This window comes from Lactuca sativa, chromosome 4, assembly GCF_002870075.4.
Source record: "Lactuca sativa cultivar Salinas chromosome 4, Lsat_Salinas_v11, whole genome shotgun sequence".
In the NCBI taxonomy this organism is placed as follows: Eukaryota; Viridiplantae; Streptophyta; class Magnoliopsida; order Asterales; family Asteraceae; genus Lactuca; species Lactuca sativa.
In genome coordinates, this window is record NC_056626.2 from 201,154,420 (window position 1) to 201,226,508 (window position 72,089).

Consider the following 72,089-nt stretch of genomic DNA (forward strand, 5'->3'; position numbering starts at 1 on the left):
TTCTACTTGTATCCCCCCCATAAAGCATTTAAAAGTAGTTTAAAACATTATTTAAGGGGTATGAACTCACATGAAAGCTTGAAGATAGCGAGATGGAAAACCGGGCAGAGTTTCGTCTCGGGAAACGGATTTTCCTCGGGATTCTCGGGAATCTCGGGAGTAAAATCGACCCTCGGGACTTGAGCAAAAAGACCAGAGCTTCGGGTTATAACGGGCACGGAAAACGAGGCAAGATCGAGAGAGAAATGAGAGAATTGAGCAACTTTTTCGGAAAGCCTCGCATCCTATTTATAGGAAGGCTGAACCGCCTCCGAACGCGGGGCGTACGCTCGTACGCAGCGCGTACGCGTACGTCATGCGTGACCGAAGCCTCGACTGCCTCGGTTCGGATGGGACGGGTTGCTGGGTACGCGGGTCGGATGGGACGGCGGGTCGGACGGGACAGCGGGTCGGACGGGTCGGAGCTTCGGACGGGTCGGACGGGTCGGATTCCTCGGATATCGGCGACGTGGACGATCCGAAGCCCTTGATCTCAGTACGCGGGGCGTACGAAGGTACGCAGGGCGTACTTCGGACCTATCCGATGACTCCCCCTTCGGATAATACCGGGAATTTATAATTAAATTTATATTTATTTTAATTAAACTTCTAAAATTCATATCTCCCTCATACGAACTCCGTTTTTGACGTTCTTTATATCCACGCGAAGGTGAGACCATGATCTACAACTTTCGTTTAGATTCCGTTGGCAAATTCCGAAATTATTTTTATTATTTATTTATTAAAATGACGTGATTAAGGAATTTCTTCTAAAATTCATAACTTTCACATCCGAAGTCAGATTTGGACGCTCTTTTTATGAACGATCATAGATTGAGGGTGTCTATAACTTCCATTTAGATACTTAAGGCTAAAAACTATTGCATCGAAATTTCGCGTTTTACGATTACTCGTTGATGCCGGTTTTTCCGAGAATCTTCGGTTGGTCATAACTTCTTCATTATAACTCGGATTTTAGGGTTCTTTATATGTACGAAAACCTTGATACGGTTCCTACTACTTTAATTAACCCAAATAAGATTTTAGGAAAGTTATATTTTGACCTAAATTTGATTGGTTTTACATTACATTGCCTCGAAATATCGGGTTGTCACAGATTGAATTTCAGTTCTCATGGCTTCAATCCATTTTGTCAGACTCTGGTCTGCAGTAACAACCTTGTAATTGATGGGCTCACATTGATCCATCAAGAAGACTTCCTCTTCAGGAATGACAAATCCAAATCTGTCAAGTTCCTGATGAGTTCTACTGGAGCATTGTATAGTTGGTGTGGTTTCCGGCATCTGAACGATAATTTCAGGTTCAACAATGCTTTGTTGATTATCATTCTTAACTAAAGGCTGTCTCTCTCAAATTTCTTCGAGGTCAATGGGACTCCCAGTTACTTTATGTGAGATAATGTTAGTTTCAAGAAACATTGCTTTACGGGCTATGAACACCCAGTTTTCATCTTTATGGAAGAAGTAGTAACCCACAGTTTCTTTTGGGTATCCCACAAAGATACATTTTTGAGATCTAGGGTCAAGCTTATCAGAATTTTCTCTTTTAACATATGCTTTACAACCCCATTTCTTTAAGTAAGACATTGATGGAACCTTTCCATGCCATAACTCATAGGGAGTCTTACTATCCTTTTAGTTGGGACCATGTTTACAATTCGAGATGCGGTTTCAAGGGCATAAACCCAAAGTGAACGAGGAAGGGAAGTATAACTCATCATCGATTGGACCATATCAAGTAGAGTACAATTTCTCCTTTCTGAGACACTATTATGCTGAGGTGTTCCCGGTGGAGTGAGTTGTGACACTATGCTACAATTCTTCAGATGTTCATCAAACTCATAGTTCGGATATTCACCACCACGATCTGATCATATGGTTTTAATCTTTTTACCAAGTTGATTTTGTACTTCATTTTGGAAAACCTTGAAGACATCGAATGCTTCACATTTGTGTTTCATGAGATACACATATCCAAATCTACTGTAATCATCAGTAAATGTAATGAAGTATCTTTCACGGCTTCTGGTCATTGTTCTAAAAGGTCCACATACATCTGTATGTATGAGTCCTAATAGATCCAAATCTCTTTCACCAACACCGGTAAATGGAGCATTGGTCATCTTGCCATCTAGACATGATTCACATACATCAAAAGACTCTGAGCATGTTGACTCTAAGATCCCATCCTTTTGGAGCTTAGCAGTGCGAGTTTTACTTATGTGCCTAAGTCGACAATGCCATAAATAAGTTTTATTTGAGTCTAACTTTGTTTTCTCATTTAAGTTGAACATTGAATTATCCTTTTTGTATGAACCATTTAAATTGATCTCATATATTCCATTTTTGGCACTAGTCTCAAAATAGAACACATTATCTTTAACCGCAGAAATGTTTTCAGAATCAAAGTCAAACTTATAACGAAAACCTTGTTCATACAAGAGAGAATTAGAGATAATATTCCTAGTTATACTAGGTACATAACAACAATTGTTCAAAATAAGATTAAGGCCATTTGGAAGCAAAATATGATATTGTCCTATGGCTTTGACAGCTACTCGATTGCCATTGCCAACATGGAGTTCCAAATCGCCATCTCTTAGTTCTATAACATTCTTTAGTCCCTGTAAATCATTGCAGATGTTAGTACCACTTCCAGTATCGCATACTCAAGAATTAGTACGGAATTCATGTAATTCAATCACATATATACCTAAGTACTAACCTGGTTGACCTTGATCTTCTTAAGTTCCTCTAGGTATTTGGGACAATTGCGCTTCCATTGTCCCTTTTAATTGCAATGAAAGGAATCAGAGTTAGCAGCAGGATCGGGTTTAGGAGTTGGGTTAGTAGAAGGAGGCTTCCCTTTACCTTTTCCCTTGCCCTTGCCTTTCTTGGCAGCTTTAACTTTCCCCTTATTGGTATTATTACCAGTTTTCTTCTTGTAGATTTGACCTTCACGGATCATCAACACTTGATTGTTCCCAAATTTCTTGATGTTCGCCTCAACATTTTTGAGCATGTTATGAAGTTCATTGATGCTCCTCTCCCAGTCATTCATTGTGAAGTTCATCACAAATTGGTTAAATGACTTAGGCAATAAGGCTAGGATCACTTCGGTCGCTAGCTCACCCCAAATGGGAATCTGCGGTGGGCAAGTTGCTCAAAATAAGCTTTCATTTTGAGTACATGTGCACTCACAGAAGATCCCTTGGCCATATTGCAACCAATGAAAGCATTCAAGGTCTCCAACCTCTCTTGCTTAGCTTGAACTTGAAACATGACTTTCAATTGTTCAATTATTTCAAATGCATCATGAAACTCAAAAGTTTTCTGAAGTTCAGGAGTCATAGTTTCAAGCATGATGCAAGCCACTTCGGTTGAATCATTAACATGGTTTCCCCGGGCATCTTTCGATGCTTTGGCAGCATTAGCTGGGAGCTCTTCTGGGGTAGGTTCATCAAGGACACAGTCCTTTTTCTTAAGCTTGAAGAAAATGACAAGATTCAAGCCCTAAAGAACAAATGGAAAGTCAAGGTTGAAGCTTTTTACCTCAAATGAGTTGGAAATGGAACACAACCTTTGGATCTACTAGCTTCAAATTGAACTCGCAAGCTCCTTCCTCCTTCTCAAGCTTCACAACCACCAAAAATGCACAAAAATGGCTTAGGAACACTCAAACAAGGCAAGGATTTCGAGTTAGGGTCTTATGGAAGTGAGAGGGACGATGGAGGCTGGTTTAGGATGAGATAAGTTGTTTAAATAGGGTGCAAACCCTAAATATTAAGGTTTCATCCGGACATCATCCACTCGTCGAGTCGGTCCCACGACTCGTCGAGTAGGTCACTAAACCTCCCAGTCAAAATCGATTCTACTCGACGAGTTGGGCCTCCAAATCACCGAGTCCCAGTGCAAAAAATGAAACTACTTGAATTTAAATACGTACCAGGAACTGGGTGTTACAACACTGTATCGTCTAGCTCCGCCTGAGATGTAAGAGTTGTCTATGCAGCTTCAGGAGCTGCTAGACCGAGGATTTATTCGTCCGAGCAGTTCCTCGTAGGGAGCACCGATTCTTTTCGTAAAAAAGAAGGATGGGTCATACAATATGTTTATCAATTATCGAGAGCTGAACAAGAAAACGGTGAAGAATCGTTATCCGCTTCCGAGGATTGATGGTTTGTTCGAGCAACTTCAAGGTGCATCTTGGTTCTCCAAGATCGATCTTCGGTCAGGGTATCATTAGATGAGGATTAGGGAAAAGGATATACCGAAGACAACTTTCATGACTTGCTATGGTCATTATAAGTTTGTGGTGATGCCATTAGGGCTCACCAATGCCCCAACAACGTTCATGGATCTCATGAACCGGGTTTGTAGACCGATGTTGGATCGGTCTATGATTGTCTTTATTAATGATATCTTGGTCTATTCCAAGACCAAGGAGCAACATTTGAGGGAGGTATTGGAGACCTTGAGGATGGAGAGGGTATATGCCAAATTCTCCAAATGTTATTTTTGGTTACGGGAGGTGTAGTTTTTGGGAAACATCATCAGTCATGAGGGTATTTTGGTTGATCCAGACAAAATTGAGGGGGTGATGCGTTGGGAGGTTCCGAAGAACGCATATGGAATCCAAAGTTTCTTGGGTCTTGTAGGGTACTACCAGAGATTTATACAAGATTTCTCCAAGATCATTGTACCGTTGACTCGGTTGAACAGGAAGAATGCGACTTTTTACTGGGGCCCAGATCAGCAATTGGCCTTCGAGACCCTGAGAAAGAGATTATATGAGGCCACGATTTTTTCCCTACCCGAGGGTCTTGATGACTTGGTAGTGTATTGTGATGCGTCCATTTCAGGATTAGGGGCTGTATTGATGCAAATAAGGCATGTGATCGTGTATGCTTCGAGGCAATTAAAGCCACATCAGGCGAACTACCCCACTCATGATTAGGAATTGGGGGTAGTGGTTTTTGCCCTCAAAATCTGGAGGCATTACTTATACGGGGTTCAGTGCACCATCTACACTGACCATAAAAGTTTGAAGTATTTGATGGATCAATAGAACTTGAATATGCGGCAGAGGAGATGGTTGGATGTACTAAAAGATTATGATTGTGAGATTTTGTATCACCCCGGGACGACCAATGTAGTGGCCGATGCCTTGATCCGTAAGGCGGCGAGTGCTTCGATCCGAGATGTTTTCCTGAGGAGGACGGTGATTTCGTCTATATTGGATATGATCAATGACGCTCAAGTTGAGGGACTAAAGAAAGAGAACTAGACGGTGGAGTGGATTTGGGGGCATATTCCACTTTTTGTGCGAGACGGTTGGGGTTTATTAACCTAATGTGGTAGAGTTTTGGTATCGGTTTCTGGGGGTGTGAGGCAGAAGATCTTGGAGGAGGCACATAAATCCAAGTTTTCTATCCATCCGGGGCCACGAAGATGTACCGAGACTTGAGATTGAGTTATTGGTGGCCCTGGATGAAACAGGAGATTGCTTGGTTTTTTGAGCGGTGTTTGACATGCAGGAAGGTCAAAGCCGAGCATTAGAGGCCTCATGGTAAGATGCAGTCGATACCTATCCCCATGTGGAAATAGGAAGAGATTTCTATGGATTTTATCACGAAGCTAGCTAGGACGGATCGGGGTGTGGATGCCATCTGGGTTATCGTGGACAGATTGACCAAGAGTGCTCATTTTATTCCGATCTCCGAGAGTATTTCCACTGAGAATTTATCAGATATTTATGTGCGGGAAGTGGTGGTTAGGCATGGGGTGCCAGTGTCAGTAGTTTCGGACCGCGATGTTCATTTCACCTCCAGGTTTTGGAGGAAGTTCCATGAGGAGTTGGGAACTTAGTTGCATTTTAGCATTGCTTATCACCCCCAGACTGATGGTTAGAGTGAGTAGACGATTCAGATGCTTGAGGATATGCTTTGGGCATGTGTATTGGATTCTAGAGGGAGTTGGGATTCTTACCTTCCTGTAACACCCAAAGTTTTGAAGACCAAGAAAGGAAAGAAATCCCTAAGTTTAGGGGTCGACTCGGCGAGTCCGAGCGTAATCCGGGTTGGGGAGTAAGTGACCGACTCGGCGAGTCGGCCAAGGAGACTCGGCGAGTCTGGTCTGTGCGAGGAAAACCCTAATTCTGGGAGTTGTATCCTATATAAAAGGGTGTTATGTCCCTCCCTCAGCCTCCATATCATCCTAGAGAACTGTAAACCCTAGATTCGTGGGAGCCTCCACCATTTGAGAGAAATAGCTTTGGAGGAAGGAAATCTTGGAAGGAACTTGAAGATCAAGAAGGTTGCTTCAAAGGAGAGGTGTAGAGCCGAGATCTACTTCAGTTTGTGTTCTTCTTGGAGGTATTAAGCGGCCATTTTTCCCTTCTTTGCATCCCGATCTATTTTTGTTATAAGACTTGGGGGTTTATGGTTGATTGAGACCCATTTCGAGTTAGAAGCTCAGATCTGAAGTTGCTACTTCAGATCTAAGTGTATCTTGGCCTAGAGAATCATAAAGCATTAGTTGTTGGGTTGATTGTTAAGCCCCTTTGTCTTAAACCATAGTTTATAGCGTTTTGAGCCTAGATCTCCTCAGCCACACGTAAAGTTTGCCACTGTACGTAAGGAATAGACTTTAGAAGAGTGGATCTACAGTTTGGAGTCCATGCATGACTCAAAAGTCCTCTGCATGTATGTAAAACCGAATGGACTCGGCGAGTCCTTCGAGTGGACTCGGCGAGTAGCTTGAAGATGAGGAGGAACTCGACGAGTGGGATGAACAACTCGTCGAGTCGGATGAAGATGGGCATGAACTCGGCGAGTTTGATGAACAACTCGGCGAGTTGGTTAGAGATTGCCTTGTGCTCGGCGAGTCTGTTCTTGGACTCGACGAGTCAGGTCGCATGGTCCCAAACCCTTCGAGTTAAGACTCGAGTCAGCGAGTCGAGCCAGGACTCAGTGAGTTGGACAGGACAAGACTCGGGAATCTGTAGACTCGTCGAGTCAGTGGCTGATTCGGCGAGTCCAGTCGCGAATAGGAAGAACTTTAAGTATATGAACTCGGCGAGTCATTAGGATGACTCGGCGAGTAGGGTTGACCTGGAAGGTTGACTTCGACCAGGACTTTGGCATTGGAAAGAGTTGACTTAGTTGAACTTTGGAGTTTAGTTGGACTAAGTGTTATATTGATATTGGTAGCTCGAGGAGCTAGTGGAGCAGCAGTTCGGAGTCAGAGGCCAGGTAGCAGTCAAAGAGATTAGCAGCAGCAGTTCAGCAGTATCAGGTGAGTTACCTTCCAGTAGCGGTGGGTCTAAGGCCACAATGCCGGCCCACCAGTAGGAGACGTATGATATATGATTTTCTTTGTGATATCATCTAGGTTTGCTACTACCTGATATGTTATATGCTAGCATGATATGTTGTATGTGATAGTAGTCGTATTCGGTTGTTAGGACCGAAGGGTAGTCAGACACCCCAGATACGTCTGACAGTATGTGCTGATATGATTGCATGTTGGCTAGTTATGTTATATGCGATAGAGGTAGTACGAGGGGACCAGTCCCCGTGTTCGGTTGTTAGGACCGAAGGGTAGTTCAGGCACCCCAGATATGCCTGATAGTATGTTTATGTTATGATATACGTGATGGGTTTTATCCATAAGAACTTTCCTATGTGCGCATGCAAAACCCTAATGCTTGGATCTAGGCTTTCTAATAAACATGCTTTGAATCCAAGTCTTCTAATGACTAATTAGGTTAAATAACAACATTGAAACAGATCTAGAATCATACCTTTGAGTTCCTTGTTGATCTTGAGGTCTTGGAGCTTCTAGAGTCACAAGTGTCACTCCTCTAATGGCTTACAAACACCAATAGCAAGAAAGATGATTTAGGAGAGAGGAGAGGGGAGGAAATCGGCCAGGGTTCTCTTGCTTTAGCAGAGGTTCCGAATTCCCTATGCCGTGGGGTCTATTTATACTTGTAGACTCCTTAAGGGTTACAACCTAAACCCTAATTGGATAATCTTCTCTTAAGGCTATCCAAATCCATTCCTTAGATATCTATATGGATGATTTTAGCTATCCTAAAACTCATAGAATTCGTCCATACCATATCCATATGGATTTACAGTCTAACGTTTAACTATCAAACAATTGACAGTTTATACCCCTTTATTTAATTAATCTCTTTAAGTCACCAAATTAATTCTAATTAATTCTATGACTTATATTAATCAAATAACAAATATATTATTCATTATATTATTCTCATAATATATTAATAATATTTACTCTCTCATAATAAATCATCCTATCAAGTTGCTATGGTGAAGGCAACCCAAAAGGACCATGCACAACCGGGTCAAATACTTGCCTAATATAGTTGCAGCCTTAGACACTATTCCAACAGTCTCCCACTTGGATAAGCCTAGTAACTATATACACAAGTACAATTCGGTTTGCAATCGTAGCTCTCAAAGACGCTGTCAACTCTGATCTAATCAATCTTGTCCTTTAGATAAGGGAACGTACAGTCCTCTGTTAGATATCATGCTGACAATCCTATGGAATGGTTAGTCAAGCATTTAGGTTTTTTGATCTCTGATTTATTTGACATAGAACTTAATCGAACACATCAATTCAGTTCTGACCGGGCCCGGCACATAAGTCAAATCAAATCATCGAGCGGCCGAGATATTGCTTTTACCTTCTTAGATAAAAGTTACAGATAAACTTCGACTTATATGCATTTACTTATTCATTAACCAACTATACACAACAATACGTTTTATAACACCGAGTTACTGATGCGTTTTCGTATTATCAATGTACAATCAATTAACAAATAACAAATCATATATCTAGGTTTTAAGACCATATGATATTATCGTCTTGCGATCACCTTTTAAATCGTATTCCATAAGGTGATTCCAGCAAGCGCGAGTTTATTCCAATGCTCAAAACTAGTTCATAAGCACTCATGAACGTTGCAGCAATCCTTTGCTATGTCTAACACCATTTAGACATTCTACACACCAATTCATGACAATCTTCATTCATATCTACTCCCAACATATGAACGATTATGGACCATTTGAACAATTCGATTATTCCTAATAAACTCAAGTATTCTGGAAGTCAAAACATGCAAAGTGAAACAATAGCTAAACAATTAACATAAGATAGTAACATTACTCATAAATAAAACTCCTTTATTTAATCATCAAATGTCAATTACATTTATCTATTACACGTTTCTAATACTATCTAATCTATGCTAATATCATCCTTCAGCCCAATACTCCTAGCATGCTGCAAGTGCTTAACCCTACTCAGTCCCTTCGTAAGCGGATCTGCTGGGTTATCTTCTGATGATATCCTCTTCACTACGAGTTGTCCTTCTTCTACACGATGTCTAATGAAGTGATACTTTCTGTCGATATGTCTTGATCTACCATGATCCCTCGGTTCCTTGGTCAAGGCAACCGCGCCTTCGTTATCACAGAAAATCTCCATTGGCTCCTTTATGGCAGGTACAACTCCAAGATCATCGATGAAGTTCTTTAGCCATATTGCCTCCTTCGACACTTCGCTCGCTGCAATGTACTCTGATTCGCACGTTGAATCAGCTACGGTTTCCTGCTTGGAACTCTTCCATGTCACTGCTCCTCCATTTAGGGTAAAGACCCAGCCCGACTGCGAACGGTAGTTGTCCCTGTCGGTCTGAAAACTGGCGTCACTATACCCTCGCACCTTTAAGTCATCACTCCCTCCGAGGACTAAGAACCATTCCTTCGTCCTCTGAAGGTACTTAAGGATGTTTTTCACTGCAATCCAATGTGCTTTGCCAGGATTCCCTTGATATCTGCTAACCATGCTCAAAGCGAAGGCTACATCAGGGCGAGTACAAGTCATAGCGTACATGATTGAGCCAACTGCGGAAGCGTATGGTACTCGGCTCATTTCTGCTATTTCAGCTTCGGTACTCGGACTTTGAGTCTTACTCAATTTGGCATTACTTTGTATCGGTAGTTCTCCCTTCTTTGAGTTTTCCATACTAAAACGTTTTAGTACCTTCTCTAAGTAAGTATTCTGACTAAGTCCAATTAGTCTCTTACTTCTTTCTCTTACTATCCTTATTCCCAAAATGTAAGAAGCCTCTCCGAGGTCCTTCATAGCGAAGCACTTCCCGAGCCAGGACTTAACCTCCTGCAGAGTCGGGATGTCGTTTCCTATGAGTAATATGTCATCGACATATAGAACGAGGAAGCTTACTATACTCCCACTGGCTTTGACATATACACAAGATTCGTCTTCGCTTCGTACAAATCCAAACTCTTTGACTTTCTCATCGAAGCAAAGATTCCATCTGCGAGACGCTTGCTTAAGTCCATAAATGGACTTCTCAAGCTTACACACTCTATTCGGATGCTTCGGATCCACAAACCCCTCTGGCTGAGCCATGTAAACATCCTCAGCCAACTTTCCGTTAAGGAAAGCGGTCTTGACATCCATTTGCCAAATTTCATAATCATGAAATGCGGCAATTGCTAGCATCACTTTAATAGATTTAATCTTCGCAACCGGTGAGAAGGTCTCATCATAGTCAACTCCGGGAGTTTGAGTAAAGCCCTTCGCAACCAATCGTGCTTTATATGTGTGTACGTTTCCATCCACGTCGGTCTTCTTCTTGAAGATCCATTTGCACCCAACGGTCTTACGTCCGGGCACATAATCAACCAAATTCCAAACTTGGTTATCATACATCTATTGGATCTCGCTATCCATTACCTCTTTCCACTTTGCAGACTCCGGGCTTGCCATGGCTCCCTTATAGCTATTAGGTTCATCAAGGTTTACTAGTGTACCATCACTAATATACGTGTCCCCTTCGATAGTAATATGAAAGCCATAAAACTGGGGATGAACTCTAACTCTATCGGAACGTCTAAGAGGTAAGGATTCATCAATTGGTTCAACCAGAGTTTCCTCCTCGGGTTGAATGCCAGCGGTAGAGGTTCCTTCATCTATCGACTCTTGAATCTCTTCAAGTTCGATTTGCCTCCCACTGTCTCCTTGGCTCATGAGTTCTCGCTCTAGGAAAACTCCTCTCCTCGCAACGAAGACAACATTCTCCTTCGGTCTATAGAAGAGATATCCAAAGGATGTCTGCGGGTAGCCGATGAAAATACATCGCTCACTTCGAGGTTCAAGCTTGTCGTGAGTATCTCGTCTTACGAAAGCCTCGCAACCCCAAACCTTGATATGTGCCAACGAGGGAGCTTTCCCTGTCCACATTTTGTGAGGTGTTTTGGCAACCTTCTTAGTAGGGACTCGGTTAAGGATATGGGCCGCATTCTCTAAGGCATACCCCCAAAAAGAGATAGGTAGTGAAGCACGACTCATCATAGAGTGAACCATATCCAATAAGCTTCGATTACGCCTTTCTGCCACACCATTCAACTGCGGTGTCCTAGGAGGCGTCAATTGTGAAACTATTCCACACTCCTTGAGATATTCGTGGAATTCAAGACTTAGGTACTCTCCTCCTCGATCGGATCGAAGCATCTTGATTTTCCTGCCCAATTGATTCTCCACTTCATTCTTGAACTCTTTGAACTTTTCAAAGGTGTCTGACTTTTGCTTGATTAAGTAGATATACCCATATCTGCTATAGTCATCGGTAAAAGTCACATAGAAGCGGTTTCCATCCTTCGTGGTTGATCTAAACGGTCCACATACATCGGTATGTATTAGGTCCAATAGACCCTCGCCCCTTTCACATGTACTCGTGAAGGGTGACTTAGTCATCTTTCCAAGCAAACAAGACTCGCATGTGTCATCTTCCCTAAGGTCGAATGACTCCAACACTCCATCCTTTTGGAGTTGGGCTATGCGTTTCTTGTTGACATGTCCAAGACGACAATGCCACAAGGATGCTTTATCCATACTAGTGGAAGAATCAATATTCAAAACATCATTTCCTAAGTTATCAACAATCATAACGGTTTCATATATTCCATTGCATGGTATAGCTTCAAAGTAAAAGACACCATTTAGATAAGCCAAAATAGAACCATTCTCATTATTAAAAGAAAATCTAAATCCTTGTCTATATAAACCATGAAATGAAATGATGTTTCTAGCCATTTCTGGCGAATAGCAACAATTGTTCAAATCTAACAATAACATTTACATACTAGAAAAGGGATGTCATAATCTAACATGTTGATGTTGCCCTATCCTACCCGTTCGGCTAACGACCCTCCACCAATCAAGCAAGCGGTGGGTGTGAGTGTACACCCATTAAGCGCCATTTTATAGGTCGCAACCTTATACCCACCTTATAGATCGGCTTCGTGAATGAGGCCTACTAACGGTAAGACTAGCATTTAGTTATACATACATATATATATATATATATATATATATATATATATATATATATATATATATTATTCTAGTAATATCATATTAGTATAGGGCTATATTTTAAAACTTTTAAAATCTAGGGTTTGAAATTTAAGTTGTCTAAATTAAAACTTTTAATCACAAATATAAATTTCAAAACTTGTGGGTAAGTTTTAAACATTTAAAACATGGAGGATCAAATAACAAATAATTCCAATTAACAATTAATATCCTAATTATCTATATTTGATTTTATTCAAGATTTCTTTGAAAGATAATTACCAAAATAATTAAAATAATTAATTAATTATCATATAAGGAAATTAAATATTTTATTAGTTGATAAATACCTTTAACTAGATCAAGATAATAGTCATATATATCAAAAAATCGGATTTAGATTGATCTATTATGATTAAGGTAAGTTTCCATAAGATAATTATGAAAAAATCCCGATTCTGGCCATTCCTGACGCCTGGACTCGCCGAGTGCACAAGGGGACTCGCCGAGTCAGGCCTACTCGCCGAGTCCACCTTGGAACTCGCCGAGTCCATGACTCAGAAACCTAAAAATCGAATTTTGCAGGTTTGTTTCGGTTAATCAAGCAACAATTTAAAGAAAACCAAGCTAGTCTCTGATACCACTGATGGGTTTTAGCCATAAGAACTTTCCTATGTGCGCATGCAAAACCCTAATGCTTGGATCTAGGCTTTCTAATAAACATGCTTTGAATCCAAGTCTTCTAATGACTAATTAGGTTAAATAACAACATTGAAACAGATCTAGAATCATACCTTTGAGTTCCTTGTTGATCTTGAGGTCTTGGAGCTTCTAGAGTCACAAGTGTCACTCCTCTAATGGCTTACAAACACCAATGGCAAGAAAGATGATTTAGGAGAGAGGAGAGGGGAGGAAATCGGCCAGGGTTCTCTTGCTTTAGGAGAGGTGCCGAATTCCCTATGCCATGGGGTCTATTTATACTTGTAGACTCCTTAAGGGTTACAACCTAAACCCTAATTGGATAATCTTCTCTTAAGGCTATCCAAATCCATTCCTTAGATATCTATATGGATGATTTTAGCTATCCTAAAACTCATAGAATTCGTCCATACCATATCCATATGGATTTACAGTCTAACGTTTAACTATCAAACAATTGACAGTTTATACCCCTTTATTTAATTAATCTCTTTAAGTCACCAAATTAATTCTAATTAATTCTATGACTTATATTAATCAAATAACAAATATATTATTCATTATATTATTCTCATAATATATTAATAATATTTACTCTCTCGTAATAAATCATCCTATCAAGTTGCTATGGTGAAGGCAACCCAAAAGGACCATGCACAACCGGGTCAAATACTTGCCTAATATAGTTGCAGCCTTAGACACTATTCCAACAATACGTGATAGTAGCAGTAGGGGGTGGAATAGTCCTCGCGGGTCGGTTGTTAGGACCGACGGGTAAGTCAGCACCCCAGAATGGCTTGACATGGGTAGGTCAGCACCCCAGAACGGCTTGACATGGGTAGGTCAGCACCCCAGAATGGATTGACACGGGTAGGTCAGCACCCCAGAACGGCTTGACATGGGTAGGTCAGCACCCCAGAACGGCTTGACACGGGTAGGTCAGCACCCCAGAATGGCTTGACACGGGTAGGTCCAGCACCCCAGAATTGCCCGGCAGTATGTATGCTATGTAATTGTATGGTATGTGGTATGATGGGGGAACTCACTAAGCTTTGTGCTTACGGTTTTCAGTTTTGGTTTTAGGTACTTCGTGTTAAAGGAAAGGAGCCGGCTTGATCGCAGCGCATCACACTATAGCTTTCCGCACATGAGATCTTTGGGATTACACTCTGATATTGTTTCATGATAACATGTTTTGATTATTTCTACGTTGGTTTTGACATGACATGATATTATGGATGTTTTCTTATACTGTTGGTTTTATAATAATATATTTAAAAATGAAATTTTTGGTCTGTATTTTTGGGATGTTACACTTCCACTGGCCGAGCTCTCATATAACAATAGTTATCATGCTAGTATTGACCGACCCCTGTTTGAGGCGCTTTATGGTTGGAGATGCAGGACTCCAGTTTGCTGGGGGAGGTCGGACATCGAGTTATGAGGAGTACTGATGTGGTACTTAAGACAACCGAGATGATTCACCGGGCTTGCGAGCGGCTTCAAACAACGAAGAGCAGGCAAAAGAACTATGCAGATAGGCGCACATCGGACCTAGAATTCCAGGCCGGGGATATGGTACTCCTGAAGGTGTCACCCTGGAAGGGTGTTATCCGTTTCAGGAGGCGGGAGCAAGTTGGGCCCCAGGTTTATTGGCCCATTTCGGATTATCGCCCGGGTGGGAAAGTTTGCGTATCAGTTGGACTTGCCTGAGGAGCTTGGGCAAATCTACAATACGTTTCACATTTCGCAGTTGTGGAAGTGTGTGGCTGACGAGTCGATGGTGGTATCGCTTGATGACATTCAGATTGATGAGGGCCTGAATTATGTGGAAAATCCCATTGCGATTCTGGATAGAGAAAAGAAAGCCCTCCAGAACAAGGAAGTGAAGCTTGTAAAGGTGCAATGGCAGCACCAAAGAGACTCCGAATGGACTTGGGAGTCGGAGGATGAGATGAGGAAGCATTATCCGGACCTTTTTGCATCAGCAAACTTCGAGGATGAAGTCTAGTTCTAGAAGGGGAGATTTGTAACGCTTGGTCCAGATATGAAATAAAGTCATTTATTTTCAAGTCTTGAGTGGAAATCGGCGAGTTGGGAGGCTTCAACTCGTTGTGTTGAGTTTTCCCCAACTACACATTTTAACCACCCAACTCGATGAGTCGGGGTGTCCCAACTCAACGAGTTGGCACAGTAAGTGAAAACCCTAATTTTTTGGTGTTGCATCCTATATAAAGGACATAACTTCTTTGGCTGGCCTCCTTACCAGCCTCCCTTGCCCAGAGGAAACCCTAGAATTGTTTTCCTTCTTGCAAATTGAGTAGTGTGAGCTTAAGAGTGTTTGTTGGTGGTTCTTGAAAGGAGTCTTGAAGAGTGAAGCACCTAGCTTAGAGGGGTGAATCTAGATCCATAAACTCTTCATCAAAGGCTACATCTTTGAGGTATAAAGTCGTCACCTTGGCATGTAGTTTATTAGATCTATTTTCTTGAAGTTTTAGCTTAAGTTTTGGGACTTTGGTTGAGTTGTCCAAGGAGAAGAGGTTTCTAGGGGTTGATGGAGTAGATTTGACCCCTACATGACCTCTTGAGGCTTAAAGTTGCAAACTTTAATGGCCTCCATGTCACATTCATGCAGTATGTCCATTATGAAGCCAAAAATGGACCTTAAAGGGCATTTCTAGCATGCATGGACATAAAGTTGGAAACTTTACATGATTTATACACCTTGGGACATCAGATCTGTATTTTGGAACGTTGTAATTGAAGTTAGGGGCTTATTGGGTCAAGACCCTCTTTAAAGAACTAGGGTTTGGGGTTTTAAGCCTTGTGGTTGGTTCTTAAGGGTAAAGTTGGAAACTTTACCCTTCTAGATAACATTATGGAAGGGATTTGAGGTTTGGAATCCTTGGATTCAAGAAAAATGGCTTAATGCATTAAGTGGAATGGCAGAGTGCAGAACTCGACGAGTTCGTAGGGGAACTCGGTGAGTTGGTTTAGGTTTGTCACGATTTTGTCGGATAAAGGGGAACAACTCGACGAGTTGTAGAGAAAATCGACTAGTTGGATCATAATATCGCGATTCTGCCTTTGAAGGGAACTCGAGGAGTTGAAGGATAACTCGATGACTTGGGTCAACTCGGGGTGTTGACTTTGACTTTGACTTTGACAAAGGTTGACTCTTAGCGTTTGAAGTTTTGTGTTGAATCTAAGGAGTTGCTTATGTTTAGAGATTGAGTGAAGTTGATACTCGAAGCCGAGACTTATTCAGCTATTGTCAGTATTTGAGGCGATTCTTCTCACCACACTCATGAGCCAAAGGCACCAAGGCTGACCCATTATTTGATATGATATGGTTATATAGTATGGGAAATCGTATGTTATTTGATTTACGTAGAGGCTTATGCGAAGACCATGGGGGAGCCCATGGCATGAGGATATCAGACCATGAGGGTAGCCCATGACATTCCGTTGAAGACCATGGAGGGAGTCCATGGAAAATTGTATGTATATGTATCAATATGACATTTTGTGATTATATCTTTTGTGTGATTGGGAAACTCACTACGCTTGTGCTTACAATTTATTTGTATGATTCAGATACTTCCATTGATAAGGGCAAGGGCACGACTTGATGACGAGGCATGCATTCTCTGATGTTTTCACATTTGGTCATTTGTACTTTGAATTTTCAAAAAAACATGGATATGTATTGGGAATTTTATATTTACTATGTTGATGTTATGAAAACAAAAGTTTAAAATTTTTATGAAAATTGGGTTGTTACACTTATGAATGATTTATTTAGGTTTTTCTCACGATGTCTTACGTGGATAATCATTGATGAGGTGTTTGGGGCTGTTGATGCTTATGTCCATCGCGATCTCGACTGCTTGGTTGCGTAGGTCTTGTGGTTTGGCTTAGATCTTGTATTCTGAACATCGTAACTTCTTCATACGATATCAGATTTTAACAATGTTTATATCAACGTGTTCATTTTTTAATTACACTACAACTTTCGTTAAGATTACTCCCGTTAAAATGTAATATATTTTTACTTACAATTTTACAAAAAAAAAAAAAAATACATGCATTCATAAAAAACGTATGGATATAAAGATCGTCAGTTAAAAAATATATTACTTTTCAACAAAAGTAATATAATTGAAAGTTGTAGTAGACTAAAATATAAACGCATGGATATAAAGATCGTATGAAAAAGTTATGATGTTCAGAACATATGACCTATACAACCAAGTAGTCGATATCACGATATACATAAGTATCAAAAACCCTAAATACCTTATTAATGATTGTCTCACGTAAGATGTCGTGAGAAAAACTTAAATAAATCATTCATAAGTACTCAATGAGTAAAAAACAAAAATGACTTATTTTGCAACAAAAAAAATATGAATGACTAAATATGTACAAAAATATTAGGGCTATATATATACAAAGTGAGAAATATATTACCCTATTAAGTCATTTTTACAGGCTAACCTGAAGTAGCCGATTATAAGGACTAAATGTGTACAGTTTAACAAGTCGAATGAGTAAATATGAACGAAAAAAACTTAGTGACAAAATGTGTACAAATAAAAAAATATATCACCCTTTTAAGTCAATATTCTATTTTTTTTTTAACAAAAATATTTTTTATGTATCAATAAATAAATAAATATATATATATATATATATATATATATATATATATATATATATATATATATATATATATATATATATATATATATATATATATATATATATATATATATATATAAAATCATGAACATTAATAGATATAGTTATCTTTTCTGAAAATACATGCCTAAAAAATAAAACAAAAAACTAAAATTGATTTTTGGTGATAAATACATATCCAGTATAAATCTACAACCAATATAACCAATATTTTGGTGTCGATCATTTTTATATTCCGCTTTTGGTTGTATTAAATACAATAAAAGAATCAAAGAAAGAGAATAAGACTTATAAGATAATTCAAAAGTAGTAAAGAAAAGAAAAACGTGTTTAGACATAAAAGTACGATATTATCCAGGAAAGAACCAATAACTTTCTGCCAGATCTTTTTCAATCCATCTAAAAAGTCTTCGAGTGCACCAAAACTTCTATACAACCTAAAGAATCCAGTGTGCCAACGTATCAAGGCCACAACATATTTGTGGCTCAAAAACCTTCTCACATGCTGATGTGGCATCCACCTTTCTCCCACAACCCCCTATATTTTTCAAACCTATTCCTACCAAGACTTCTGCCACTTCCCCACTTAGATTTTTACACTCAACATCTACCTTTCTCCACCGCCGGCAACCACCACCCTCATGACGGATCCCGGTATCATACTGTTTGGGAAAAAGATCGGGTCTTTGGAAACCCCCAAGATTTCCGATTCTCCCCCCTTCGCCGTCGCTGATGGTGGTGATAATGGTTTTCCGACGGACGACAGTCCCAAAACTCCTTCTATCGATGAAGACGATTCGCCGGAGAAACACCAAACCACCGGAGGTCTAAAGAAGCCTGACAAGATTCTCCCTTGTCCTCGATGCGAAAGCATGAACACCAAGTTTTGTTATTACAACAACTCGAACGTCAACCAGCCACGCCATTTTTGCAAGAGTTGTCAGAGGTACTGGACTGCCGGAGGCACGATGAGGAATATGCCGGTTGGAGCAGGTCGCCGGAAGAAAAAGAACACTTCATCGGATTGTCGTTTTATTATCTCTCACGAAGCTTTTGATGTGGGGCCTCAGATTGAATTCGCTGCTGAGAATTCCGACGGAGTTTACAATACTTCTCGTCAACCAAAAGTTCTTTCCTTTACTCCGAATTCGCCGATATGTAGAGGGAAAGAAAGCGGAGACGATTGTTCTAGTGGAACAACCACCGTTGTTTCTTCCAATTCCGTTGTTGAGAAACCACAGGAGAATAACGGATTCCATTCTCAAGTTCATTGGATTCCAGGGACTCCATGGTCGTATAATCCATGGGTTCCAATGCAGATTCCGACGGGATACCCTCCGATTCCATTCTACCCTCCGCCGTACTGGAATTCCGTTTCCTGGTTACCTCCGGCGACCTCTGCTCCAAACTATTCAATCCTAGGAAAACATTCATCAGATCGGGAATCAATTAACCCAATTGAGGAGCCGAAGAAACAGAAGAATTCGATTCTAATCCCGAAAACGCTTAGAATCGATGATCCAGATGAAGCTGCGAAGAGTTCTATATGGGCAACCCTCGGAATCAAGAACGAAAACTGTAGCAGACGAGATCTCTTCAAAGGGTTTGAAGCAAAAGGAGATGAAAAGAAGAAACAACCGATCACAGAACCTTCGTTATTATTACAAGCAAATCCTGCTGCGTTTTCAAGATCGCTTTGCTTTCAGGAAAGAGCCTAATGTGATTTGTGTGAATACGATGTTAAAAATCAGTATAATATAATAGGAGGGAATAGCAATAGGGTTAATTTGTTTTTGTTTTTTTTTTTTTTTTTATAGTTTTAGTCTTTTAGATGTTCAGATTTTTGTAAATCTTTTGTTGAACTTTGAATGATAATCAAACAGGATGAACATTTCTATACAAGAAAACTGTTAAAGTGTTGAGTGTTAAGTGTAAAGTGTTAATCACTAAGAAAGCATCAATGAGCAGTACAGTACAACCCATTGATGCATACAACCATCACTTTAGAGTGCACCTTACTATATGATAAGTATATCTTTATATCTAATAATCTTGGAGTGCACCTTACTATGATATATCTTTATATCTAATAATGAATAATATTGGTAATCTGGATGGATATATCAAAATCAGAAGAAAAGTATTAAAAAGAACGAAGATATTTTCATGTCATCAAGAAATTGAGACCACATTTTGGGTGTAAAATTGAGTTGTTTTGTGGTCCCAAAATGGCATATATATGTATATCTATATATCTTTTGTAATGGGTATTTTCTTCCTTTTGCTTTCTTGTTTTATAAAGTAGTGGTGGAACTATGGTGGCCCAGATTTGTTTATATTGGTAATTTATATAATATTAAGTTTTGTATGATTTATAAAATCGAATCAATGGCTCTCAAATCAATCGATCAAGGCCACACATTTGGTAAAATTATCTGACAAGTTTGAGAATATCCAGCTATATTTATTTAATTATATCATGTGGGTATGTGTATCTCATTTGGAAAAGGAAGTTCATGGCGTATTATGGAGATATATATATCAAGTAGTATAAATAAGGAAAGCGACAGCTTTGACGAAAGTATTTTATACATACAACCTTTTTTTACATCGTTAGAAACCTAAAAATCATAGAATGGTAATAATTGTCAGGTGAATTTAAGATAATGAAACCGTCTAATGGACAGATCCACATGTGTGCAGCCTAAAGTACAACTTCCTGGAATGATGCATGCATGTAATTGTAAGATGTATTTTAGTGTATGGACATTTGTTACGACTTAATCTTAATAATGGGTTATGGGGATACAAACAAACTACAAAGGCATAGCGGAAGCAAACATAAAAATCTCATAATCCATAAGGTAATCAAAAGTTCAATTAAATATAATCCAACAAACAACAAATAGGGGGTTTAAACCCTTGTAACCTTTGATTTTCTTATTCCAGCTAGTGGAGCCGATGTATAGAATCCAAACTAGGATTCCTTTTCCGTAGTCATACGCAAGAATTATGCTAGCAACCTTGACAACCTTCTTGAACTGCACATAACTCAACACTAAACGATTAGGGTTATGCTCATCTGATGTGCCGTGTAACTCTAGTGATCACGACGTGAACTTCGAGCATATGGGTTTCTTTGAGAGTGGGTGAGGGTAGCCGAATTTAGGGTTGAGAGATCAGCCTCAAATCCACTTTTGGGCACTTTTATTCATAAGGGAGAGTCTAGAATCCGTATTTGATAATTACTTGGTAACTAAGTAATTATCCTTGAAATTCGACTTTCAAATCCTTATACTTTAACTCTTTAAGATCTACATGTTTCTACTTATTTATTAAACACTAATAAATTAAAAAAAAAATTAGATCTCTAATATTATCTCTTGTCAATTATTGTTTCAACTGTCCTTGCGTGTAACCTATAAATACTTTGCTACTAATAATAATATTACTAATATTACCAACTGTTATGACTACGCGTACTATTTCCTACTATCTTCCACTTGCACAAGTTACCAACAATATCTGGTCAAATATTCCCTAATAATAAACATAAGGTATGTCATACAATGCAACTGTTGTACTCATACGAGCTAGTTATGAGACAACCTTTAGATAAGTGATCAAATATTCTTTTGTTCTATAAGATATCTATATGAACCCGAGACATGGAAGCACATCATCTCAATTTTCAAGATTATGTTTCCTGATAGAGATTTATGATGACCACATCAGGCTGTTATGTTCATCTTATCAACTTAGTTAGATCTTGGCAAAACATTTAATGTCAACACCAAATCATCGATGTAATACCCGGCTTTCATAATAGGTATTGTTTCAAGGGGTACAACTTGTTTATGAGGCAAGTAAGAGACATAAAGAATGAAGTTTGCTTTAAGTAGTTTATAGAAGATGTATTAGTGTTAAGTTGTGAAGTAGATGGAGAAAAATAACAAAATTTTAAAGTAGGCTGACTATAACCCTGACAGATAATTATATCCGTTTATCCGTATCTGCAGTTTCTAACTACAACCTTGGCAGATAATTATATCCGTTTATCTGTATCTGCGGTTGCTAACTACAACCCTAGCAAATAACTATATTCGTTTATCCATAAAACTTAAACTATACTACTATATTTGTTTATCAGTAAAACTTAAACCGTACTACTTTATCCGTTTATCCGTAAAACTTAAACTGTACTATTTTATCTGTATAATTATCTTAAACCTTTACCTATCACGTCCAATGAAACGTTGTAAGGGTTATATCTCGTCACATAGTTTGGTTATTGGATTCACTACAAACATTAACTACAATCCTTCTCTCTTACTACAAAATCATGGGTTTTGATTTCTTTCAAAACTATTTAAATATGGATTTACTTATACAAAGATGCATTTTGGTTTTTCAAATTTTTACAAAAATAGTTTTAAGTATTGTTATACTTACAAAGAAAATATTTTTTAGAATTTTTAAAAGTATTACTGCTAACCGCAGAAAACCTGTAACTCTCACCAACCTTGTGTTCACCCTCAAAACTACATGTATTCTCAGGATATCATCAACCAAGCTCTCAGACAGAAGGTTAGTCATGGATTTTTAGACGACCCAATTATCTAGTTTTTGTTATGTCTACTTAACTGTTTAAGGCAATTTATGTACTATGATATTATCTGTAAGAATCATGTATTCAAACATCAAGATGAAATACAAATGTTGTTTTGTTTTTTGTTGTACTTGTACTATATATCCAATTGCCTGTGATCCATGAACTTAGTCGCACGTCCCGACGTGTTCCTCCACCTCGGCCAGGGGTGTTACAAAAAACCCAAAAATTTCAGGCTTTGGACCATATTTAAAGGAAGTGATGACTAGGGTTTCCTCCACCCTCAGCCTCCATCACCTCCAAACGAACCTTTGGCCAAACCCTACCTATCTTGAAGCTTTTGAGCTCATTTTGCAAACTTTTGGTGGTTTTGAAAAAGAAGAAGTTTTGGTGCTTAGTTTCTCCAAGCAATCCCTTATTATCCTTGTGTACAACTTTTTGACTTCTTGTAAGTCCTCAAACTCTCACTTTTTTTGTATATTTCTTAGATCTAGATTTTATGCCATATTTTGACTCATTAGTGAAATTAACATAAGTAGATAAATCTTGCAACCTTATGATTTCTCTGAGTCCTAAGAACATTAGATCTAGGATGTGGTTGGGTTTTGGGGTTTTTGCATGAAACTTTAGGTCATATTTTATCTTTTGACCTAGATTTGGGAAATGACATGCATGTCCATAAAGTTTACATTTTAGGGATCATTAGGGTCCATAAAAGCCTTATGGAGGAGATGAGTTAAGAGCTTAATGGATTAAGATCGAAACCCATTAAGTTTTCCATGCCTACAAACTACAACCTAGCGAATTGGACGCCATGAAGTGGCGAGTGAGGATTCCCGAATATTTTGTTGGTTAGTTGCCACGACGTGGCTAAGGATTGGTCACGAAGTGGCGACTCTCTGAGGTTGACTTGGACAATTGACCTTGACCGTTGACTTTTTAACTTGGTTGACTTTTGGTCAATTTGCTAGTTTTAGAAGGTGGACTAAGGGTTCACCTTGTATGGTTTTTTAGGTGGTATTTATCACCTATTTTTTTTCTTTGAGAGTCGGTAGTTGTTGACCTCGTCTGCAAGGTGAGTCTTCTCACTATACAACATATGATTCTAGTTATTTTGTGATATTTGCATGGAAGACCCCGAGGGTAGCCTGTGACATTTGTATGAAACACCATGGAGGTAGCCCATAACACTTGTATATAAGACCATGGGGGTAGTCTATGGCAATACAAGGAAAGACCACAGGGGTAGTCCATGGCAATGCGAGGAAAGACCACAGGGGTATCACATGACACTTGTACATAAGACCATGGGGTAGCATGTGGCAGTGCAAGAAAAGACTATGAGGGTAGCCCATAGACACTTGTATGAAAGACCATGGGGGTAACCCATGACAATGTATGTATGGTATGTGGTATTTTGGGGAACTCACTAAGTTTTGTGCTTACGGTTTTGTGGTTTGAACACTTTCAGGTACTTCCAGTTTCAAATGGAAAGATCCGGCTTTGACTGCATATTATTTTCCCTGATGATTTTCCGCATTCATGATTATTATTTTACTCTGATGAATTAAAAATGAAAAAAAATAATTCATATTTTTGGGATGTTACACATCTATAAACACGCCATTCTTTTTAATAATATTTCAAAGGCAGAGTGGCAATTATAACCCCCAAGGTTTTGCACCGGAGATCTTGAACAAGAGCTTTCCTCATATATCATGAGTTGTGTTCTTAATATTTACTTTCATTTACTTTAAAACATTTATTCATTTCAAACATCTTAAGTTTCAAGTTATCTTAAAAAGTATTTACATATCAAACATTTTTGCTATAAACTACGTTTGCATATTTTTACCACTTTCTGATTATCTCGAGCATACTTGAATTTCTCTTCGCTTACAACATTTTAAAGACTTTATTTGTATTTCTATCTTAAAAATCTTGACATTCCCAAAATCCTCAACCTCTTTCATCATCTTATACCATTCAAAAAATTTTATATTAATATTTAATAACAAAATTATTACCACATTCTGGTTAGAAAGTTATCAGATAGATTTTTTATCAAAACACTTATTACGTCCAAAATATTGTTTGTGTTCATTAATTGACATTCCATGAACATTCAGATGAGTTAACACAGGGCACTCATCTGGTAGGTTTTCCTTAGTGCATAAAAACCTTTGTTATTTTTACTTTTTTTTTCAAAAAAGGAATTAAATACTACAAGTTAAAAAAAATCAGTTATTAATGAATATGTTTAGCTATATCTATATATCTATATCCATCTATCTATATCTATGTATATTTATAATATATATATTTTTTCTTCAACCACATTTATTTGAAGCCCCTAAATTTTAAACTTCTTTTTAAATTAATACATTAAATATAATATTATTGACTTTATTTTCATTATAATATAGTTAGTTTGTTATTCTAGATATGATATTAAATACAGAATATAATTTTTATAATATATTCATTACCTATTTGTTCTACATAATTAAAATTTTTAAATAGAAGATCTTAATAAAAATGTCAAATTAACAAAAAAAAAAGTTGATTAAAATTTACTTTTGTTAATAATAACTTTTCCTTCAAAATAGATAGTTTAAAATAAATTAAAAGTATTATAAGTTTAAATATATAATTAAATATAAAACATATATCGAGAGATAGTAATAAAATTCATTAAAAATAATAAATGTATAAATAAAATGTTAAATATAAAAGCTACATCTTAATTCGAAATTCACACACAACATATATATATATATATATATATATATATATATATATATATATATATATATATATATATATATATATATATATATATATATATATGTTAGGAAGTAAAGCGGATAAATAGCAAGACTATAAGCACAAAAGACATAGTATTTACGTGGTTCGGTCAAGGTGACCTACGTCCATGGGCAGGAGAGAAGTATTCTTTTATTTTATAGCTCTCAAACAGAGGTTACAAATACAATAACATAGAGATTCGACTATCACTCTAGAATTCAATATACAAAATGACCTAGTATACATCCCTATTTATACTTGAGGGATCCGACCTAAAACCCTAATGGGCCAACCATGAAAGGTGTCAACCAATCACAAACCGTCATGCTGTTGGATTTGTGTCTAAGTCCATAACTATTTTGGTATGTACTTGACCCGATGGTGCATGGTCCTTTTGGGTTGCCTTCACCGAAGCAACTTGATAGGACGAATTATGGAGAGAAAGGATTAAATATGATTTATTAATATATTATGAGAATAATATATTAAAGGAGAAATCATATTGTTTAATCAATGTTAGTCAATAATTAATAAGAATTAAGTTTGTGACTAAAAGAGATTAATTAAACTTAAGGGACTGGAATTGTAATTATAAGATAATTGCAATTTGGGCCATGGATTGCCTTATATTAAGGAGTGGACGAATTCTATGGGGAAACCCATGAGGAAATCGTCCAAGTCCTTAAGAAAAGGAATCTATGGGTTGCTTAGGGCTTAAGCATCCAATTTAGGGTTTCCTTGTTAGATAACCCTAATAGCCTCCTATATATATAGATCCCTTATGACCCAAAAACGTGGCTAAGCATCCTTCTAGGGTTTCATACGTTTTAGGGCAGCCTCCATCCTCTCTCCTCTTCATCCTTTTGCTCTTGGTGTTTGTGAACCATTAGAGGACTGACATTTGTGACTCTAAGCTTTCTAAAGTCAATACAAGAAGGATTTTGGATTGTTATTGCAACATAACAATCAAGGTATGATCTAAACCCTAATTATATGTTATATTGATTATCATATGTTAGATCTAGGGTTTATAGTCTTGGATAACTTGCATGTACAATAGAGAAACCTAGATCCAAGCATTATGGTTTGTATGAGCACATAGGATGTTCTTATGACCAAAACCCATCAGTGGTATCAGAGCCTAGATTGATTTCTATTGTATTGATGCTTTGTATGTTGAAAAAATTCGATTTTTGGGGTTCTGGGGGCTGGACTCGCCAAGTCTATAGATGAACTCGCCGAGTCCATGCTGACTCGACGAGTCATGCCTGACTCGGCGAGTCGGCTGGTCAGATAGAGGGAAAATCGGGATTTCTTGCTGTTTTTGCTGAAGGATAGTTGCCTTATCATATTAGATTAATATTAATCTGATTTTTTGATATATATATATATATATATATATATATATATATATATATATATATATATGAGTATATTCTTGATCTAATTGAAGATATTTATCAATTAGTAAAATATTTGTTCCTTATGTGATAATTGATTAATTATTTTGATTAAATTGGTAAATTGTTTTGCAAGAAATCATTAAATAAATCAAATATGGATAATTATGTGATTATATGTTAATTTAGATTTATTTGTTATTTGATCCTTGTTGTTATGAAAAGTTTCATATTTTCCCTTTTAAGTTTTATAGTTTAAATTTGACCTCAAAAGTATTGTTGTTTTGAAATTTAAATAGTTGAAACCCTAATGTTTTGAAAAAGGTTTCAAAACTTGCACTCAAGTTTTGGAATTTAAATTTTGATTAATAGTTTAATTTTGATGTATATTTAAATTCTAAACCTAATGTTTTGAAATGTTTCAAAACTTGCCCTCAAGTTTTGGAATTTAAAAGTTGATTAAAGGTTTAATTAGGAATGTTAAATTCTAAAACCCTAGTATTGTTTTGAAAAGTTCAAATCACATCCTTATGGTTTTATTAATTAATTAAGGTGTATAATTAAAAGAGGTTTAATAAATCCATAAAAGTTTTGGTTTACAATTTAATTGAATTAAAGGTATAATTATTAAATTTGACCACCTAGTATTTTGAAAGTGTAAAATACACCTATACTATATATAACATTAAAAGTCTAACATTATATATATGTATGAGTAAAAGTCAGTCTTACCATTAGTAGGCCTCATTCACGAAGCTGGTCTATAAGGGGTGTTTAAGGAAATTACCTATAAAATGGCGATTGAATGGGTATACTCTTACCCACCGCACTCTTGACTAGTGGAGGGTCGTTAGCCGAACGGTTAGGATAGGACGAAACCTTCCATTATAAGTATAATGAATTACAAAAGTAACTAAATGTTTTACAAATTCCCAATCTTAGTTACTTAGGCAAAAGTGAATTGATGCAATTCCATAAAATTACACTTTGTGCCCTTGCGAAGACGTTAGTGGAGCGTGTGTGGTTTACCGGCACACTAAATGGTTCTAAGCAAAGGTAGCAAAGGGTGACTCAATGTTTGCCATAGTTCGGTGGAGCGTGTGTGGTTTACCGGCACATCGAATAGGTGAATGTAACATGTGGGGGCACCATGTAGTTTGCATGGTTATTCACACCCGCTTTGTGATCCTCGGCATCCCAGTCACAAACAAGAGGGGCATATCGAGATTTAAACATGCCATTGAAATTTTCAATGAATCTCATAGGATCTAGGAGTTTTCATAGATTTAAAACTTAATTTTTTTTTTTCGTTTTTCATGGTGGAAATTAGTGAATCGTCATTCACTTACCTTCAAATGTTCTACAATTTGGGTTACGGCATCCCTCTCCCGATTTGTAGAATATTGTGTTGGGTCCTAGCCTTAGTATCTCATTTGGGTGATTTACTAAGGACTCAATCAATCAACTAACTTGAATTTGTTTTCTCCCGTTTTGTAGATGTCAAAGTTCGACAACTATGGTATTCCACGATTCGATCGAGGAACAAGAAATCTTGCTTCACTTCCTCCACCTCCTCCAATTGTTCTCCCTAACCCACAAGATCGAATAATTGAAAGGTTCAATATCACTAAAGCGTTATTGGAAATGAAACATGAAGATGCTAAACCCGTGTGTGCCCACATTTTAGGAATGAAATCACACATTGATAGGTTGATAATGTTGGGTGTGTCATTCCCAGATGAGTTGGCTGTGAACTGGGTTTTGCAGTCACTGCCTGAATCATATAATGAGTTCAAAAGAAAGTATTATATGATGGATCATGACCATAACCTCATTGACCTAACTTACATGCTCATTGCTGCTGAATCATAAATGATTTGGCCAAGCAATGGAGCCTATTTGTTGGGAAAGTCAACCGACCATGCTTCCGAGGACGTTCTAGGAGAATCGACCTGCGTTTGCTGCCAAGAGAAAGGGCGTTGGATAGAAGTCTGCCCTAAGAGCCTGAAGATTCCAAAGATGGGAGAGTCAAAGAGTATGGTTGTGCTTCAGGTAAAATCCACTATCTAACTCCATTAAGTTCCTATTCGTTGATTCTTAATACATGATGTGATAAGATTGCATTTGAATGTTTTGCAGGATCGGTGAAAAGAAAGGAAGCTTGACGAAAGAGCAAGATGAGTCTAATCACAAAGAAATGGATCTCGATCACGTGGACTTGAAGATTAGATTTTGAGCTTAGATAGTTATGATAGAGTTGTTAGGAATTTTCTTTTTGAATACATAGTTTTCAATGGCTTTTGCATTGTAAGGACAAATGTTTTCCGCTGCTTTTATAAATAAAATAAATTTTGGTTTGACTAATTTATTTATTTGTTTATTTCCTTGCAATGAAATCATTATGAAAATTGATGTTTTCATATTTCTACAACGAGTGGATATGATTCTTATTTATGATAATTATGGAAAGGTCGAGAATTTACCAAGTAGGGAGAGTTTCTCATCGCCCAAGTTTCAATTGGACAGAAACTTGGAATCACGTGACTTGGTTGCACGATGAATGAGAAATTTCATATTTGGAAATTAAACTAATTCATTGACAAAGTGTCAAGTGAAGGACTAGGAGATCGAGTACACCAAGTTGTGTGTTGATCAAGTCCACCATAAGAGTAACAAAATATTCGTCATGATTTACTAAAGGTTTAGTAAATATGATTATACTTATAAGATTAGGTGTAATTTTGAATTGATTTAAAAAGTTTAAATCAATAGCAGAACGAATAAGAAGAATCAAATAGGCAGAAAGATAAAAGTTTCTCCATTCTAAGAAGAAGGGAGAGTACCTTTTATGCTTTATGATAGGTCTTAATGATTAAGAACCATATCTCAATTGATCCTCTAAGTGAGTCTTAGTACAATTGTATGTCTAAGAAGAGGAATCAAGGATTGAAGAAATGGTCAAATCAAGAAGTCAATCATACTTCGTTCCAAAACAAGTCTTAGAGTTAAGATTGTGACATTGAGTGATAAGTAATAGGGAGGTTTATAACATTCATCAAAAGTGGAAAGTTGTGATGTCTTGGATAAGACAAAGACCAACTAGGACCAATTTATGAAGTGTTTTGATAAAAGCTACACTAACTCTTGAATATTTAATTGTCAAGAAATGTTTATTGACAAGAGAATCTTATATGTCAAGGAGTCAGTGGGAGTCTTAATGGTCTTGAAAGGTTTCAAGAACAAATCAAACTAGACCTTATCGATCATCACTAGCACACGAGTTGAGGTTTACAACCTATCGTGTTGACATTATTTTGTTTCTGTGTTGTTCCAATTGAGTTAATTATGCATGTGAGTCCTATGAGCTCTCATTTGAATGCATAAAAGGCAAGGACCTTGATCAATGAAAAATACATTGATAGCAAAAGGTGAGTGGCTTAACTACTTGGAAGACATGGTGGGCAGCTGTGCTACCATAAGACAAGAAATTAAGATTAAGGAAGTTCGGTCCATATGAGCTTGAATTTGTCGTAAATTTTGATTTTGACAAATTCACATGGATAGGAACACATACACCATTGAAATCTAAGTGTCATAAGATTCCCTCCTTCATGAAAATGATTGTGAGGAAATGCTTTCACTAAGAAAGATTTTAAGAAGATAGTGATTGTAAAACTGCTACTACTAGAAAACAACCCTTTAATGACGCGCAAACAATGACACGCGGTGATTTACGATACGCATTTATGAGTGCCCTAAAAATAATGTCTGCTTTTCCTAAAATTCAAGAATAGAGGTCACGCATTTTTGTGTGCCCTAAAATTTGCGTTAAAAAAAAACACGGAGGGCACCTTTTATAAATAATGTGTCGTCTAGGCCTGTCGTTTTATAATATTTTAATGAAAGGCACATCTCCATCTATATAGCATCTAGGTATACCTAAGGAGGGAAATGAAATCCAAAAAATCAAAAACCCCGCTCATTATCTTCTCCCTTGTTTCCACCAGTTATGCCATTGATTTTTTGATTCGTTCACACTCTAGAACAAGCACATACATCACTCTCTTATCATTCTCATTTAATTTCTTACACTTGTAATTAAGGAATTAGGGTTTTTTCATATTACTATTCCAATTTTTTTGTTCAGGTATGGATTTTAGTCAAATGGCGTCCCTGAAGTAAAGTCTAATGCATCTGGCCGTCGGCCTGTGGCGGCAACAGTCCTTCTCGCCATCCGAGTTGGCAGAGGAATATCTGGACCACCAGTAGTAGGTCAATACAAAGTCAACGCTTGCACCCATAAATACAAATCGGAAGCCCTAGATTGTAGCGTCGATCGACAACTACGACAACCCTAAAACACATCTATGACATCGCAAAGGTGAAGCAATCAGATCTGTAGTCCAATTTCTTCCACATCAATCCTCACATTAACTGGTTCGGCAACTGCAACTCCTCTTGATTGTAGTGTCGATAGATTGTTGGCTATTCAATTCTATTCATCTTAATTTTCCCTTTCATATATGTTTTTCATTGGATTTCTCTCAACTCACAGATGAAATGGCGTCAAGATCGTACGACAAAGTCGCTGATATTTGCGATCAAATTATGCTTCAGGTAACATACATATGAATCTGTGTAATGATCGTTGTGCGTTAATCGTGGCTTACTACTAAGACTGACTGTGTGTTGGATTAAGATTTGAAACCCTAATTTTATATCTGCTGGCTTGATTTCAATCTTACTTTTACTTTCTTTTTCCTTTTTTCATGTAGATTGCTTCACAAGGTCTTGCTTTTCAAGACGAATGGTCGTTTGCTGTTCATCTTCTAGGGCATATTTACCTTAATGATCTGTAAGTTAAGACAATTTGTCTCTGTTTTTTTCTTTTTCATGTGTTCTATCTATACATATCTTTTATGATGATATTATAATGAAAAAGATTCTCATTCTGTGAAATCTTTACATTTTTTAGAAGCATGTTATGTTTTATATATAAAAAAAGACTAAAATACCCTTGATTTCCAGATTGGTGGGAGAACGAATGTTTACATTTTTTAATCTTGCTTTACATGTGCAGTTAACATAGGATCATATGGATGAATTATATAAATAATAAATTATATGGGAGTCAAAAAGCTGTCTTTTAGAGTCTTCAAGAAAATCCCAAGAAAGTGCTTTAAACTTTTTCTTTACATCTGAATTAGTCGCACTTTAATACTGTTTCAATATCTCAAAGCATGCCCAAATTCAACATATTAGAAGCAAACTTGATGTCGACAAATTTTCTTGAAATGTGATCAAATTCATATATTTCTTGATGCATGCAGGCGGATCTGTTTTTGTAAAGTGCAATAAAAATGATGACTTTTTTATAATCAAAAGCCAAATAAGATGATTTAAAGTCAGTTATGCCTTTTTTATCATTAAATATTTTGTCTTTTTTATTAGAATTAATAACATGATTTTCTTAAATTTTCTGAATGAGTTGGGCAAAGTGATAGAGGTGAATTGTTGGTCAGAAAAGACAGTTGAAGAATTGGAGTCTTTAACATGTGACTTTTGATTGACAGGAGCTTAATTTAGGTAAACAGAAGGTAAGATTTGTTGCAAAAGCAAGCTTCTTCTGTATGTGTATCTTATATATATATATATATATATATATATATATATATATATATATATATATTGAGTAAAATAACACGTTTTTGGTCTTTGACTATAGCTGAAATGTTCAGTTTTTGTCCTTGTTTGAGGTTCTTGAAACGTTTTGGTCCATGTTTCAATTAAAATTACTATATTTTGTCCCCGATCTGATATTAATTATAGTCATTTTATTTGGAATAGGGACAAAAACGTTTCAAGAATTGTATTAATTATCATCCTAATGTGTTTTAAATAGTATTATTACTAATGTAGTGTTAACTTAATATCATTTTTAAGGATGGAAAAGGCCAGGATTAATATGTAATGGATAAACTTGGTTTCATCAATATAAGTTCATGATTTAGTTAATACAAGCGACAAAACTTCATTTCATAGTCATGATTAGATTCTTAGACCCAAATAATGTCATTACTTTTTTCATTGGTAGATTTGTGTTTGACTTAATGATGTCATTAGTTTTACACTTTGGGATTTATATCATATACGAAACAATATCATATTGACAAGATGGGAAAAGATATCTACTATAATAAAGATAAATTGCCAAGACTTGCAAGTCTTTGAAGTTTAATTTGGGGCAATTTATGGCCACCAGCTTAGAATCATTTATCTTGAGTTCTTGACAGTGGAGACTATATAAACCCTCATAGGGGCTGTTCATATAGGAATCAATACGAAAACCAAAAAAATCAGCAAGATTTTGATTTACATTTACATAATGAATCCTTGTGTTTTTATTATTTTGTCACTTCTCTTGTCTACAACTGGCAGCCAATTGGTAGCTGCAGGAGGAAATGATATGAAACAGTGTTTGGATAAGGAGACCCCCATGGTACTCTGTCTACATGGACAGCTGATGACCAAGACTGCTGCAATTGGAGTGGAGTCATGTGCAACAAACAATCAGGTCATGTCACAGGGCTTGATATGTATTTCTATGGCCTTGGAGGTGAGATAAGCTCTTCCTTGCTTAACTTAACCTACTTGAGTTAGTTGAATAATCTTGCTCTTTCCTTCAATTCTTTTAATGGAACCATTCCCACCTTCATTGGTTCTTTGAGTCAATTAACTTACCTTGACCTTTCTGAGAACTCTCTTTATGGAACCATTCCTCCAGAGCTTGGAAACCTCACCAACTTGCAAGAGCTTCATCTTGATTCTGTTGGAAGGTGTAGAGTGGAAAAGGTAGAGTGGTTGTCTCATCTCTCTCAGTTGGAGGTACTTGTAATTGATGGGGTTTCCCTGTCCAAAGCAAATCATTGGGTAGATGTAATTTCAAATCTCCCAAAACTCTCATGGTTAAGTTTACAGGGATGTGAGTTGTCACAGGTCATGTATCCATATTCTTTTTCATTTCTCAACTCTTCTTCTTCATCTATTGTTAAGCTTTATCTCAATGACAACAATCTGACCTCATCCATGTATCGTTGGTTGTTCCCATTAACCACCAATAACCTCCTTTCTCTTGATCTCTCTAGCAATATGTTAGATGGGATACCCAAATATCTTGGTAACCTCTGTAGTTTGGAACGTTTGTACTTCTATAACAACTCTGGTGTTATCAAATTTCCTGATTTTCTCAACAACTTGTCTGGATGCACATCCCTTTCATTACTATTTTTATTTAGAATCCTTTGTTGTTTAAGCAAACAGTTTGATAACCTCGTGCACAACTATTTTGCTTAGACTTATTTTTGTAGAACGTGGCATTGATGATTGATTATTATATTGTTTTATCACGATCTTCGTGGAAAATCATTTAAAAAAAGTAGGGGTTCTCCTTTGGGTTTGCTTACTTTTTACATGATCCCTTGATTAAAAAACAAACACCAATAATACAACATAGGGAACAATAAAAGAAAAGAAACATGAAATCTATTGTATACTATAGAAAAGACTAAAATACAGACTATTTGAGTTATATATATATATATATATATATATATATATATATATATATATATATATATATATAAAGACTAAAATACCCTTGATTTCCAGATGGGTAGGAGAATGAATGTTGAAAATGAGCTACTATGTCGGTTTGTTTTACGAAGTGAGAGTAATAATGACAGTTTATCAGAATCCAAGAGACAGTAAGTTAATGAAATGTTATATGTTTTTTTTAAGAAAATTATTTAAATATCCAGTTTTGTTATATGTTTTTTCAGGAAGAGAGAGAATGAAGGGATTTCAACCAAGACAAACTGTGAGCCTCGTGTAGTTGTTCACACAACAAGTGCTATAGACATGCTTCTGAGTCTATTCTAGCTGTTCGTGAGTACCTGTTTCAACTGTTTATACATACATACATATAATTATATATATATATATATATATATATATATATATATATATATATATATCTCTACATTCATATACACATATATGTACTTTTTTTTTTGCTTCGTTAAAGGGATTTGTTATGCATCTCTTCCAGAATGTTGAATTACAATTTTTAGCATTGTGTTTTTATTTAACTTGATTTCATGATTATATATATATATATCAGGGAAGTGGCTTGGGAGTAGGCAGATACGATGTAATTGGGCTACAAAAGGTGTTGGTGTTAGTGATGAAAGACAAGGTTCAGATTCAAAAAGTGTTGTAGAGCTAACAAATGGATCTTCGGGTATGCAATACTATAAAAAAATTTCATTTTTTGATATATATTTTTTGTTTTGTTTTGCAGAGCATACTAAAGAGCAAAGTGATAGTGATGCCTCTGAGAATAATCCACAGTACACAACCGTTTATGTTGGCAACCTTGGCCCTGAAGTAAGACCTCTTAATACTAAAATTTATTTGTATGAGACAAGTCATGAGCAATTAAGAGCTGAAAGTTGTAATAAACTCAAAGTAAAATCTTACTATTATGAAACTCTTTTGCTTAAACCTACCGTATTGACCTGTAGCTGATTACACAATAATTTAATTATGCAGGTTTTGAAGTTTTTAATGGAAAAGAACAGTGTTAATGCTCTTCATAGTAAAGTATGTTGGTATTTTAGGAAATTTGGCTAATAATTTAGTTAATTATATAAAAAATGTTGAAATGTTACATTTGTCTACTATTGGAATGATTATTTGATGTATTACATTTGTCTACTATTGGAATGATTTTTTTATGACAATAACTTTTGTGCAATGTATTGTATTTTTTGTATATGGTATTTTATTTTCTATTATGAGACATGAAATGCAAATTGAATTTGAAAATCATTAAATCTATAAATATTAAAAAAAAAAATTAAAATTATGATACGCAAAAATGTGTGTCGTCTTCATTTATGACATGGCCTTCCTTGACAGGTGCTTCCTTGATACGCATTGCGTGTCATAAACACGCGCGTCGTAAGGTTACGACATGCAAATGTGTGTCGTCTTCCATTATGACAGGGCCTATCTTGATACGCATTGCGTGTCATAACCGCGCGTCGTAAATGCACGTCATAAATGCGCGTCGTAGATGCGCTTCATCTATAGACGACGCGCAAAAGCGCGTCGTCTCTCTTTATGACAGGGCCTTCCTTGACGCGCATTTGCGCGTCGTCTGAGCGTTTTACGATGCGCAATGAGCGTCGTAAAAGGCTGTTTTTCTAGTAGTGTGCATTCTCGAATTCGATTATGGTTACAGTATCCCTTTTCATGATTTGAATTGTGAGGTTTGGCAATTAGTCTTAATTGTTTAGACACACATATGAACTATCAAAGGCAAAGGTGTATGAATTTAAGAAGCCTTGATAAAAGATTATCAAAGCATTGGGTATTAGAAACATGAACTTAAGAAATTCAATAAGTATTGTTTTTTTTCTGGAAGTTAAGCTGGTTTCTGAATAAATGTCAGAGCTAGTGGGAGCATAAGTGTTATGTTCATAATAATGATCATGATAGTGGGAACATAAATGTTATGATTGCATGATTATTAAGGCAAATATTGCAAGTTAGCAATATTAATTATAGAAAACAAGAGTTTATACTTTTCAAAGTCGCAATGGTTGTAAAGTTGTTTTGCTATAATTAAGGGAGAGAATATTATGCTTCATTTCAAATCCAAAGGCTTAGGTTGTGGAATGTTAATAATTTAGTCAAGGAAACATTGTGTGTTCTCAAATTTCGATTATGATTACGGCATTCCTCTTCATAGTTCGAATTTTGAGAACGTAGCACATAAAATATTATGGCAGAAGATTGATAAAGTATCGAATCTTCGTGTAAGACATTATGCATCGTGTCCCATACGCTTCGGGTATAGGATTGATTGCAAATGCTATAATATTTGACCATTCTAAAATTTTCCAAATGTCTAGCGCATTTAGAGGGAAAAAGGACAAGAATCGGTTTTGACTAAGATAATTAAACAACTATCAAAGGACAATCCAAAGTTCGCCGAGGATTGGTCGCTTGTGAAGTATAGTATTGGATGGACCATATCGGCATTATTATGAATAGAAAAGATTCTATTAAGAATGAGTTGTCATATGGAAAATATGGAAATGTTTCCATATTGGATGGACCATATCGACATTATTATGAATAGATAAGATTCTATTAAGTATAAGTTGTCATATGGAAAATATGGAAACGTGTCCATATTGGGAATTGAATATTGAAAATATATGTCTAGATTAGAAACTTTTATGCGAAAGGATGTTCAACAGAAAGTACTTTGAGTGAGAGACATCATATCTAAGGAATTGTATTGTAACAATCTCCGATAGAGGACCTTGTAATTCATTGGCAATAGTCTTTGTGAGTTTGGTGCAGTGATATTACGAAAGGATCATTGCATAAAATGTTAGAATCTAGCATATTATATAAGTGGCAAGAATTTGATATTCTTACACTTATGGAAAAGGATTAGGAGTTGTGAAATGAGAATGATTGGAAATATGTTCAATTTGATCTATTTCACAAAGTAAGAACCATAGGTAAACATTGTGTGCATGCTAAGAGCATGGGACAAGTGTTATAATTCAAGTAAGAAGTTGATTACCCGAAACGACAAATAATGAGTAATCGACATGGTGATAAATAAAAGGAGTTTTATTTATACTCAAAGGTTTGAGGCCATATGGGATTAGTATTATTCTTGTGTTTCACTTTGCATGTTTTGACTTCCTGAATAATTTAATTGGTTTAGAACAGTCAAATTATTCGAACGGACCACAGTCGTTCATATGTTGGAAGTAGGTATGAATAAAGATTGTCGTGAATTGGTGTGTGGATTGTCTAAAGAGCATTAGACATAAGCAAATGTTTGCTGCAACATTCATGAGTGCTTATGAATACGATTTGAGCATTGGATTAAACCCATGCTCACTTGGATCTCTTCATGGATTGTTATCACGAGTGATTGGTGAGACGATAACATCTTATATTCTTGAAACCGAGATGTGTGAGTTGTATCTTGCAAATCGGTTGCACATTGATAATATATAAACGCACCAGTAACTTGGTGTCATAAAACATATTGTTGTGTGTGATTCGGTGAGTGAGTGCAAGTGAGCATTGAATCAAAGTTTATCCGTTCCTTTTATCCAAGGTAGGATAAAAGCGATATCTTTGGGCCCCTCGATGATTTAGTGATGACAAACGTAAATGCTCGGCCGGGCTAGAGCTAATTTGATTTGTTCAATTAATCAGTCGTCATAAATCGGAAGTCGAGAAATAGTACAAGGAGAATGATTAGAAATCATGTCTTACGATATCTAGAATGGAGGAATATATGATCCCTTATCTAAAGGACACGCGTATCTGATAGGATCAGAGTTGACAGCGGCTTTGGAAAGCTACGATTGCAGATCAGGATCTGAAGTCATACGTAGAATAGTTATTAGACTTATCCAAGTGGGAGACTGTTGGATTTGTGTCTAAGTCCATAACTATTTTGGTATGTACTTGACCCGATGGTGCATGGTCCTTTTGGGTTGCCTTCACCAAAGCAACTTGATAGGATGAATTATGGAGAGAAAGGATTAAATATGATTTATTAATATATTATGAGAATAATATATTAAAGGAGAAATCATATTGTTTAATCAATGTTAGTCAAGAAGTAATAAGAATTAAGTTTGTGACTAAAAGAGATTAATTAAACTTAAGGGACTGGAATTGTAATTATAAGATAATTGCAATTTGGGCCATGGATTGTCTTATATTAAGGAGTGGACGAATTCTATGGAGAAACCCATGAGGAAATCGTCCAAGGCCTTAAGGAAAGGAATCTATGGGTTGCTTAGGGCTTAAGCATCCAATTTAGGGTTTCCTTGTTAGATAACCCTAATAGCCTCCTATATATATAGATCCCTTATGACCCAAAAACGTGGCTAAGCATCCTTCTAGGGTTTCACACGTTTTAGGGTAGCCTCCATCCTCTCTCCTCTTCATCCTTTTGCTCTTGGTGTTTGTGAACCATTAGAGGAGTGACATTTGTGACTCTAAGCTTTCTAAAGTCAATACAAGAAGGATTTGGGATTGTTATTGCTACATAACAATCAAGGTATGATCTAAACCCTAATTATATGTTATATTGATTAGCATATGTTAGATCTAGGGTTTATAGTCTTGGATAACTTCCATGTACAATAGAGAAACCTAGATCCAAGCATTAGGGTTTGTATGAGCACATAGGATGTTCTTATGACCAAAATCCATCACATGCAACATCTTCTGGAACATTCTTCCATGTCATACAACTCATGAGCATCAACAACACACATAACGAAGCACCTTGTGCCATAATGGAGCATCATGATGTACAAGTGGCACATCATGAACACTAATGGACCAACATCCATCATGGTGGCACAACATGGTGTAATCCTTGAGAAATACCAACTTCTAAGCTTCCTTGAATGATCTTGAGCACCATATAGGGCTTCATATCATACTTGGCTCATCATGGACAAAGATGGTCCATCTTACACCATGATGGCGTAACAAGTGTATGGATGGCACAACTGGCTTCAAGTGTGGCACAAGAACATCAAGATTTTAGCAACAACACCACCATGGCACAACAGGAACATGCATGGCTCAACAAGGTCATGCATGACATAAGATTATTCCTCATAGCGCAAGACGAGTACCCCATGGCGCAAGAGGGATCCTAATGGTGCAAAAGGAACCCCTAGTGACATAAGAGGGAGCATTATGGTGCAAGAAGGAATGTCATGGCCCAACAACATCCTTCTTGTCCCATCCCTTTAACATATGGTGCAACAAGGTCCCCTTGTTGCTCCATATCACTCCCAAGTGCTCCAAACCTCTTCCAGGTGCTCCAAACCCCCTTCTTCATGATTCGTTCCTTTATCATTCCTTTCTCAGATGATTTGTTCCTAAGTCACATGCTCTATGAACCCCAAGTGCTCCATTGAGTTCCAAGTGCTCCAAATGATCCATGAACATGATCTAAATGCTCCATGAACATGATCTAAATGCTCGAGTCACATTTAACAATCTCCACCTCGAATTGAGCATCCTATGAACTCCACCTAGAACAAGCACTTCCTCTCATTTCATGTCATTTGTCCCTGAAGGGAACTAGCTCCTACGAACATCAACTAAGTCCAAGAAAAGTTTGAACTTCTCCTTGGGCTACGACTTAGTCAACATATCTGCTGGGTTGACCTTGGTATCAATCTTCAGTATTGAAAATTTTTCTCCTTCCAGAATATCCCGAATGAAATTCAACTTGACATCAAAGTGCTTTGTCTTCTCGTGATACACAGGGTTGTTAGCAAGACCCAAATCACTTTCACTATAACAATACAAAACATGCTTCTCCACCTTCAGACCAAGACTCTGAATAAGCCATTGCAACCATATCTCTTCCTTTATTAGTTCTTTCATTGACACGTACTCAGATTCAATTATAGACAAAGCAATGATATCTTGTAACATTGACTTCCAACTGAGGGCACATCCAAACAAAATGAGTATGTAGCATGTATGTGACATGCGCTTCAACAAGTCACCATCATAATTAGAGTCAACATATCCCACCAAGTCACTCTTCGTATTAGCTCCATACACCAAGCAAACATCTGTCGTTCCCTTCAAGTATCACAAGATCCACTTTACAACTTCCCAATGAGTCTTCCCTAGATACTCATAAACATTCTAACCGAACTAATTGTATGAGCTAAATCAGGTCTGGTACAGACCATATCATACATGATACTTCTAACAACACTTAAGTATGGAACCCTTCTCATGTACTTCCCTTCTTCATTAGTAGTGGGTATAGTATTTGGACCAAGTTTAAAGTGAGCCGGTAAAGGAGTTCCAACTGGCTTGGACTGATCACAATTGAAGGATTGCAAAACTTTCTCAATGTAATTCTATTGAGAAATACAAAACTGCCCTGCTTTTCTATCCCATTTGTATCTCCATTCCAAGTATCTTCTTTTCTGCTCCCAAATCCTTTATTTCAAACTCATTCTTCAGGGTCTCCTTCGATTCATTTGTACCAGCCATGTCCTTGGATGCGATGAGCGTATCAACAACATATAGAAACATATATATATATATATCTATATCTATATATATATATATATATATATATATATATATATATATGTATATGCATGAATCTGGTGACAATTCCTTTAAGTAAACATAATTGTCAAACTGGTTCCGAGTGTAGCCATTTCATGAATGAATTAAATCTCTTATACCATTGTCTTGGAGACTGCTTCAAACCATACAGGGATTTCTTCAGCAAACATACATGATCCTTCTTAGAATCAAGGAACCCTTCTGGCTAGGACATATAAATCCTCTCTTCTAAGTTCCGATGAAGAAATGAAGTTTTCACATCAAGCTGTTTAAGCTCCAGATCTAATGCACTCACCATAACCAAAAGAATCCAAATGGTCTTGTGCTTCATGACTGGTGATAACACCTTGTGATAATCAATTTGTTCTTTCTAAGAAAACCCTTTCACCACTAACCTTGCCTTGAACCTAGCTGGTTTAACTCCTAGTATCCTTTCCTTCTTCTCAAAGATCTATTTGCATCTTACAGGCTTTTCTCCCTTTGGTAATGGAACAAGATCCCATGTTTCATTCTTCTCTAAAGGTTGAATTACTTCATTCATGGCCATCAACTAGTCATGCAACACTCCAAAAATCATAAAAAAAAAACAAAAAAAAATTTAACAACAACTATAAACCATCATTGTTTACAGAAGAACCATTGATTCAAAATGTATTATTAAAAATATGAATTTTTCCAAGACCTAATACACAAAACAGGAAGATGTGTACGATCACGCCTTCGCTTTCCCGTGATCATCAAAAGTACCTGAAACAAAAACTAAAACTGTATGCCAAAGCTTAGTCGAGTTCCTCCAAAGTACCACCATGTAACACTCCAAAACTCACAAAAAATTTTAATTTGTTTTAAAACCAACCATGAATCAATAATGTTTACAAAAAGAGTCAGTTTGTCAAAAGCATTATTACAAATAAGAGTTTTCCCAAGACCCGAAGACATAAAAACTGGAAGTTGTGTACGATCATGCCTTCGCCTTCCCATGATCCGCGGAAGTACCTGAAACCATAAACTAAAACTATAAGTCAAAGCTTAGTGAGTTCCCCCAAAGTACCAACATACCACAACAAACAAGCATACAATGTAAACAACCAGCCTGACAGGACCACCTCGCAGGGCCTACAACCTATCTGGACCGCTCTACGAGTCTTCGACATGACTGGACTGCCTTGTAGGGCCTACAACTTATCCGTACCGCTCCACGGGCCGCTGGCCTGACTGGACCGCCTCGCAAGGCCTACATCATATCCAATCGTCCCTGGGTGTCTGGGCCTACAACACAAAGCAGGACCGCCTCAACCCTACCCAACATGTCGACATATGCAACAAACAAACATAAACATAGACCCAAAAAATATAGATAATCATAAGGATCTACTGAGAAGCTACAACTATCATATCGCCATGCTGACCAAAATAAATAATATAGTGGGTCAGCCTTGATGCCTTCAACCTACGAGTACAGTGAGGGAAACTCACCTCATAGTCTGAATGTAGTCATAAAAACTCCCAACTCCGACAACCGGCTCAACCCAAATACTAAATGTCAAAGGATTTCCCATTCTAAATTCATAACATTTCCCAAAATACCCTTGGTCAAAACTGGTCGAAATCAACAAGTCAACCCAGCTGAGTACACTCAGGGCTCGTATGCGGGGCATACTCCGGAGGTATGCAGGGCGTACTCAGGTTTGATTGGATTTGGGAGGTTGAACACGTATGTACGATGTACTCTAGGGTATGCATGACATACACACATAATTTCCTTTCCTCAAGAACAACTTAATGCATTAAGCTCTCATGTCCAAATTCCAATTCCAAGGCCAAAATACTACTAAGAGTCATAAACTTTCCAACTTTATGACTTTGCATGCCCATTAGGTGCTTAATACACAAAATCCCAACTTCTTAACACCTTAAGACCTTCTAGAGCATGCATAGGGAAAAAGTAAGCATCATGACCACATTTTTATGACTCAACCATTAGGTCTGAAAGGATGACTTATTCGTTTAAGAGCATTCCATGCTCAATAATCACCATTTTTGGGACTAAAAAATTCCCTAAATGAAGAAATTACTAGATCTACAAGATAAGATGATTAAATTATGAGCTTTTTACCTCCAGGAGTTTGCTAGCAAAGAGAGAAATTACTAGATCTACAAGATAAGATGATTAAAGCCTTTGTACCAACTTCTTCTTCTTCTTCAAGAACACCCCCAAAGCACACAAATAAGCTCAAAATTCACTCTTCTCACTTAGGGTTTGCTAGAGGGACACTTTTTTTAGATGGAGGCTGATGAGGGAATGAGAAATGAGGTGATAATGATGCTTATATATGGACCAAACCCTAAAAATTAGGGTTTGCGGTTTCTTTACGTACGCCCAACGTATGCAGTATACGCTTAGCGTACTAAGGTCTTCCCAAGAACGCTCAACATAAACAATGTACGCCCCGCGTACTAGGCCTTTGGCCAAAATCACCAGAATGCCACTATGGGCCATTCTTGCAACTTTCTCAAGCCCAAGGGTCAAAATGCAATATTCTTTTATACATAGGGTTAAAATTGAAAATACCTCAACATCGGGATGTTATAATTCTCCCCCACTTGAACTAGACTTTGTACTCAAAGTTAGCTGCTACAGATAACTCCGAATAATGCTCCTGCATCTCTGCCACTGGCTCCCAGGTCCACTCGGAGCCTCTCTAATGTTGCTACTGAACCTTTACCAAATGTATCTCCTTGTTGCATGGGACCTTCATCTTTCTCTCCATTATCGCTACCGGCCTCTCAATATTGTTCAGGCGCTCATCGACCTAAATATCATCCAAAGGAACCACTTCCTCATCGTCTAACACGTATTTCCACAACTACGAAACATGGAAAGTGTTATGGATCTGATTGTGCTCACTCGGTAAATCCAACTGGTAGGCTACCCTACCTACCCTTGCGATCAAACAGAACGGTCTAATATACCAAGGACCTAATTTCCCCTCTTCCTGAAGCATATCACACCCTTCCTGGGTGATACCTTCAGTAGTACCATATCGCCGACCGGAAACTCCAACTTTGACTGGTGTCGGTCAACATAACTCTTCCGCCGACTCTGAGCGGTCTGCAATCTCTACCTGATTTGTTGGATAAGCTTTGTGGTATGGATAACTACTTCAGTCCTTCCCATGACTTTGTGACGAACTTCCCCCCAACAAACTAGGGTACGACATCTCTGATCATACAAAAGCTTAAAAGGCGGGGCACCAATGCTGGAGTGGTAGCTATTATCGTAGGAAAACTCCGCAAAAGGTAGTTAGGAATCCCAACTCCCACCAAAATCTATGACACAATCCCATAACATATTCTCAAGTGTCTGGATGGTTCGCTCACTCTGGCTATCAGTTTGCGGATGATAAGCAGTGCTGAAATGTAGCCTCGTACCCTGTTCCTCGTAGAACTTCTGCCAGAAGTGGGAAGTGAACCAAACATCTCGGTTTGATGCAATGGAAATCGGAACCCCTTGGCGAGCAACAATCTCCCAAACATACACATCAGAAAATTTCTCGGCTAAGGAGCTCTCCCGGATGGCCAAAAAGTGGGCACTGTAGTTCAGTCGATCCACGATGAAGCAGATAGCATAAAATCCCTTGGAAGTCTTCGGTAGCTTGGTGATGAAATCCATGGTGATCTGTTCCCACTTCCACATGGAAGCCTCCAAAGGATGCAGCTTTCCATGCGGGCTCTAATGCTCGGCCTTGACCATCCTACAAGTCAAGTACCTCTCAACGTACCAAGTTATCTCCCTTTTCATACACGAGCACCAGTAACTTAGTCTCAAATCCTAATACGTCTTGATGGCTCCCGGGTGTATCAAAAAGCGAGACTTATGTGCCTCCGCCAAAACCGTCTGTCTGATCCCACCAAAAACCGAAACCCATACCTGACCACATCGGGTCAATAATCCCTAATTATCGGTGACATATCTATCGATCTTGCCCCTGATGCTCTCTGGTTTCCAATTCTCCTTCTTAACTCCTTCTACCTGTGCCCCTCTGATCAAATCCGAAAGTGGGGAATCAATAGATATCCTCAAACACATATCCCCAGCTGAAGATCCAACCGACCATAACGAGCACGGAAGAGTCGCGCCCAACCATAGCAGAAAATGCCCCAAGGCACAACGTGCCCGACCGGCTGAACCCAACAGAATCATGTGCCCGCTAGCGCCCCTAAGAGCAGGGCGCCCTCGAAAAAGGCTCAGCCCCGCCTGTGTTGCCTTTCGCTCTAGGAAAAACACAACGGTCAGGCAACAAAGAAGATGTTCAGAGTATTATCGCCACAACAAATCATTGGTCCTGATAGATTCAGGAGCACGATCCACCAATCAGTGAACCCGATCCTGTCGGGTATGATGCCCTTGTATTGTACGGACCAACAGGGGAGTTCAGTATAAAAGGATACCCTCAATGCCTTGAGAAGTAAGTGATTCTCTACCAGTTTACTCCCCACTCCATCCTAGAGAACACCCACTGACTTGACCGTCGACGCGTTTTCCCGAGAGCTCCTCCCGAAAAACGGCTGACGGCCTCTTTCTTATTGTGACCTCGCAGGTTCACCAGAGTCACAAATCGAATGATATAGAGCCCATTTCCAGGTCACATCATTTGGCACCATTCGTCGTGTGATGAAAAAAACCAAAAGCACACCACACATTACAAAAAAAAATGACATCCGACGATATGGGAGGAGTCGGCAGAACGCCAACCAACCCGATTCGGTCTATGGCGTTGCTGGAACAAACCCCTACTCTGTCTCCTGCAATAATCACTGGAGAAACATCAAACGAGGATGGTTCAATAGCAGCTGTCATACTACTGGCCGAACAAGAGCGACCAGCTAACGAAGGACAACCCCCATCCGTCGTCGTTTCATCAACAAGCGCTTTGACACAGACACCTCATCTTCCAATAGAGCCAACCGGTGCGCTGTCGTCGGAGGTGGGAGACCTCCACGTCACACCAGTGCTCTTCCAATAGTCGTCAACACATCAGAAGACCGTTGAAAAACTGGTGGTTTTCCAGACACACCACTGCTAAGCCAGATGGCAGTTGCACAACTGGTTGTCTTCCAGACACCACCACCGGTAAACAGATGGCAGTTGTGTAACTGGTGGTTTTCCAGACACCACCACCGTTAAACCAAACGACAACCATACAACCGGTGGTTTTCCAAGCAATACCACCACCAAACCAAGTGGTAGGGGCGCAACCCCACGATTTTCTCGCTACCAATAGCACAAATGGCGGTGGAAGTACCAGTGGCTCTCTAAATGCAACTGTTAGATGCCATTTTATGCATCTTATAGGGTAGTTTTTATTAACATTTTAGCATCGTATTTTGTACATTTACATTTGATTTATTTAAATAATGTTCAACTCTGGAATTTCGTTAGAATTCCTGTACTGCTCACGTTTTTATGTCAATTTTAGATAGTTCAAGTGCACCAGTGCTTTGGGAGCAGTCGGATGCATGTTTGGAGCTTAAAATAGAGCCCTTATGCGATCGCATATTTGGTCGCAACTTGGATTCTAGGTTTTTTAGTGCCAAAAATTCATCCGGGAGTGAAAATTCAAAACATGCGATCGCAGGTTGGCCGAAATTCTCGAAATGGTATTGTACTTCATTTAAAAGGCCCGTGACGCGTTTTCGGTAATACATGCGATCTCAGGTTGTCTATATGCGATCGCACGCGCTTCATTTTTGTTGTTGTACGTATAAATAGACCCTCATAAACTTCAAGTAACCTTAGTTGGTAATTCTAGAGGTACCAGACGACGAAAATACGATTTTGGAGGTGTTTCTTCTCCGATTTCAATGATTTCTGAAGATCTGAAGACTGTGGATCATCTCCTTCAAATAGATTAGTAAGATTAGTTGTTTGATATCTCTTTTCATTTGTTTTTATCAAATTTTAGCCATGTCTGGCTAAAACCTTAGTTTTCAGTTCTGCAAAGACAAATACTTTTCATGTGATTGATCATTAGATTTGGTTTTTGTTTTGTGTTTCTATATAGATTCTTCAGTTTTGTTCTTAATGAATATTTGATTTTGATTCTTGTTAGTCTAATCACCTAATTAGGGTTTAATCATTCCTGTTAATCAGTTATAGAATCCATAATTGTTCTTATCAACTCGTAATAAGTAACAAGTAATAAATCGGTTCCGTGTTTGGGATTTGACTTTATTATAAACTGCAAAAATCATATCTTTACGCTTCCGAGCTTGTGAGAAGTCTTGGGGTATTGCTGGGAATTTTACAAAGAACTTAATGCAACTTTTCTGATCTTAATTAAGAGCTTGTTTGATTAAAGAGTAAAAAGTTAGGGTTAATTGAAGAGCTTGTTTTGATTAACTAATTTGGGTAAAAGAGATTATACTAGAACTTGTTAGTTTTTCTCAGTACCAGCTTAGATATAACGCAACTCAAATAACTAGTTCAATGTTGATTGCATGATTAGGAAAGTCGCAGCAGAGCTGAAACCATTTTTATTATTGATTTTCATTTGGTTTAATATCACTGCATTTTTAGTTTTTAGTTTTTAATTAAAAGCCCCTTCTTTTATATTTCTGTTTTGACTAGATGTGCCTGATGCAAAAAGGCATTGCCCATTAGGCTGTGTCCGTGAGGATTCAACCCTGCTTTCCTGTGCTATATTATTAGTGCAACCAACAGTGATAATTATTTGTTTAATACGTGCGCGACAACGTGTTAACAAATTGGTGTTGTTGCCAGGTACACGGTACTGCTAATTGTTTTGTGCCAAAATCTTTACGACATGTAATCTAGTTTTCAGGCATGGTCGAGCCAACGACCTTAAAAATGGGCGGCTTTCCGGGAGGCAACCCGATGAGTTGTTTTTTGTTATGCTTTCAATAAAGAGATGGTCGCAATTCCAAGCAAGCTTAGGGAAATCAGAGGATCAACAGAGTTGCTAAAATTTAGATTTTTTTCATCATATCTTTCTTCAAAATCAGAATTCCTACAAACTTATCAGGTACATTCATTCCTAGCTGCACCCTTTTTGCTTTTATATTTTTTATTGAGTTGTTCATTCCTCTCTAAGCATTGAGGACAATGCATTATTTTAAACTTGGGGAGGAGGTTAGTGTAAAAAATTTCATTTTTGTTTAAAATTTTAATTATTCATTTTTTTTAAATTTGCAATTTTGTTTAAAATTTTAAAATTTCAATTTTTTTAGTTAAATTTTTCAAAATTTTCTTTTTCCATTTTATTTTCTGCATTGCATTTGCATATAAAAAATTCAAAAAAAGACCAAAAAATATTTTATTTTTCTGCATTCATAAATAAGAGAACAAAAAAACCAAAAATATTTTTATTTTTAGTTATTTTTTATTTTCTGCATATAAAAAATAAAAAATAAAATAAAAATATTATACATGAGATGAGGATATCTTTTTACATTCGATAACTCTGTTAAGATGAAGTGTGATAGTTACCAAAAATAACGGTCTCATTACAATCAATTTTAAAAATTATCTTTTCAAGTGCTTTAAATGTTTTCAATATGAACCAACATAAGAGTCGGATAATTTTTACAATGAAAGTGTGGGATGGAAAAATGAACAGTGTTTTGAAAATAATTTCCTTGAATGCCTTAACAAGAACCTAGATTGGATAACCCTTATCATTCCTTGAAGTACTGAACCCTATAGTTTCTACGCCTTTTGAGGTTAGGAGGGAACTCTTGTTATACCTACAATTTATTATCATTTTTGAAGTATTGAAGACATGTGGCCTCTAAGTAAAATACGCGCCCACTCAATATATATATATATATATATATATATATATATATATATATATATATATACATATATATATATATATATATATATGTGTGTGTGTGTGTGTGTGTGTGTGTGTGTGTTAGAAATGGTACATCAAACAACTTGAAGAAATCTGCAATTAAAAGTTAAATCCAAGTCAAGTTCAAGTCGAAATCAAGAAGCAAGCAAGTTAAATCTAAAGAGTTGATCAAGACGAAGAATATGTGTGGTATAATGAGATTGATCCCTCGACAGTGGAATCATAGGGGTAAGCTTGGATTTTCTGTCCATAATGGAGCTTACCGCGTTTACTGGACGAGTTCGGAAAAAAGGAGGCGTTAGTCAAGCTAAGTTTTATAAACGAATTTTCGTGATTTTTTTTTTTTAAAAATACACTGTTTTCACAAATTTAATTTGGCGTAAAAATTATTTGGTCAAGCTTGGTTTGAATTATTAAATATGAAATCTGAATCGTTAATATAAAGTATTGAGACTGTTGTCTAATTAGTGATTTCATTGGAGCTTCCTCGTTGTGAAATCTGATCATGTGAACAAAAAAAGAGTGAAGTAGTTTAGTTCGAGTTTTCTTTTTATTTTATTTTAAATTCTTTTTAGGTTATCTACATCTTTCCATCTGTTTATACTGTTTTATCTTCTTCTTACTTGAGGGCAAGTAAAGTTTAAGCTTGGGGAGATTTGTTAGATGCCTTTTTATGCATCTTATAGGGTAGTTTTTATTATCATTTTAGCATCATATTTTGTACATTTTCATGTCATTTATTTAAACAATGTTCAGCTCATGTATTTCGTTAGAATTACCGTACTGCTCATGTTTTTATGTCAATTTTAGATAGTTCAAGTGGAGCAGTGCTTTAGGAGTACCCGGATGCATGTTTGGAGCTTAAAATGGAGCCCTTATGCGATCGCATCTTTGGTCGCAACTTGGATTCAAGGTTTTTTAGTGCCAAAAATTGATCCGAGAGTGAAAATTCAAAACATGCGATCGCAGGTTGTGCCCATGCGATCGCAAGTTGGCCAAAATTTCTCGAAATGGTATTGTACTTCATTTAAAAGGCTCATGACGTGTTTTTGGTAATACATGCGATCACATGCGCATCGTTTTTGCTGCTGGAGGTATAAATAGACCCTCATAACCTTCCAGTAACCTAAGTTGGCAATTCCAGAGGTACCAGACGACGAAAATACGATTTTGGTGGTGTCTCTTCTCCGATTTCAACGATTTTTGAAGATCTAAAGACTTTGGATCATCTCATTCAAGTAGATTAGTAAGATTAGTTGTTTGATGTCTCTTTTCATTTGTTTTTATTAGATTTTAGCCGTGTTTGGCTAAAACCTTAGTTTTCAGTTCTGCAAAGACAAATACTTTTCATGTGATTGATCATTAGATCTGGGTTTTGTTTTGTGTTTCTATCTAGATTCTTCAGTTTTGTTCTTAATAAATGTTTGATTTTGATTCTTGTTAGTCTGATCACCTAATTAGGGTTTAATCATTCCTGTTAATCAGTTATAGAATCCGTTATTGTTCTTATAAACTGGTAATAAGTAACAAGTAATAAATCGGTTCCGCGTTTGGGATTTGACTTTATTATAAACTATAAAAATCATATTTTTACGCTTCCTAGCTTGTGAGAAGTATTGGGTAATGCTGGGAATTTTACAAAGAACTTAATGCAACTTTTCTGATCTTAATTAAGAGCTTGTTTGATTAAACAGTAAAAAGTTAGGGTTAATTGAAGACCTTGTTTTGATTAACTAATTTAGGTAAAAGAGATTATACTAGAGCTTGTTAGTTTTTCTCAATACCAGCTTATATAGAACGTAACTCAAATAACCAGTTCAATGCTGATTGCATGATTAGGAAAGTCGCAGCAGAGCTGAAACCATTTTTATTATTGTTTTTCATTTAGTTTAATATCACTGCATTTTTAGTTTTTAGTTTTTAATTAAAACCCCCTGCTTTTATATTTCTGTTTTGACTAGATGTGCCTCATGCAAAAAGGCATTGACCATTAGGCTGTGTCCGTGAGGATTCGACCCTGCTTCCCTGTGCTATATTTTTAGTGCAACCAGCAGTGATAAATTTATTTGTTTAATATGTGAGCGACAGCATGTTAACAACCACCACCAGACCAACCGACGAGAAACCAAACAATGGCTTTCCCGATACCCTCATTTCCAGTGAGTACCTCTTTTCCCTCTACAATCCTGCGTCACCAACAGGTCTCACATAACAACCTCCATACATAAAGCTCGCACACATTTCCCACCCAGATGTTAACCCTACCATTTCCAGACCAAGCATTTTATGGGCCAAACCCTAGCCACTACTCACCCTATAATTGCACGATTATGCATCCATATACCACGGCTCCGCAATACAACTCACATGGTGCTTTTCCTATCCCAAACCAAGATTGTCTATCGTGCAACGTGACATCTCCATTTGCCAAGGTGCTTCTAGATTACTAAATCCCAAACACTGTAAAACGGCCACACCTAAAAACCTATAACGGAACCACGTACCCTAACAACGACATCGATATGTACGAGTGGACGATAACATCGCTTAAGCTGGATGAGCGATTTTGGTGTACGTATTTCCCGACCACCCTGGACAGCAACGCAGGATCGTGGCTCAAAATGTTGAGACCGGGAAGTATATACAACTTTAGGAAGCTAATGTATCTCTTCTTGACAAACTTCATGCAGTTGAGGAAGTACAAAGGGGATTCGCACTCAATCATCGACTACAAACAGAAAGAAGGGGAAACCGTCAGGGAATATTTCACCAGGTTCACCAACGCCACACTGGACATCCTGGGCCACAAAGAAGGCTTAATAGCGTACACCTTCACATGGGGTCAAAAGCTCATGGGGAAGAAGCCCCAAACATGGGCCCTTTGTCTCAAAAGCTCATGGGGAAGAAGCCCCAAACATGGGCGAAGCTAAATGAGAAGGTGGAGCGCTGTCTAATTCAGGAAGAAAGGGAAGCAACGAAACAAGCATACCTAAATGCCATGACCACCTTGACCACAAAATGCCACAACTCGCCACCCCATCCAGATACCTAAAGTGGAAGCAGACACCTTGGGTGAGGGAGATGCATGCAGGGGCATTTTAGGCTGTTCCTAAGGGATGAGAGACGTGGCAGACGGCTGGATCTCTATGTGGTCTCTGACAAACAACCAACAGAAGGAATGAAAGGGCGATTTTGTGAATACCACCAAAGCAAAACCCATGACACCGTCAATTGCTCGGTGCTAAAACGGGAGATAGAGGAAAAACAATTCAAGGGAAACCTCATCGAAGTAGCACGCAGTCTTCAAGCCAAATTTGATGCTAAGAATGCCAAAGACGCAACAAGGGAGCGCAACCAACCCTAAGAAATCCTAATGATACGATCCAAGCGGGAAAGGCAAGAGGAACATGATAACATAGACGGTCTCACCAGGTCAATGCACGGGCTCACGTTTTTGTTAAAAGACCCTCGTACAAAGGGTTGGAGGGACAATGACCCACTCGTAATCCAAGGATCCAACAAGAATGTAACGATTCACAGGGTATACATCGACACAAACAGCTCGGCAGACATTATCTACGAACATTGCTTTCGCCTCCTCCCCAACAGATGGAAGGAGAATCTCAAACCTACCACGGGAAGGCTGAGAGGATTCATAGGCCACAACCTATGGCCCTTGGGCATGATTCACCTGCCTTTCACATTGACCAGTCATGACAAAGTAAGAAGAAAGACAGCCCTAATAGATTTCGTGGTGATAAGACACCCGACGGAAAACAAGATTATTTGGGGAAGGATAACCCAACTTAAATTCGGGGTGGTGTCGTAAAAAATGCACAAGATTGTAAAATTCAGCACCACAGAGAGGCTGAGAATAGTCGTGACGACACCATTGAACAAACGACAATGTTATGAGATCATGCAGCTGACAAATATCGTGCAGGAAAACAAGAAGTCATGTGCCGAGCCAACAAGCGACAAATAAATCATCAACAAAGCATACCCAGATAACCCGGTCAGTGTCAGCAATAATCTTCCCCCAGCCACAAGGCAGGCGCTGATCAGCCTTTTGAAAAAACACATGCATGTTTTTGCATGGACTCCCACAGACATGGTAGGGTAGATAGGAAAGCCATAGAACACAGGCTCATGATCAAGCCACAAACGAGAGAAACCAAATAAAAGAAAATGGTGTAAGGAGGTGACCAGAACAGGGCAATCAATGCTGAGGTCGCCTAGCTGGTGAAGGCAGGAATTTTAAGAGAAGTGATTTTTCCAACCTGGATTGCTAATCTTGTCATGGTAAGGAATCATGATGGCTCCTGGCACATGTGCATCGATTATTCTGATTTGAATAAGGCGTGCCCCAGAGATTTCTATCCACTGCTAGAAATCAACAAAAAGGTGGAATACTTACAAGGTTTCAAGTTGAAGTGTTTCCTGGACGCGTACAAAGGGTACCATCATATCTTGATGAACAAATAAGATGAGGAGAATACAGCTTTCTATACGTATCATGGGGCTTTCTGTTACACCAAAATGCCATTCGGTTTGAAAAATGCAGGAGAAAATTATCAACGACCAATCGAATCTCTCTTCGCCATGCAAATCGGAAGAAACATTGAAGTCTATGTTGGCGATATGGTTATCAAAAGCCCCGATGAGAAGAAGCTACTAGACGATGTAGAGGAAACCTTCAAGACACTGGAGAATGTAAAGATGAAGCTGAAACCAAGCAAGTGCACCTTTGTTGTAGAGGAGCGATAGTTCCTTGTATATTACATTACTAGGAGAGGAATACAGCCAAGCCCGACCAAATTCGACGAATTTATGGAAGAGACATCTCCAAAATATCATGCGGGACGCCCAGGGACTGAACGACAAGTTGACAGCGTTGAGTCGCTTCATCTCAAAGTCAGCAGAGAAAGCTTTGCCGCTCTTTCGGACACTCAAGGGGTGCATTGAGAAGAGCAACTTCCAGTGGACAGCGGCAGCATAAGCAATGCTCTAGCAGATCAAAATAGCCCTGCATGAGCTACTCACTCTAGCTAACCCTATCCCAGGCGAAACACTACAAGTATATATCTCAGCCTCAAAATAGGTCATATCCTCGGTCCTGGTAGTGGAAAGGGTGGGCAGGCAGGAGCCAGTTTACTACATCAACCGCGCATTACAGGGCCCCGAGATCAATTATCCCATACTCGAAAAGTTGGTGCTCTCGCTCATCTACGCAGTGCCATGACTGAGACACTATTTTCAGGCACACCAAATAGAGGTACTAAAAAACCACCCGATGAAGCAAATATTGCTCATACCAGAGTCGTCCAGACGACTAGCAAAATGCGCAATCGAACTAGGTGAGCATGATATCAGCTATCGTCTGTGCACCAGCATCAGAGGCCAAGCGTTGGCATACTTCTTGCTTGAAATTCCAGATGAAGGAAAGAATACCGTTCAGGCAAAGAAATGGCCAGGGGCAGATGGATCTAAAGGCGATCATAGATGGAGTTTGTATACTGACGGAGTAGCTAGTAAGGAGGGCTCTGGAGCAGGCCTAATCCTCACCAGCCCAGCAGGATACGAAGCTTTACTCGCTGGTCTACAATTAATTAAACAAATAGGAGCAGAAGTAGTATTAGCTCTAACAGAGTCAAGACTAGCTGCCAATTAGGTCAATGGGGATTTCAAAGCGAAATACAAACAAATGGAAAAGTACGTGAAGGCAGTACATCATCTTGTTGAATCTTTCAGATAATTTACCATCAACGTGCTTCGGCCACTTATCCAAGATGGTCTTGTTGTAGGTACTCAAAGAAAGAAGCATAGACGAACAACGAGTAAATTCCCTAGCACCGGCCAGACGCACATGGATGACACCGCTAGTCGAATACCTATAGCGTAGTATTCTACCAGATGGCCATGAGGAAGCCAGGAAAGTGCGAGTCAAGGCTTCGTCGTATGCTATCATAGACGGGACACTGTACTAGAAAAGGGTTCATGTCACCATGGCTAAAGTGTATGTAGGAAGCCAGAGGCAAGGAAGCACTCCAGGAGTCACATTCCGGCTTGGCGGGCGCACATGAAGGGGCAAGAGCACTAACATGAAAAATACTTTGGATAGGCATCTACCGGCTGACCATACACCATGATGCGTTGGAATTAACAAGCAAGTGTGTGGAATATTAGACGTTCTCTCCGTTCTATGGGAACCCCCCAGTGCTTCTAACAAGTGTCTCCAATCAGTGGCCTTTTTATCAATGGGGAATAGACATCGTGGGACCATTCCTAGATGCTCTAGGAAAGGTAAAATATCTAGTAGTCGGAGTGGACTACTTCACAAAATGGATAGAAGAGTAGCCACTGGCATGCATATCTGGGAGGCAGATGATCAAGTTCATGTGGAAAAATATCGTGAATAGGTTCGGAATACCTAAAGTACTTGTCAGTGATAATGGGCTACAGTTTGTTGAGAACCCGTTTCGAGAGTGGTGCGCCGACAAAGGAATCAAGAAGCAGTTCACATCGGTGGCGCACCCTCAAGCGAACGGCCAAATGGAGGTGTCCAACAGAACATTGGTGAACGGGATAAAAAAGCGCCTTGGAAAAGCCAAAGGCAACTGGGTCGAAGAATTGCCATGCATACTCTGGTCATACATGACAACCTCGAGAGTAAGCACAAAAGAAACCCCGTTCAGCCTGACTTATGGCAAGGAGGCAATGTTTCCAGTAGAATTGGCAATAGGATGACTGAGAATAACCCATTTTGAAGAAGAAAGTAACAGCAAGGATCTAAGGGCGAATTTAGATCTCATTGAAGAACGACGCGAACAATCGAACATCCGACAGGCTGCCTAAAAGCACGATGTCGAAAGGTACTATAATCAGAGGATCGAGGAGAATGCCTTCAGAGTGGGGGACTACGTTTGGAGGTGAAATGAGGCAAGTCAAGCCCAACCTCAAGGGAAGCTGGGCCATATTTGGGAAGGATCGTATAAGGTCATCGAAGCTAAACGCAGTGGCGCATATACATTGAAGACGATGGAGGGTAGACAAATCCAAAGAACCTGGAATGCAAGGAACTTATGGAAATTCCATTTCTAACATTTCGCCAAGCTCAACCACCACGAAGACGCCGGAAGCCAAAGACTCAGAGCGCTTAGGCATGTAACTTTGTTTCTTTTTATTTTATCAATCAATGTACCTTGGGTCCAAGTAGCCCCCCCTCCCCCCCCCCCCCCCTTCGTGAAAATACTCAGTGTATTTGAACAAGTTCTTCCATTATAATACTTAGTGTATTAAAAATAAATACTTAGCTTATTCACAAGGCTCAAAATAGCCATAAAATCTGAACACTTAGTGTATTCAGAAGGCTAAAAACAACTGTAAAACCTAAATACTTACAGTATTCACAAGGGTCAGAACATGCCACAAACGGTTAAAGTACTTAGCGTAGTTACAGATCAAAACACTCAGTGTGCTTATGCGGCTCAAAGTTGTACTTAGAACATCCACAAAATCAAACACGCCCAACATATGGAAATAAGGTTTAAAAGCAAAAACTCTAAAAACAAAATCATTGTTCACATTGCAAGATAAACGATTATTACATACAAGGCCCAAGAGGCCACCATCATTAAAACTATCAAAATACAAGACAGACGGGTTACAAAAGCTTCAATTTTTTTCACACCCCAAGGGGCAGCACACGGTACGAAGTACCCTAGGAGACAGTAGGACCAACACCACCAACGTCATTCCTTGCCACTAAATCATCACCAGATCCATCACCACCAACACGGTCACCACCAGCACCACCTAAAGCGTCACCACCAGCACCACCAACACCGCCGCCACTACTACCCTCACCACCGCCAAGTAATGCACCTTCAGAAACCACATCAGCATCCTCCAGGGCACAAAGCTATTGCATGCCTTCCAAATCCAAATTCCCCAAGCCTAAAAGAGATGTGTGATCTGTGGTAGCAAATGCCAACAAATCTTCATTAACACCTAGAGTGTGACTGGGCCGGGAGACGTTGGCGCCGGGATCATGGGAACCAGACTCCATCGCAACTTTCAGACTGCTCCATCCAGATTCCTCCCCCAGCAAAAAACGTTGCATGCCTAATCAAGCTCACAATGCCAGTAAACTCAGGATATTTGATCAAACTAGCCACAATGTGAACGACCCCAACACATTGAAGCCAGTCTCAGTCACACTGGGCAACCACTGCCTCTGCTTGAGAATCCGCAATTAGCTTGTCACATTCACAAACATCACGCTCAAATCTCTCATTCTGAATCATGAGCCATTCATTGTTTTGGGTCAGAACATCCAGCTTCGACTCCAAGACGAATCGAACCTCTTCAACAACAACTTTCTCTGACACAAGAAGTGTTGACTTCTGCTCTAGACCATTGAACTCGTTCTCAAGTTCGATAATCTGGCACTTCAAGCTAGCTTCCCGGACGCTATAGCTCGAGTGGGAAACCTCCATCTCGTTAAGTAATTGAACCTGGCGAGCACCAGCAACCAAATAGAACATAGCCTGGGAAGCAGACTAGAACATAATATGAGACAAAGCGGGACTACCAATGGCTTCCATATCAGAAATAACAGTAAGGGGAAAACGCGTGGCAAGCAAATTCCACGACATTATCACGAACGGAAAAACGAGATTCATTTCGTAAGCTCCAAGCTGGAACAAACACATGAGAACCAGGATCACCCCCAGTAGCCTCCTCGCGAGGAGGAGTTTGGTGCGACCCAATGCCCCCCGAAGCTCTAGGGGGAGAGAAACTAGAAGAATATTGGGAAATAGGTTAAACAGGAACTATAGGCTGCTAAGGCGCCCCTTGATCCCCCTCGAACTCTTGAACGTCGTTATCAGGGATCACAACAATTTCCTCCAGCATCAAAGATATTGAGTTCAAAAGATGAGTAAAATTATTCTTGATTGAACCCTTCTCCCAATATTAAAAGCACTAGTGGAGGCCTCGTCCATCGCCTAGACGACTTTCCTTTTGGCAATAACCCGACGAGTGTCGGAGATAATACCATCCTTACTGTCTTCAACCATCTTTGTGTGACTAGAACAGGCACCAAAGGAGGGAGCAACAATCAATATTGGCTGGGGAGCCAAATGAGAGTATTCGCCAGATGCCGACGAACCTTCTGCCACCGGTGGTATGGAAGTAACTACAGTCAAGACAAGACAATTAGCTCGACGAGGCGGAGGAAGAGTCTTGACTAGATCAGTCTCTCGATGCTCCAATTTCTCATGATAACGTTTCCGCAGAACCTCATCCATGGACAATGAAGTCTCCACGTCTGCTCAAACAACGACAAGTTAGAAACTCATTACAAAGCACATACTACTTGTCTTTTTCCCCTCAAAAGAGGGGGGAGGAAGAAGAAAAAAGAAGAAAAGCAGGATCACTTACAATCAACAATAGTGAAGAAGATAGGCATTTTCCCTCGACGCCTCCAAGAGGGACCCATACCTACACTAACAAGCAACGCCTCAAAATATTCTTCAGGAGCAACTTGGACACCTTTCAATAGATTAGCAACGAAATGATTGTGAGGAAACATTTTAGGGGTGACGTCAACAAGAGTGTTCGCTCACAACTATTTATCCTGCTAGTTTTTTGGGGTTTTCTCGTCAGGAACCGAAGTATGGTCCCCTCACCAGACAAAAAAGGTGCACTTATCACCGGTGGTATACAACCTGAAGAGGTACTTGAAGATGAAGTAGTATGGGAGTAAGCCATTATCTCGGCAGATCATTTCGAACGCCATGACCTTGTTCATAGCGTTGGGAGTAAGCATCTGAATGCTGTACACACTCTTCTGCAAAAATTCCTCTTGAAAGTCTGAAAGAGGAAGACGCAAGCCAGCGTCAAGGGTCTTCAAGTAAACACCAACCTTACCCGGCAGAGGAGACGAGATCATCGACTCTGGTAACGGAAACTCAACCCCATCCACCGGAGAGGGACCGTATGCATCCCCGAGAAGCTTAAAGTCGGCTTCAGATGGGGTGGAACCAGATTGAGCAGCCATAGAGACAAAGAGCAGAAAAAACCCTAAAAGAAAGAAAAGAAGATGGGGAAAAGATGGCATAAATAGGGAAACGATATGTAAGCTTATAAAGGATGAAAAGGGGCGGGATAGTCAAAATCCCTAGTGTAATGACATAACTAACTGCCATAATGGGTAGTCACGTCACCGTAAAAATCGAAGCGACAGCTAAATCAAGAGTTGACGCGTGTACCGAGCAGTTGAGTCCAGAACATCATAGCTAGCCTAGCAACGCTATGACTACTGGACTAGGGGACTTGATGACGTGCCCTAGCGAGCATGGAAAAGTCCCACCCGACCACGATAGAAAATGATGGCGTGCCTCATCGAGCACAGAAGAGTCGCGCTCGACTACAATAGAAAATGCCTCAAGGTGCAGCGTGCCCGGCCCATTGAACCCAATAGAATCATGCACCCACTAGCACCCCTAAGAGAAGGGCACTCTCGTAAAAGGCTCGGCCCCGCCTGGGTCGCCTTTCGCTCCAGGACAAACACAACGGTCAGGCGACAAAGAAGATGCTTAGAGCATTATCGCTGTAACCAATCATTTGTCCTGATAGATTCAGGAGCACGATCCACCAATTAGCGTCCCCGATCCTGTCGGGTTTGACGCCCTTGTCTTGTACGGACCAACAGGGGAGTTAAGTATAAAAGGCTACCATTGATGCCTTGAGAATTAAGTGATTCTCTACTAGTTTATTCTCTACTCCATCGTAGAGAACACCCACTGACTTGACTATCGGCGAGTTTTCCCGGGAGCTCCTTCCGGAGAACGGCTGACGGCCACTTTCTTTTTGTAACCTCATAGGTTCACTGGAGTCACAACGCGGAAGATATAGATCCCATTTCTAGGTCACATCATATCCCTAACTAAAGATCCAACCGACTTGCGGCTCAAAGCACCCATGACCATGTTCGCTTTACCCGGATGGTAAAGAATCTCCCAGTCATAACCATTGGCCACATCAAGCGACATGCGTTGTCTTGTGTTCAGGTTCGGATAGTCCATAAGATATCTCAAACTCTTGTGATCAATGTAAATAATAAATCGGACCCCATATAAGTAGTGCCTCCAAATCTTGAAGGCAAACACTACTGCCCCCAACTCTAGATCGTAGGTAAGATATCGTGCCTCATGCAGCTTTAGCTATCGAGAAGCATACACAACCACTTGCCCTCTCTGCATAAGAACCACCCCCAAACTAGTGGTGGATGCATCACCAAATACAACGAAATCCTCGACACCCTCCGGAAGGGTCAATACTGGGCCTCGCATAATCTCTGTCGCAGTGTCTTAAACGTCGTCTGTTGCTCCGGACCCCATTGGAAATCCACGTCCTTCCTTGTCAGATGAGTGAGGGGTACATCAATCCTGGAGAAATCCTGGATAAATCTCCGATAATACCCTGCTAAACCCAAGAAACACCTGATCTCCGAGGGAGACTTTGGAATCTCCCACTGCATCACGACCTCAATCTTGGCTAAATCGACCAAAATCCCATTTGGTTAACTAGATTTCCTAGGAACTAGACCTCTCGTAACCAAAACTCACACTTCAAGAACTTGGCATACAACCGTTCTCTCTTCAACACTCCATAAAAGCTCTCGAAGGTGCTCCTCATGCTGCTATCTGGTCTTGGAATACACCAAAATATCATCAATAATAGAAATAACTGATCGATTGAGCATCAAACTGCATACTCGATTCACCAGGTACATAAACACCACAACCGTATTGGTGAGCCCAAATGGCATCACCACGAACTCATAATCCCCATAACGAGTCTGAAATGCAGTCTTCTCCACGTCCCCCTCTCTAACCCTCACCTGATGATAACCCGACCTCAGATCGATCTTGGAGAACTAAGATGCACTCTACAACTGATCAAAGAGGTCGTCAATCCGTGGAAGGGGATAACGGTTCTTTACCGTCAACTTGTTCAACTCCTGGTAATCAATGCACATCCAATATGAAGCATCCTTCTTCTTGACAAACAATACCGGTGCTCCCCACGGTGAACTGCTCGGTCTAATGAACTTCTTGCCTAATAGATCTTAAAGGTGAGAGGACAACTCCTGCATCTCGGGTGGTGTCAAACGATACGATACCTTGGCAATAGGAGCTGCACCTGGCATTAGGTCAATCTTGAACTCAACCTGCCTCTTAGGAGGCACACCGAGTAAATCCTACGAAAACACATCAGCAAACTCCCTAACAACTGGCACATCCAAAACCGATAGCTGCTCCATAACATGTGTATCAACCTTATAAGCAAGATAACCCATACAACCATGTTGAATGTACTGTCGAGCCCTGGCCGCTGAACAAAACCAAACCCAATCCTAGTACCCTCTCCATAGATAACCAGTTCTCCCCCGCTTGGGTTTCGAACTATCACTCGTTGAACCTTGCAGTCTATCATAACACTGAACTTGATCAGTCAATCTATCCCCACTATCACGCATACATCCCCTATGGGGATAGGAATCAAATTAATCAAATAAGGTACCTAGAAAATCTCCAGAACACAACCCTAATAAACTCTGGATGCAGAAATCCCATGTTCGCTGGCGATAGAAACCCGCAACCTACACTCCAACTTGATGGGTTTTGAGCACTATAACATCCCTATGGTGCATATACAACCCTAATGCTTTGGATCAAAGTTTTCTCTAGTTATACATGCAATATTCTTTTGCCAAAGCATGAAGCCTAACTAGCATAAAAAATTTGATATTTGAATCATAAAAACTAGTTAGATGATCACCTCTTGTTGTAGCTTGTAGAAGTTGGCCTTTCCAGAGATTAGCACCTCAAGTGTGATGCCTCAAATGTTTCACAAAACACCACCAACAATTGGATGACAATGAGAGAGAGAGAGAGAGAGAGAGAGAGAATAGGAGGCACCAAAATCAGCTAGCTTCTTCTTGGAATGCACAAGTGCCGATTTTAGGGTTTAGGGGTTACATTTATAGTGTAGAATTCCAAGGGTCACTAGTAAACCTTAATTCTTACACTCAGGCTTATGATCCAACAATTGATTTGGACTAACACTCGATGGACTATCTCATAAGCTTAGCCCATTACAAATCAATCATGGATCATAAGCCCAAACTATATTTATCACTGATTTACATAATCTATCCCCATTAATTTAAGCAGTCTCTTTTGATCACTAAATTAATTCCAAATTAATTCTTGATCAATAATAATTAAATAATATGATTTCTCAATTAATATATTATACTTATAATATATTAATAAATCACAAATAACCTCTTTCTCAAATATCCATCCTATCAAATTGTTCTGGTGAATGCAACCCAAAATGGACCATGCTACTATCGAGTCAAGTACATACCAATTATACTTATGGGCTTAGACACCTAATCCAACAGTCTCCTACTTGGATAAGTCTAATAACTATAACTGCAAGTATGACTTCAAAAACCGACTAGCAATCGTAGATCTCAAAAGTCGCTGTCAACTCTGATCAATAACGCGTCCTTTAGACAAGGGATCATATATTCCTCCATTCTTCAAGATATCGCATGGACTAAGACATGGATTATAATCATTCTCTCTGTCCATGTATTGTTTCCCGACTTCCGATTTATGACGAATGAAAACAGACTACATTGAACACATCAACTTAGTCCAGGCTTGGCCAAGCTCTTAGGGTGTCATCACTAAATCATCGAGAGGCCCACTGATATCGTTTTATCCCTCTTAGGGTAAAAGTAATGGATAAAATTCGACTCATATGCTTGTACTATTTACTCATCAAATCACACACAACAATACATTTTATAACATCAAGTTACTAAAGCGTTTACGTATTATCAATGTGCAACCGACTTGTAAACAACTCATATCTCTCCGTTTCATGAATATAAGATATTATCGTCTCACAATCACTCGTGATAAAATCCATGAAGTGATTCAGATGGGCGCATGTTTAATCCAATACTCAAATCTTATTACAGGAGTACTCATGAACACAGTAGCAAACTTGTGCTATGTCTAAACGCTTAGACAATCTATAGTCGGATTCATGACAGTCTTACCTGAATGCTTACTTCCAAAGTATGATTGATTATGGATGTTTGAATAATCTTATTATTCGGGAAGTAAAACATGCAAAGTGAAACACAAGAATAATCCAATCCAATATGGACTCAACCGTATTGATTACACATTATTCATTGTATAATGTTTCTATTAATCAACTTAATACTTGAATTAAAATGATAGTTATCCCATGCTCCAAGAATGCATACTATGTTTGCCTATGGTTCTCACCTTGTGAAATAGATCAATTGAACACATTTCCAATGATGCTCATTTCACAATTCCCTAATCCTTATTATAAGTGTAAGAATACAAAATCCTTGCCACTAATAGAATCCATTATAGTCTAAACTTTTACACAATGTTCCTTTTGTAATGTCGAGGCACCAAACTCACAGAGACTTGGACAACAAAATTACAAAGTACTCCATTTTAGAATGTTACAAGACAATTCCCTGGAATTGAAGTGTCACATTCAAAGAGCATTCCTTGAGCATCCTTCTTGCATTAAAGTTTCTAACTCACACAAAGATTCTTAATATCCAACTCCCATTATGGAAACATATCCATAATTGCCATATGACTATCTATTCTAAATAGAATCATATCTATTCCAAATTATATCAATATGGTCCATCAATTACTATACCTCCAACTGTTCACAAGCAACCAATCTTCGGTGAACCTGAGATTGTCCTTGAAAGTTTCTTAACTACTTTAGTCATATCTGGTTCTAGTCCTTTTTCCATCTTAATGCCCTAGGCATTTGGAAAATTAGAATAGGTGAATATTATATCATATGCAATCGATCCTCTACCCGAAGCATATGGGATACGATTCATGATGTCTTACATAAAAACATGATACTTGACCAGTCCTTTGCTATAATATTTCCACATACATAATTTCCTTATGTTGAATCATTTCAACATAACATTCATGTATGTACATGACTATATTCTATTAAAATCTCAATCAAAGCTTTTAGATTCAAAATGAAGTATTAGTTCCTCTCCCTACTATAGCAAAACAACTTTTCTAACTCTGCAACTTTGAAAATTAAAACTTTGTTTCCTATATATATATATATATATATATATATATATATATATATATATATATATATATATATATATATATATATATATATATATATATATATATATATATAAAACATTGCTAACTTGCAACACTCAATGTAATAATTGTGCTCCCACTAGCATAATGATTACATATTTACAAGCATAACACTTATCCTCCCACTAGCTTTGACATGTATTTGGAAATCAGTTGGAATTCTAGAAATCAATGCTTATTGACTTTATTACCGAAGTTCAGATTTATGATACAAGATGCTTCGATAAGACTTTATCTAGGTTTCTCGAACTCATAAACATTTCCTTAGATAGCTCATATGTGTATCTAAACTATTTCAGAACATACAGCAGTAAGTCCTGGATGTTTAGACTATTTTCCATTTCTCACAATTCGAACTATGAAGAGGGATGTCGTAATCATAATCGAATTTGAGAATGCAATTAACACAACTGCTATCACTTTAAAACTTCTTAATGAAAGTGTGTAGACTATTCTCGATTTCTCATAATTCGAACTATGAAGAGAAATGTCGTAATCATAATCGAATTTGAGAATGCAATTAAAACAACTGCTATCACTTTAAAACTTCTTAGTGAAAGTGTTTCCTCACAATCATTTTCATGAAGTGGAGAGAAACCTTATGTCACTTAGATTGCATGGTGTATGTGTTCCTATCCATGTGAATCTATCATTTCCAATCATTATCATAAGACAAGGTCTATGACAAATTCAAACTCATATGGACTGAACTTGTTCAATCCAAATTTTTTCATATGGTGGCACAGGGGCCTACCATGGCTTCCAAGTTGTTCAGCAACTCACCCTTACTAATCAATGTATTTTCACTGATCCAGGTTTTTTGCCTTACGCAAACAATTGAGAACTCATAGAACTCACATGCATAGCTAACTTTAACTAGAATGGGCACAGAAACAAGAATACGTCAGCACGATAGGTTACAAACCTCAAGTCGTGCGCTAGTAATTAACAATAGGTTTACTCTTAATTAGTTCTTGAAACTTTTCAAGATCTATAAGACTCCCATTGACCTCTTGACATATAAGATTCTCTTGTCAAGAAACATTCTTTAAAAACAAATATTCAAGAGTTAGTGCGGGCTCTTATCAAGAAAAACACTTCATTTAATTGGTCTTAATTGGTCTTTTTTTAGCCAAAACATCACAACTACCAATCTCAAATGTGCAAGAGTAAGAAAACATTTTTTCTACTCCACATCTCATGATGTGTTATAAACCTACTTAGGATATGTCACTCAAGACACAATCTCGGAGTATAACTCTAAGACTCGATTTTGGAACGAAGTATGACTCATCTTCTTGATTTAACCATTTCAACAATTCACGATTCCTCTTCTTATCCATGCAAATGCACTAAGGTGTACTTTGAGGGTCAATTGTGACATGGTTCCATAATCATTAGGATGATCATAAAACACGATGCTAAAGTACTCTCATTTCCTTTCAAATTGGAGAAACTTTTATCTTTCTGCCTAATTGATTCTTCTTATTCGTTCTACTTATACTTTGAAACTTTTCAAGGCATTAGAATTATACTTAAACTTGTAAGCATAACCATATTTACTGATCCATTATTAAATCATGACGAATAGCCTTTATCATTCTTTGTGGTGGATTTGACAAGTACACATCAATGTGCACCAGATCCTTAAGTCTTTCACATGACTCACATACATATGTTAACAAGGAATTAGTTTAATTTCCCAAAGATGAAGATTCTCATTCATCAAACAATACAAGTTGTATGAATCCAAGATTCTATCCTATTGGAACTTTGGTTATGAGAATCCTTCCTTATTTGGTAAACTATGACACTTAGCACAAATGATATAACTAAGAATCAAGTCCATTTCTAATAATATAAAAAACACCAATTTGCACAAATGACATTACAAGGAAATATCAAATAAGACAAAATCAAAATTTTTCTTTATTTATAAAATGCGGAAAACTTGTCCATACAATGCAAATACATATGAAAACTATGTTTCTAAATATTCCTAAGAAATCTATCATAACTCCTAAGCAACAACTCAAAATTTTGATCATTGAACCATGCGATTGAAATCCATCTCTTCACGATCAGACTCAACTCACTCTTCCTTTAAGCTTCCTTTCTTTTCTTCGATCCTACAAAACATCAAAATGCAATCTTATCACATCATGTATTAAGAATCTATAAATAGGAACTTAATAGAGTTAGATAATGGATATACATGAAGTAGAGTCATACATTTTGACTTTACTATCCTTGCGATCTCTCAGGTAAATATGGAAGCTTCACATCTAATGCCCCTTCTCTTGGAAATAGAAAAAAACAGACTCTTTTGGAATTGTACACGGGACAATCTCAGACTTAGCCTTTCTCTTTACCATTTGGTCAAACGGTTTGACCTTGGTCGATCCCTTTCCATTGGGAAGAGAAAACTTTTCTGGACTTCCAATGATGCCATTGTCAATGTCCATGGAAGTTTGGGATATTGATCTTCCAATCAAATTTGCTTGACCAGTGCACCAAATCATTGCTGTTTCAGTAACAATTAGCAAATAGGTAAAATCGATAAGGGTCACGTCATGATCTATCATATAGTAATCTTTAACAAACTGACCATATGACTCGGGCAGTGACTGGAGAACCAAGTCAACAACCAACTTCCTTGGGAAATCGACACCCAACATTCCCAGTATGTCAATATGCAACTTCATCGCCAAGATGTGAGCACATACTGACTTTCCATCTTCGTGTTTACTGGCCAATAGGGCTTGAGTGATCTTAAACTTTTCAAGTCGACGAACATGTGGATCAGGGAGGATAATTGGAGGAGGTGGAGGAAGTGAAGTATGATTTCTAGTTCCTTGATCAAAACGTGGAACATCATCTTCATGAGGAAAGCTTTTTCCAAAAGAATAAGGAAGACCATAGTTGTCAAAACTAGACATCTACAAGGGGAGAAATTCAAGTAAGTTGATTTAATCCTTAATATAACACCCAAATGAAATATTAAGTCTAGGACCCAACATAATAATTTCCAATTCGGAAAAGGGATGCCGTAATCCAATTGCAAATTATTTGAACGTAGGTAAATGACGATTTACCAATTCCACCATGAAAATGAAAATTTTAAATGAATTAGGTTTTAAATGAAATTCCCAGATCTTTTGAGATTCATTGAATTTTTCAATGGCATCTTTAATCTTGATTATGCCCTTCAAGTTTGTGACTATGATATTGAGGATCACAAACAAGGTATGAATAACCATGCAAATTAGCTTGGTACTCTCGAAGTCATTAATCACCTAATAAATGTGTCGGTTAACCACACACGCTCCATTTATCAATGATAATTCATGAGCTACCCATTGTCATCCTTCATTAGTCCCATATTAGTGTGTTGGTTAACCACACATGCTCCACTAACAACTAATAAGGTGAAATGTGCAATTTCATGGATTAGCACCAAATTCACATTTTTCCTAAGTAACTAAGAATTGGGACTTTATAAAACATTTAATTACTTGTATTTCATTATACTTATTAATGAAAGTTTGTGTCCTATCCGACCTGTTCAGCTAATGACCCTCCACTGGTCAAGGGTGCGGTGGGTAAGAGTGTATACCTAATGGTGGTCATTTTACAGGCCGCTTCCTTAAACACCCCTTATAGACCAACTTTGTGAATGAGGCCTGCTAACACTAAGACTGACTTTTAACTTATACATATATAATATATTAGACTTTTAATTTTATATAGTATAAGGGTGTATTTTAAACATTTAAAATACTAAGTGGTTTAATATATTAATAAGTTAGACTTTTAATTTAATTAAACTTTAACCATGTCATTATGGATTTATTAATTGTCTCTTTTAATTAAACACTTAATTAATCTAATAAAACCATAAGGGTGTAATTTGACCTATTCAAAATATCAAGGTTCTAAATTTAAGATTTAAAAATTAAGGCTACTTAATTAAATTTTAAGTTATAAAACCAAGAGGTGCATTTTTGAACCTTTTCAAATTACTAGGATTTTAGAATTTAATATTTCATAGATGAGACTTTTTAAATTCCAAAATTTGAGGGCAAGTTTTGAAACTCTTCAAAACCTTTTGGATTCCAAAACTTGATGGCAAGTTTTGTAACTCTTCAAGACCTTTTGAATTCCAAAACTTGATGGCAAGTTTTGTAACTCTTCAAAGTCATTTAGATCAAATTTTAAACTAATAAAATAATCATATAATTTTATCTTTCACCCATTTGACCTAATTCAACTCATATAGCAAAATAATTTCAAATCAAATAATACAAAAAATTAGCTTAGCAGTTATCTAAAAATTTTGACATATCTTTTAATTTGGATGAAGATAATCATTACCTTATCATAAAAACGATTTTTTAGTAGTCAAAACAGTTTGTGGTAATGATTCTAATCCAAAACGTAGCCAAAAGACTGAAAATCTGCCCATTGAATAGTCACCACGTCGTGGTAACTATGACCATGTCGTGGTCATCAGGCGGATTCCAAAAAGAAAAAAATGATTTCCTTGCTTTGAACAATTACCAATGCATCAATATAACAAAAAACACCCTAGGCTCTGATACCACTGATGGGTTTTGAGCACTATAACATCTCTATGGTGCACATACAACCCTAATGCTTTGGATCTAAGTTTTCTCTAGTTTTACATGGAATATTCTTTTACCAAAGCATGAAGCCTAACTAGCATACAAAATTTGATATTTGAATCATAAAAAGTAGTTAGATGATTACCTCTTGTTGTAGCTTGTAAAAGTTGCCCTTTCAAGAGCTTAGCACCTCAAGTGTGATGGCTCATATGTTTCACAAAACACCACCAATAATTAGATGACAATGAGAGAGAGAGTAGGAGGCACCAAAATCAGCTAGCTTCTTCGTGGAATGCACAAATGCTGATTTTAGGGTTTAGGGGTTACATTTTTAGTGTAGAATTCCAAGGGTCAATTGTAAACCCTAATTCTTACACTTAGGCTTATGATCCAACAATTGATTTGGACTAACACTCGATGGACTATCTCATAAGCTTAGCCCACTACAAATCAATCATGGATCATTAGCCCAAACCATATGTATCTCTGATTTACATAATCAGTCCCCGTTAATTTTATTAGTCTCTTTTGCTCACTAAATTAATTCCAAATTAATTCTTGATCAATACTAATTAAATAATATGATTTCTCAATTAATATATTATACTTATAATATATTAATAAATCACAAATAACCTCTTCTCAAATATCCATCCTATCAAATTGTTCTGGTGAATGCAACCCAAAATGAACCATGCTACTATCGGGTTAAGTACATACCAATTATATTTATGGGCTTAGACACCTAATTCAACACAGCTCACTAAGGTTCATACCAAAATCCCTACTAAACGATCGAGACACAATGGAACAGCTCGCGCCCGAGTGAAATAACGCAAGAGCAAGCAAAGAATTCACTAAGAATGTACCTATCTAAAACATCAACATAAGCATACCGTAATATAATCGACAAAATAGTGGCGCCACCTTAGCCTCCTCTGCCGTGAGTTGAAAAGTGCGACCTCGAGCCCTCGGGGGCTCCGCCCTACCTAGCGCCCATCAGTGATCCTCAAAGTAGCTAGTGCTAGAGTCTGTGCCGATCTCGTCATGAGCATATAATAGTTGGCCTAAATATGGCCAAGCTGCTCATGGTGATAACATATCTTGGTGGTCGGTTTGGGGAGATGATGGCAACAGTCCTTGGCATAATGCCCATCCATGCCATATTTGTAGCACCCAAAAGTAGATCGACAAGAACCCTCGGGAACCTTGCCGCACTTGCCACAATTACGGCCCTTCTGACTCCCAAATCTCACATCAGTGGCCTTAAATTGCTTCCCCATAGGCTACGACTACACCGAAGCCTGTCTCTGCTCCCTTGTCTAGAGCTCCAACTCAATCTCCCGCCACCTAGCGGCCTCCTATAACTCCACATGTGTACCATAACATTAAGTAGACACAAACTGGAGGATTTCTATCTTGAGCATGATCAAGTATCGGGTCATCTAAGCTTGCTCAGAAGAAGCAAACTCAGGACAAAACAGTGTTCTCTTTGTGAACATCTTAGTGATCTCGGCTACCGACTCAATCCCTTGCCGCAGGTCCAAATACTCATGTGTCAGTCTCTCCCTCTCAACTAGTGGGACATATATTGAGCAAAACATCTTGGAGAGCTACTCCCGTGATACAACAGCTCTCTACTATAAATTATATGAACTAGTAACCAATCTCCACCAATCCTTCGCTCCAGGCTAAAAAAAGGTTCAAAGCGCACTTAACGTTCTAGTCAGCTAGGCAGGAACAAGTAAAGAAAAATTCCTCAACATCAGACAACCAACTCATGTAAGTGATCAAATCCTAGACTCCATCAAACATATGGGCTTCGTACTTTCAAAGTACTGTAGTGGAAGGCTCTCCCCTACCAATCCCCATAGTAGTGACAGTCGCGGTAGTTGCAGCAACAACCTCTAAAAGTGAAGTGTATCAGTCATCAAAGAGTTCCATCATGGCGGTATTGATAAAGCCAAACAAATCCAGTATCTACCCCCAAATAATAGAAACAACCTCAGCATGAATCATCTCCCTAACTACTCCTCTGTCAGCCCTGCCTATCCTAGCCACTTGCTCCTGCTCCTGATCCAAATCCCCTCATGAACACCATACTGAAATAAACTAGAAACTATCAGATAAAGCACAATTCATATAACAGGGGATATTCCAAATAACAAAACCCTAGGGGTTGTGACTTCCCTGCTACACGTACAGATCCTATGTTTCCAGTAGTACGAACCCGTACTACCTTCCGCACCTACTCATATTTTTCTTAGAAGATCATCACAACGACTCTAAAAACACACACACTAGAATAGGCATACACCCTATTCTCACTTCCTAGAGAAAGGTTAGACATTCCTCAACTGGTCGGCTGCTTACATATAAACCCTCCATGGGACTTCCAACAAAAGCATATGATGAGCACTACATACTCCCTAGGCTATCCTAGGGTCCATATCTCAACCTACCATCAATTGCCAAACGACCCCCATTGGTGCCAGTTAACTACTACATGAATACAATTATATGCAACAAAACTTAAATAATCTTATATTAAAAGATTCAACCCTATAACGGTTAGACTCGGACAAGAGCTGCGTAGTAGGACCAAATCCTTTAACCTAAAATTATTTAACCCATGCATCATGTGCCTTAATTTATTAAATTAATAGTTAGTTCACACCCAAAGTATTCATACAACAATCAAAAAGAAAACTCTATAGGAAATAAGGCATCATGTATAGGGAATTCTATCAAGCAATTCCTGAAGATCCCTATCCTATAACTAGCATGTTGTTCTTACATAACATAACATCAAATAATAGTGTGGGAAACTTAGGGTATACTTTCTTGCTCCGGCTAATCAGACACATCGCGTCCTTCCTTTTTTTTACTTTTGAAAATCATTTTAAAAGCTTTTTCAGTTCCCTAGTTTGAGTCTGGATTCACACGAACACTCATCCAATTCTCTGAAACCAACGCTTTGATACCAACTTGTAATACTCCAAAAATCACAATAATTTTTTTTAAAACCAACCATCAATAAATATTGTTTACAAAAAGAGTCATTGTGTCAAAAACATTATTTCAAATAAGAGTGTTCCTAAGACCCGAAGACATAAAAACTGGAAGTTGTGTGCAATCATGCCTTCGCCAAAGTACCAATAATACCATAACAAAAAAGCATACAGTATGAACGGCCAGCCAGACTAGACCGCCTCGCAATGCCTACAGCCTATCTGGACCGCTCTATGAGCCTTCGACATGACTGGACAACCTCGCAAGTCCTACAACCTATCCAGACCGCTCCACGGGCCACCAACCTGACTAGACCGTCTCGCAGGGCCTACAGCCTATCCAATCATCCTC

General features: G+C 38.2%; 2 protein-coding genes across 4 annotated transcripts; both read left to right on the forward strand.

Moving 5' to 3' along the window:
* Positions 1 to 18,348: 18,348 nt before the first annotated feature.
* LOC111877755 (cyclic dof factor 3) lies at positions 18,349 to 19,807 on the forward strand. The gene has a single exon (XM_023874263.3). It carries the CDS (start codon positions 18,527 to 18,529, stop codon positions 19,601 to 19,603), a length of 1,077 nt encoding a protein of 358 aa, XP_023730031.1. The 5' UTR covers positions 18,349 to 18,526; the 3' UTR covers positions 19,604 to 19,807.
* A 10,966-nt stretch (positions 19,808 to 30,773) lies between these two features.
* Positions 30,774 to 35,424, forward strand: LOC122197733 (uncharacterized). Of its 3 annotated transcripts, XR_008232195.1 has the most exons (8): positions 30,774 to 31,139; positions 31,258 to 31,319; positions 31,478 to 31,557; positions 33,141 to 33,318; positions 34,371 to 34,465; positions 34,541 to 34,646; positions 34,882 to 34,956; positions 35,062 to 35,424. XR_008232195.1 is itself a non-coding variant. In XM_052771410.1 (7 exons), the coding sequence occupies exons 2-6, from the start codon at positions 31,263 to 31,265 to the stop codon at positions 34,638 to 34,640; spliced, it is 510 nt and encodes a 169-aa protein (XP_052627370.1). In that variant the 5' UTR covers positions 30,774 to 31,139; positions 31,258 to 31,262; the 3' UTR covers positions 34,641 to 34,646; positions 34,882 to 35,424. The 3 variants fall into 3 exon arrangements, 1 of the variants encoding a protein (XP_052627370.1); XR_008232196.1 differs by lacking the exon at positions 34,371 to 34,465; XM_052771410.1 differs by having other exon boundaries at positions 34,882 to 35,424.
* The last annotated feature ends 36,665 nt before the right edge of the window (positions 35,425 to 72,089 follow it).

Coding starts and splice junctions, on each gene's coding strand:
- LOC111877755 (XM_023874263.3), top strand. CDS start 18,527: ATGACGGATCCCGGTATCATACTGTTTGGGAAAAAGATCGGGTCTTTG.
- LOC122197733 (XM_052771410.1), top strand. CDS start 31,263: ATGGCGTCAAGATCGTACGACAAAGTCGCTGATATTTGCGATCAAATT. Junction 31,558..33,140: donor CATATTTACCTTAATGATCT/GTAAGTTAAGAC, acceptor TACAACTGGCAG/CCAATTGGTAGCTGCAGGAG. Junction 34,466..34,540: donor TTATCAGAATCCAAGAGACA/GTAAGTTAATGA, acceptor ATGTTTTTTCAG/GAAGAGAGAGAATGAAGGGA.